At 46.2% G+C, this 72089-nt stretch overlaps 1 protein-coding gene across 1 annotated transcript; it reads right to left on the bottom strand.

Annotated features, from left to right (window-relative positions):
- Positions 1-28901: 28901 nt before the first annotated feature.
- On the bottom strand, positions 28902-63508 carry LOC146839076 (uncharacterized). The gene is made up of 2 exons (XM_085603092.1): positions 63348-63508; positions 28902-32238 (listed from the first exon to the last, which is right to left on the bottom strand). Exon 2 carries the CDS (start codon positions 31516-31518, stop codon positions 30385-30387), a length of 1134 nt encoding a protein of 377 aa, XP_085459218.1. The 5' UTR covers positions 31519-32238; positions 63348-63508; the 3' UTR covers positions 28902-30384.
- Between the last annotated feature and the right edge of the window lie 8581 nt (positions 63509-72089).

Raw genomic sequence — 72089 nt, 5'->3', positions numbered from 1 at the left:
ACTGTGCCAACTGGCACTAGGCAATATTCACAGGGGATTATATACAGGATAGGGCCTATTGGGCCACTGTCAGAACCATCAGAACAGGTAAGTAAATATAAAACACAACCAGTAACTACTGGTACCATAATGACCTAAGCATTATCACATTATCCTAAAATATCATAGCATGACATTAGGCATAACCACATTAGGGCCAAACCCCATGAGCATAAACACATTACGCATTAGGTATCACCAGCATAAACACAGTATGCAATAACCTCATAAGCATAAACACATTAGAGGCATAAATCAGGGTGCATGAATCACATTCATCATAGGCACCACATAAATCACATTAGGGCCTGGCGCCCTAGCAACCTAACACTGTCCCCCTGGCCTTCTCAGAGGGCTCAAATGCCATATGTTCCAAATGTCAGGGCGGGCTGCCACTGCAGCAGAATCAAAGTGCGCAATTGCACTGGCACCACTGTGCCTCCTGGGTCCCCACTGATACTCCTCGCAATGAATGGGCCAAAATGTTGCAGCTGCCACTAATTGCGGTGCAGCTGTGCAGCAAAATGTGTGCACTGGCACTCACTGTGCCCTCTGGGCCCCCACTGGGGCTTCACTAACAAATATGCCCAATAGTTGCAGTTGCCCGCTACGGTGACGCAACTGAAGAAATTAAGAGGGACTGGAACCCGCGGTGCCTTTGGGGCCCCACTCCGGGGCTCCTCTCAAGTAAATGCAGCCCAAAAATGAACTTAGCACTGGCACTAATAGTGCCTGGGGGAGCCCCAATCACCGGGCTCCTCCAGATGCCAGGAAAAAGAAAATGCCCCCTTCGTTGGAGCGGCCCGCTCACTTGCGGGTCCGCTCAGGAAACAGACATTACTACTCTAGTGCCTCGTGAGCACTGCCAAAGCATTAATTTGAGCCCCACTCACCGGGCTGTCCTGGGACTCTGCTCTCCTGTCGCCGCTAGTCCCAGGCACCGACACTGTGTCTGGGCCGGCTGCTCTTCCTGGGCCTCTCGAGACCGAAGACGGGGGAGACCGAAAGGGAGCTTGCACTGCTCCGATCCATCTGGCACCCGCGGGGCTCTCTCTCACTCACGTGAGCCCCGCGCAGGCAAGTGCCGACATCCAGGGCTTTTCCGAACCCGGGAACAAATGTAGCCGCGACTTGTGGACATGGATGCGGGGTAGGCTCCGCCCTCCTTCCGGCTCCACTCCTCTCTGCATCAAAGGCCCCGCCCACAGTCAGGCAAGGCCGCCTGGCTTCCTGGTCGCCGCACGATCGTTGTGGGCGCTTCTCTCTCGGCGGGGCAATGCGGGGTGGGCACCCGCTAGAAACCACCAAAATGCAGGTTGGGCACCCGCTGTCAGAAAGCAGCAAATGCGGGGGAATCCCCACGTCGGGATTCCCTCTAAAAGGGCTGCAGCTCCACGCTGCGAAGCCCACGCTCTTCTTTTGGGGCAAATTAAAATATAGATCTCTCGAGGCGCTAAGAGCCACAGCTCCAGCAGCAAAAGTCCTTAGGGATTAAGGGGCATAGCTGGGCCCTTCCAGCAGGGAGACAAGCCCTCGTGGCGGTTCCTCCTGGGCCCCCAGCAGCAGAAAGCCCCAGCAAGTACAGAAACAGCACATTTCATTGGGTCACAGCGCCTATATTTATATGTCAGCTTGGCTTTGTCTGCCCTGGCACAGGGCTTGGGGGAACCAGCAAAAATGGTTGAGGGGGGAACTGGAGCCCTCTGTTTACCAGGCTCCTCTTCCCCTTTGTCAGGTGGGGGTTCGTCATCAGACACACCACAGGGGGTTGGAGCCAGCATTGTACAGGCTAGGCACAGACCTATTCAGGGACCAGGGACTTCTCCTCCCACCAATCCAAATGTAGCTGTCCCATTGTCAGGAATCACGTAAGGTTTCCTCCTCCTTCTGCTTCCGTGGCTTCCAGTCTTTCATTAAAAACTGAGAAAGCAGTTAATTCCCTGAGTTGGAGTGCTTGTTGGCATCGTAAGAATTCCAACATGGCCGCCAACTTACTGCAGCAGTACACTGCTGTTTAGCAGTCTAGTCTTGCAAAGAATGACAGTTGGTGAAGGGTGCTTCAACATTCCATGGTGCACTTCACCGAAGATTCTTCTGGAGCAGCACCTGTTTCTTGCGTCGTGGAAGTTAGTCAGGGTAGTGGCGACATTCTCGGGGTTAGCTTCGTCGGTTTTCAACCTAAAGGTTAGTGTGAAATATCTGAGAAAATTAGAGCTTAGTATAAAGGAATTGGCTAAGAGAAAAAATCAGAACTTGTGATCTTGTAACAGCAGAATTAAACTAGTGAGGATATTGCCAATAATTCACCATATCTCAACTGAAGATAAGTTTATTATTTCAAAGAAGTGAAAGGTTCACAAAGTCATTTCTTTGAAGAAAAACGCGAGCGAATTCTCTTTTCGCTGTGTTAATAAATCTAATAGATTTTTGAGCAACAGTAATTCAGGGCTAGCAGGCACCGAGTCTTCGTGCCCTTGTTAATGACCTTTTAAAGCAGACACGTGAGTTAATCTTGTTGCGCGTCTAATAATTTCTCGGTGTTTAGTCAGCTGAAACTAGACGTGCGAGCGCTCGTTCTCTCGCGCTTCGTGTCAGCTGACAGAATGCAAGCCGGCAATAAATAAACACGCTCCCTCTCTAAAATTAGATACGTGAGACAGAGAGCGAGGTCTAGCGAATGCGAACTTGCTTTGCTAGACATTCTAAAATTCATTTAAAGGAAGGCGGACTCAGGCATGTCAATAAGATAACCAATTATTAGCCTTCTCAATTGGGTTTAAAGACATAAAGCGTGAGAATAGATCCAGTTATCCATAAATTGAAATACATAAAGAAAAAGGTTCCTGATTTACATAGAAGGAAACATTTAGGAACTACAGACCACACAGACTCCCAATTTACAATACAACTCTAGAACTATTCAGTGAGTATTCAAGAGGAGGGTAGGAGCCAATTTTAGAACTAAGTAGGGAACTAAGTACACTCACCTTGTATTTTCTCATCTTCCGCAGAGCAGAGAATAAATAACGTTCCTGTGAGAATAGAACCAGACTTCTCTACCAGCATTCGACACAATAGAGAAGTAGAAGAGGGGCAAGTCCAAACACCTTTCCTGGTAAGATAAGTTATCTTTAAATTAGAATGCAAGTAAGTTAAGAAGTTAAGTTATCTAATCCAAGTTTGGTTTGCAGCAGACGCCACAACTGAGGAAGGGAGTTCGAGCTGAACTACAGTGTTCTGGACCTGTCTCTTCTCTGTCCCATCCCCTTTCCCCCCTCGGTACTTACCTGCTAGCGTGGAGCTAAGGAAACCTAGTGGGGAAGGTCCCGAGAAGGGCATTGGGAACTTACGTCATTCCACTCCCGTGTGGTTCGTGAATAAGGAAAGCCCTTGACACCCATTCAGCCTAGTGCTGACTCACCCTGCCCCTCCTGGAGCCACACACACCTCACCAGCCCCTGTCACTCAAAAGTCAGACATGCAATTCACATCAGGTAGGCAGACACATAGCACACAGAAATTCCAACTTCTAAAAGTGGCATTTCTAAAACAGTTATAATAAATCTGTGCACACCATTGCGCAGCATTTAATATTACCATTCCAAATATACCAAACTTGACCACGCTGCTCCTCTCATTTCAGAAATTACCACTGAAACACTTATCAGGAACCCCCAATGGATTCCTATGGGAGAGCAGCCCCACAGTAGTGAAAAACCAAAATGGCTGTTTGTCACTACCTAGAAATGTCACACACTTAAGGTACATGTCCTATCTTTTACCTACAATGCACCCTGCCCATAGGGATAGCTAGGGCCTACCTTAGGGGTGACTGACATGTAGTAAAAAGGGGGGTCACAGACATGGCACACACTTTAGGTGCCGCGTCACAGCGGCAGTAAAACTGCGCGCACAGGCCCTGCAATGGCAGAGGCCTGAGATAGGTTTGAAAGGCTACTTTGGTGGGTGGCGCAATCGGCGCTGCAAGCCCGTCAGTAGCATTTCATTTACTAGCCCCGGGTATCTGAGATACCACTTTACAAGGGACTGACAGGTAAATTAAATAGCCCAAACAGGTGTAGACCAATCTTACCATAAGTACCACAGAGAGCACACACACTTTAACTGGACAGCCGTGCTAAAGTGCCCAGAGTCCTAAAACCACAAAAACCATGTCAGAAAAAAGGATAGAAGGGCCAAAGGTTTAGGGATGACCCTGCAAAAGGTGCCAAGTCCAACACACGTTGTTTGATCTGCCTCTTTTAAATGCGGCTCAAAGCAGATAAGTACTACTTTATGTTACTCTTCTTCTAACCATCTCTTGTCAAGAACACCTGTTTTATGTAGTTTTGGCCTGTTCTGACCCTGTTTTAATAAGAATGCCTGTCAGGTAGTTTTACCTACTTTATGTAGTTTTGGCGGTTTTATTTCGCAATACCCTTGTTTCCTATAGCAACCGCCTCTCTCTTTTTTCACTTGTAAAACCACTTACAAACCCTATGTTTTCACCCTCCAATTTAAGGAGACCACCCCCCCACCTCTATTCCTCAATTAATTTTGTGCCTTAGTGTTCCTCTGCGGTGTACAGGCCGCTTACATTGGCACGTACCCTCCTTTCCTGCACCCAGGCAAGCGTGGCTTACCGGCTTAGTCCTGCCGCGCCTTTGTTACCTCTCGGGTGCGCCTATGCCCATACTTCTTCACTCACATGCTCGCCGGGTCAAGCGCTCCTCGCTGGCCCTCATCTTTTCCGGGCCTCACTAGAGGAAAAACCCTTGGGACGGCCCGTGACGCACCCCATGAGGAGCCTTTCCGGATCGTATCTAAATTAAAAAAGTTTCTTTTTAAAAGAGACGAAGAAGGGGGAGATGTGAGCAGCTCTTAGCCACGATATATACATAAAAAAATAAAAAACACGATGTCCTGATCAGCTGTCCCAGTCCGCACACCGCTATCACAGTGGCGCATTGCCAAGGATACCCGATAACAATCAGCTGATCGCTTGCGGACCTCCGACGTCAGAGAAAACCAACGGTTGGGCCGCGACCGATCAGCTGCATCCAGTAGAGGCTCCCAGGCATTGAAAACCTAATTTTTGCACTTCCTTCAGCAGTTTCTTCAAGAAATATCCCTTGTGATTTGGCCAAGTGTCCGAACCCTTTAATCATATACCCATATCTATATATTTTAACCCTTTTCCAAGCTATATACCTTATAGTTCAACCCCTTAACAAATAATAATAATAAGGATGAACACCTTGGGGGATTTCTTAGCATATCATGTCTGACATTGAATCAGATGATTCTGAGGCTCCTGCTTCTATCCCCAACCTTGATAATGACCATATCAAAAAGATAATCCTACAGGAAATGCACTCCTGCATGCACAAGACCCTCAGCCAGGTCATGGCAAGCAAGAGAACTATAATTGAGGTTGAAGATAACACCTCTGACCCCCAAAGAGGGTCAAGTGATGATTACACTAACAGAGGGGAAAAAAGGTTAAAAAAAAAGTAATAACATTGAAAGATTGAGCCCAATGTGCACATGGGAGGTCCAAGCACCTCAAACATACTGGGAGGTCTAGTCACCTCATCTTTTAAAGGAGGTCTAAGCACCTTGAATTATAAAGGAGGCCTGTGAGCCCCAAAAGTATCTGGTTTCCTAAGCGGCACACAATATCAAAGTGCTCATTCTGATCCTCAAGAGGTTGATTTAGAAACAGAAGGAGCCCATGGATGAATACATATTTGACCTTGTCCAAGACAACCCTGATCTAGAATTCCTCCTTTCAGAGGAAGAATTACCTCCTCCTCTAAAGAAATAATAATTAACCCTCTGGGTGAGATGTTTTCCCCCTACAATATCCAACACCCCAGGAGCACAGAATGGTGGCCCCAAGACCACATATCTAAATTCATTTAAAGACGGATCATAAACCCCCTGGATTCTAAGGGTGGAATGTCCCAGAACAGTGGCCCAGGAGAAAGTATATCTCACGCACCTGGACCCCGAATTTATAGAGTAAATCAAACCGGGCAGAGACCCAAGGAATGGCATGGAAAGGTCCTTAAAGGCATGCCAGGACCGCATGCTTGATATCTTAGGACCTCTTTGCAGGATTATCAACTTAGCCAAAGAGAGCCACATTAGTGGCACCCCCCTAAACCTCGAGTTACTAAGAGGATGTACCCGGATCCTTCTGGGGAATTTGAATGCTGCACTTAATGCAGAAAGGAGAAGGGTTGTCCTGACTAAGATCCATCCCAAACTTAGCGACATGGCGGATAAAGCACCCTAGGCTAACCCCAAAGGACTCCTCTCTGGGGAGGACATGATTAAAAGTCTGGGGAAATATGTTGCAACCTTTACTGCGCTAGACAAGGCTCAAAGTAATATGCACAGAGTGTTCAATCCTAGTTTTATTGCCAGGGCCGGCAGAAGGGGTCGCCCTGCCGGCCGTCCTCAGCAAAGACCCTTCTTTAGACAACGAGTATTCGGATGCCCCTACCAGGCGAACATCTCCTCCTCGTTCTACCCCCAGAAAGGAAGACCTTATCATTCTAGAGGATTCAGAGCTAGAGGGCAAGGCTCCACCAACCTCCCAAGTAAGTACCAACTCACCTCCTCCTTCCTTTTCAGCGGGAAAAGTTGGGGGGTCGACTGAAATACTTTTTACACACATGGGAGAAAATCACCCCTGAACCTTGGGTTTTACAAACCATTCAAGGCTTCATAATAGATTTTTCTGAAACACCAACACAACACACCCCCAAGAGTCTTAACTTTGACAATACCAATTCCAAGCTCTCCCTTTCGGTCTATCCTCTGCCTCCGGAGTTTCACCAAGTTAATGAGGACTATTGCATGCTTCTTGAGGGAAAGAGGAATCTGTCTCAACGTCTCCCTCAACGACATTCTTCATATGCTTATGTTGATGGGCTGAGAGGACTCAGGTGCTGTAGGAGAGTAGGGTCTGCTTCACATGGGTACCCCCACTTTTTGCTGGTGTTTCACTGTTTTTCGACCTTAGTCTGGCTGTGGCCCTGCTAATCAGGACCACAGCCTAGCTGCTTCCTCTCTAAAATGGTTTCCATGTACATTAGGTACATATCTAATTGGATTCTGGAGTGCCTTATAAGCCCCTAGTAGATGGTATACTATGTACCTAGGGCATAGCTACCTCAGAGGCCTATCAGGGGCTGCAGCATGTATTATGCCACCCCTGGGAAGCATTCCAAAATGGCACCACAGGTCTGCTACTGCAGCCTGGGTCAGGGTGTCCTTGCACCCCTTACAGTGGTATAGGCTACCTATATCCACACCTATATACAGACACATTTAAACCTATAAGCCACTCCTATGGCAGGCCTTGACAATCCTGAAGGCAAAGTGCTTGGTTTTGTGTGAGAGGGCGCCCAAGCATGAGCTGAGCCCCTCTGCAGCTTTCGGAAATACTTCCTTATGGCTGTTCTGTGATACAGCCATACCATATACTCTTAAGTGCGTTATAACCTCGTGGTAAATGATAACTTTGGAATGGCTGCATCAAAACATGTCGTGTTTGGTGTCAAACGCTTTGGAATACTACCCCCCCCCCCCCGCCATTTCTGGCGGCGGGGGTAGCATTCCACCCTTCTAGAGGGAAAGATATGTTCACACTGGTCAAACCCGGTAGGAATTTCCTCCTCCTGCTGACCGTAACTTCGGCAGTGGAGGCCTGGACAATAGGTTTCCTGTAGAAGGGAGGTGTGACCACCTCCCCAGACAGGCAGATGTGTATTGGGGCTGGGCGGGAGCACTCTCTGGTGCTTTCAAGTCCTGCACTGGGGGCACATTTGCTATCCCTGTGCATAGCCCAGTTCAAACCGGTTGCAGGGGCTACCGGCCCCTGCTCTGGCGCAAAACTGGACAAAGGAAATGGTTGTAACCACCCCTCTTTCCAAGCCCACCCATAGGTAGGGCCTTAGAGTTAGTCCATCCCCTAAACTTGGTATAAGTATAGGAATCCAGTCCCTAAGACTTTAGATTACCCTGGACGAAACTCTGCAACATATATCCTGGACCTTCGTCGTTCTATCCTGACTAGAAGACTGAAGAAATCTCCCTTGGGGTCAAGGAGTGACTCCCCTGCTTGGCAGGCACCAAAGAAGCAACTGACCGGTCTGCAGAGGTGGATTTCCAGACTTCTCCGAGGCTACCCTGAGTCCACAGCAAAGCTGAGGCCCGTGGCTATCGTGGGTGACGTAGAACCGTGACCCCTGGACACCGTGAACTTTTGCAGCAACACTATCTTCCTGGTCCTCCTCGAAATTGTGCTTTGGGCTCCGAGTAGCCCCAGCCTTGAGCACCTCCTGCACCAAAGATGGTTGGCCTCCACTCTACGAGTGACCCGTGGGCCAGCTTCAAGTGCGACCGCTCAAGGCTTTTTCGCGATCACTAGCCCGTTGGCTAGCAGGGCCCCACGAAGGCAACTCCTTTTCTAATTGGGCTTTCCTGGTTGCTCCAGACGTGCCCTGACTTACCCTCACTGGGTGAATCCCTCAGACCTTGCTGGTCTGCCCCACACTCCTTTCTCTGAATTCCAGTGACTTGCGGTTGCCAAGGCTTTTTGGGTCCAATCTGGTCACCGACACTGCAGCACTCGACAGCCTTCATGGGACAGCTCGAATCCAGCTTGTGGACTTCGTCGATGCCTCCTGGACCTCGTGGCTGAAGAGTCAAGACACCCATCAACTCACCCGAAGCACCCGACCTCTGTGGGCATTGGTCCATCCTGCCCTTGGTCACTGGCTAGTGACCCAGACTCTGTCCCCTCTGCTTTCAGGTTCCTTCCATCCTAGATCCAGCCTTGGATCTCTTCGGACACTTCTCCTCTTCACGGCAGCAGCAGTTCTTTGCAGGCTTCCATTGAAATCGACGACGCAACCCAACGCCAAAAGACACCTATGCACCCGGCTTCCCTGGGTGAGGTAACTCGGGTACTCCGGTGCTCCCGTGGGTGCCAGCCCTAGAACTTCCTAAGTCCAAAAGGGTTTGGTCCTGACTCGATTAGAAGTGTCCCTAATCTTTATATTTCCAACCGCGACATTGCCCATAGAAGATAACGGGAAACCGCGGTTGTGTTTACACACTGCATACAGTCCCTGTGGGTCCCCTTTGTCACTACCTTGGGTGGTTCCGTGGGGTCCCAGCGATTCTACAGGCTCCAGGCCTTGTGTCTAGTTCAGTCGTGGTTCTTATACCAGTTTTTTGGTATATGGTTTGGTAGGCCCTAGGGCCCAAACGTGTATATGTGCTATTACTGATAATTGCTGACTTGTAAACAAAGTACTTTGAACTCCAGCCTCAAAAAGAGACTAGAGGGGTGTGTTTTATCTTAAATACATATATTTTGAATATATATCTGGTGTGGTTGTTCTTTCATTTGATCATTCAAGAGATAATAGACTGGTAAAACAAGCTGCTTTACATTCCTTCAAGACTTAGCCTGACGGCTGCTCTCCTTAGCTACCACTAGGATAGCTTTCAATAAAGGTTGTCTTTAACCATAAACCATAAGGGGTTGTTTGGACTGATACAAGGTGCCCACTAGAACTAGTGGACAGCATATATCAGGCCACCTTCTCACAGGTGCCATTAATAGATCCGGCTGGGCAGTGGCATTGTGCCATGTAGCAGGGGGAGGAGCTTCTGGTATCCAGTAAGGGTTTAGGACATCTGGTTGAGGGCGAGGCTGTGAGGTGTGTGGAGGTGGTGACAGTGCATGGGGTACTGGGAGCAAGAGGTTCAGCTATTGGAGGTGTGGGTGTATGTGGGACTCACTGGTGTAAGGTAGTTCTAGTAACGAGACTGGGGCTTTAGGGCATTTGGTTGTGGACAAGGATGTTGGGGGTGTGGATGTGGGGACAATGTGAGGGGTATTGGGGTAGAGGGTTTCATCAGTAAGGGAGGGGGTGCTTGTATGAGTTCTTTGGAATCAGGTGGAGGGGCTGTGGTGGGAGTGAATGGCATGGAAGCGCAGAGCAAAGGGAAGTGGCAATCAAAAATAGCTAGGTTTTGATAGGAGGCTTGCATTAGGATGTTTATATTTTTGTAAATGGTTATGAACAGTTCCCCTCTAAAGTTCTGGGATGGTGATAAAGTTAGTTTCGCTCCATAGGAGATTTTAGTAGCATTAGTTACGTGAAGGTGCTGGAGTAAGTTTTCTCTCCATTTGGCGGGTCTCTTTGTGTAGAAGATGAAATCAGTTTTTAGGCCACCATGAGTTGGCCTGTAGAAGAGGTTTGTAATTAGTGTCTCTGGATGTTCTGTGAGGATGTTGTGTTTGAACTTTTTAGCAGCATGTTTGGAGAGATTGCATGGAATTTTTATGCAGAACGAGTTGGGACCATATCTTTCCATGACAATGTTGCAATGTGACAGTAACCTAGTGGTGGGTGCCTAATTTGGGATTACGTTGTGAGTTTGAGCCTTGAGAGGTTCTCCTCACGTGAAGGGTGGTGGGTGAGAGGAACATGGTTTGGCCACTAGGTGAGTCTTCTAGGAAATTAAGGTGGAGAGTTAGAGGATCGTAGTTTGGCCACTTGGGAGAGCTTCCAGGGCCGTGGTTATTTTATCTAGATAGTTGTTCGTGGTTTGGCCACTAGGTTGGGCTCCGGCGCTGGGGTTAGGCAGTGTTCTCTTTATTTAACCAGGGATTCCGGGGGCATTGAAGTTGATATTCGTGATTTTTGCCTGTTAGATTGCTTCTTTTACTTAGAATGGGGGAAGACAGAAGTGGTTGAAGGGGAAATGGCTGCAGCGGAGTGGGGGGTGTCAGTTGAGGGAGGCTGGTCAGCAGGCACAGAGCATTGCAATGGAGGAGGACGTGACACCTATTCATATATTAGTCCTACTAGGATTCTGCCTGGGGGTTGCCACATTGCAGTGCCCTCTCGCCCCCCAGATTGCACCATAGCTGTTGGCTGGGTCTGCCTTCATACAGCACTATTCCTGTCTGTGAGACTAAGATCAAAGATTGAGGCACGAGCACAGATCCGCTTACGCTCGCTTCAGATTGCACCATGGATGTTGGCTGGGACTGCCTGCATACAGCAGTATTCCTGTCTGTGAGACTAAGATCAAAGATTGAGGCAAGAGCACAGATCCGCTTACGCTCGCTTCAGATTGCGCCATGGATGTTGGCTGGGACTGCCTGCATACAGCAGTATTCCTGTCTGTGAGACTAAGATCAAAGATTGAGGCACGAGCACAGATCCGCTTACGCTCGCTTCAGATTGCACCATCGATGTTGGCTGGGACTCACTGCATACAGCAGGATTCCTGTCTGTGAGACTAAGATCAGAGATTAGAGGCATGAGCACGGATTCGCTTACTCTCGCTTCAGATTGCACCATGGATGTTGGCTGGGACTGCCTGCATACAGCAGTATTCCTGTCTGAGAGACTAAGATCAAAGATTGAGGCACGAGCACAGATCCGCTTACGCTCGCTTCAGATTGCACCATGGATGTTGGCTGGGACTGCCTGCATACAGCAGTATTCCTGTCTGAGAGACTAAGATCAAAGATTGAGGCACGAGCACAGATCCGCTTACGCTCGCTTCAGATTGCACCATGGATGTTGGCTGAGACTGCCTGCATACAGCAGTATTCCTGTCTGTGAGACTAAGACCAAAGATTGAGGCACGAGAACAGATCCGCTTACGCTCGCTTCAGATTGCGCCATGGATGTTGGCTGGGACTGCCTGCATACAGCAGTATTCCTGTCTGTGAGACTAAGATCAAAGATTGAGGCACGAGCACAGATCCCCTTACGCTCGCTTCAGATTACACCATAAATGTTGTCTGGGACTGCCTGCATACAGCAGGATTCCTGTCTGTGAGACTAAGATCAAAGATTAGAGGCACGAGCACAGATCCGCTTACGCTCGCTTCAGATTGCACCATGGATGTTGGCTGGGACTGCCTGCATACAGCAGTATTCCTGTCTGTGAGACTAAGATCAAAGATTGAGGCAAGAGCACAGATCCGCTTACGCTCGCTTCAGATTGCGCCATGGATGTTGGCTGGGACTGCCTGCATACAGCAGTATTCCTGTCTGTGAGACTAAGATCAAAGATTGAGGCACGAGCACAGATCCGCTTACGCTCGCTTCAGATTGCACCATCGATGTTGGCTGGGACTCACTGCATACAGCAGGATTCCTGTCTGTGAGACTAAGATCAGAGATTAGAGGCATGAGCACGGATTCGCTTACTCTCGCTTCAGATTGCACCATGGATGTTGGCTGGGACTGCCTGCATACAGCAGTATTCCTGTCTGAGAGACTAAGATCAAAGATTGAGGCACGAGCACAGATCCGCTTACGCTCGCTTCAGATTGCACCATGGATGTTGGCTGGGACTGCCTGCATACAGCAGTATTCCTGTCTGAGAGACTAAGATCAAAGATTGAGGCACGAGCACAGATCTGCTTACGCTCGCTTCAGATTGCACCATGGATGTTGGCTGAGACTGCCTGCATACAGCAGTATTCCTGTCTGTGAGACTAAGATCAAAGATTGAGGCACGAGAACAGATCCGCTTACGCTCGCTTCAGATTGCGCCATGGATGTTGGCTGGGACTGCCTGCATACAGCAGTATTCCTGTCTGTGAGACTAAGATCAAAGATTGAGGCACGAGCACAGATCCCCTTACGCTCGCTTCAGATTACACCATAAATGTTGTCTGGGACTGCCTGCATACAGCAGGATTCCTGTCTGTGAGACTAAGATCAAAGATTAGAGGCACAAGCACAGATCCGCTTACGCTCGCTTCCGATTGCATCATGGATGTTGGCTGGGACTGCCTGCATACAGCAGTATTCCTGTCTGTGAGACTAAGATCAAAGATTGAGGCACGACCACACATCCGCTTACGCTCGCCTCAGATTGCACCATAGATGTTGGCTGGGACTGACTGCATACACCAAGATTCCTGTCTGTGAGACTAAGATCAAAGATTAGAGGCACGAGCACGGATCGGTTTACGCTCGCTTCAGATTGCATGATGGATGTTGACTGGGACTGCCTGCATACAGCAGGATTCCTGTCTGTGAGACTAAGATCAACGATTGAGGCACAAGCACAGATCTACTTACGCTCGCTTCAGATTGCGCCATGGATGTTGGCTGGGACTGCCTGCATGCAGCAGGATTCCTGTCTGTGAGACTAAGATCAAAGATTAGAGGCACAAGCACAGATCCGCTTACGCTCGCTTCAGATTGCACCATGGATGTTGGCTAGGACTGCCTGCATACAGCAGGATTCCTGTCTATGAGAATAAGATCAAAGATTGAGGCACGAGCACAGATCCGCTTACGCTCGCTTCAGATTGCACCATAGCTGTTGGCTGGAAGTGCCTGCATACAGCAGGATTCCTGTCTGTGAGACTAAGATCAAAGATTAGAGGCACGAGCACAGATCCACTTACGCTCACTTCAGATTGCACCATGGACGTTGGCTAGGACTGCCTGCATACAGCAGGATTCCTGTCTGTGAGACTAAGATCAAGGCACGAGCACAGATCCGCTTACGCTCACTTCAGATTGCATTCAATGAAAGTCACCAGGAAGCAGCAATCGGTGGGCACTCTCAGTTCTTTAATGTCAGCACTTTCAGGAGCCTGAGTTAATTAGGTGCTGCTTACATTATGTTCTTTTTTCTATCTGGGAGTCTATTGCACGAGGCACCACCAGGTTTCGTCAAGCCCAGCGTGTGAGAGACACGCCATGGGCTCCAGCCCAGCAGGCATCATCTTATCTGCAGTGGAGGAGCCACGAGGGGGTAGTACTGGGGGTACGGGAGTTCCTTTTACGATGGCATGCCCTAGCACACATACCAGTGAGTAAGGTCGGTGGGGACAGACTGAGCAGGGCTGTCAGTGGGAGTACCTAGGCCAGGTGGGGACAGCATGCCCACCGTACAAGCAGATCAGTGCCTCCACAATGGGTACAGCCGCCTCCTGGCTGCGGTCATCTGGGCAGGATGAAGTGCAGGCAGTGGACCAAGGACTCCATGACCGACGGGCATAAACCACGCTCCTGCTAGGACAGGTTACTCCGCCAGGATGGTGGTCTCCAGCATCGGACTGCAATCCCAGGGACCCTCGCCTTTTTCTGGGTGGTACACGTTGCTTTTAGTGTGGCGGTTTCCCCGACTATCAGTCAGCAGCAAATGCCAGAAGGCCACTATACAAATCCTTCCTGGTAGCTGCAGAGTGTCATGTCACCATACACTACCTTCTTGATACAAAGCAGAATCATTCAACTGAACAACCAGGTTTGACACTGCTTCCTGGAACACAAGCATATGTGGTTGGAGCAAAGATGAGCCGGCAAGGCATTCCAGTGGTTATCAGTCAGGAATTAAAAATACCAGCACTTTAACCTACTCTGCTGGATATGAGACACTTTGATCAGATAGGTGTTAGAATAAAACAAAACCCTGCTGGGAAGATAAGAAGTAATGCTTCTGAATGAAGAAGACATATTTTTTATTCAGTTTCCAGTGGGAAATACAAAGGGCCTTAAATAGCGAGCGCTCTGCTACTGTGAATCAATAAATGCCTTTCAGGAGACCTGAAATGGAACTGTGGGGAGGAAAACCTACCAAAAGCCTACTAGTCACATTGTATATTTGATAAAATATTTTCTGTATTAGATAAAATTAAGGACACTATTTGCGATAAAACTGCTTTCATTTACTATACTGGAAAAGGGTGATTATATAAATATTATACTGTCAGCACCCACTAATTATAAAGAGTTCACAAGTCCATTAAATACAGTTATTTGACTGACTCCCATTTCAAAAACAAAATGCACAGACTTCATCTTGATTCCATTCTTAAAATGGTTTTCTATATTCATAGTCTTCTCTTTTTTTTAAAAACAATCTTCTTTGACGTGGCCAACACGTTTCATTCCCAACTGGGACATCATCAGGGCTCAGTTGGAGGTTTTTTTCTGTGTACCGTGATGGTCATCTGGATCTTCCTTAAATCAAGAATGGTGAATAGAAACTGGAAAGGAGTAGTCTTACTCCACCAAAAAGCTGAATGTAAGAGTTCACCTTTGCAGGTCAAAGAAATCTCTATAAATTCCTATCTTGGTATCTCATCTTTCTATGGAAGTGGTAGGGCATAAACGTCATCGAAAGAGTATATGTTGCAAAGTTCTAAGCGCTTCATGTCCTTCCTTGTTGATCTTGTACATGTGTGTCATTCGTCCAATATGAGACGGGACCTGGGGGGTCCTGAAACCAGTGAGTATTGTAGCTCACTAATGGCATGATGAGGTGAAAATGGGATGTTGAAAGTTTTGAGCTTTGCAACGTATACTCTTTTGCTGACGTTCATGTTCTACCACTACCATAGAAAGAGGAGATAGCAAGATGAGAATTTAGAGAGATTTCTTTGACCTGTAATGGTGAACTCTTAAATTCAGCTTTTTGGTGGAGTAAAACTACTCACTTCCAGTTTCTATATGCCATTTTTGATTTAAGGAACATCCATATGGACATCACGTTACCAGACAAAACTCCAACTCTAAGCTCTGAAAAAGTCCCAATTGGGAACGAAACGCACTGGCGACGTTTAAGAAGATTGCTTTATAAAAAAGAGAAGATTATGAATAAAGAAAACCTTTTTGAAAAAAGAAAATCAAGATGAAGTCTATGCATTATGTAACTGAAATGTGACTCAATCAAATAACAGCATTTAAAGGACTTGTGAACTATATATGATAATTATTGGGTGCTGAATCATTTGTTCTGTTAGAATTTATGGAGTTTTCTCCTGTGTGGGAGACTAAGGAGACTGGTCTGCCAGGTTCGTGCACCACTGCCTCCTACCCATAAACCCTGCATGGTGACAGTGGCGGTGCGTCCATTGGGGGCGTTGCCCCACTAAGCTTGGACGACCACACATTCAAAATCAAGTAAAATAATAATTCCCAAATTATATTTGCAATAAATGCCAGCGGCCCAGCGCACTGACTGACAGTGACTGAGCGCGCGCCGCGCACTCACTCGCAGTCTGTGGGTGTGTGTGGGGGCGGGGCTGCCGCTGACTTGGAAATAGCGCAGCAGACATCAGTGCCCATGTCAAGTTTTGGGCTATTAATGTGGAATCCTGGCCCGAACATGCGCACACATGTGTGTGCTGTAGTGCTATAGCACCATCGACTCACAGTGGCGACTGGGACCCGAGGGTGCTTCTCATAACGCAGCCCCCCGGGTCTCATTATGGGCAGGGAGTAACCCTGCTCTTAAGCCAATCCTGGCGCTGCTGGCGCTGCTGGCGCAGTGGCGCTGGTAATGCAGCGCCAGGATTGACTGAGTCTATTCACCATGCAGCGCGCAGTGCAGCAGCATGGTCATCATGACTCATGGTGCCGTGCGTATGGCCAATCACACTGCGGCAATGTGAAGCCATGCAGTAGTGATTGGCCATTCCTCAGTCTCTACTATGCTGTCAGCGCACCACGTCACCGCGCCAGTGCGCCTGCTGCCACACGACACGAGGAGTCAGAGAGTCACGAGCACGAGTCGAGAGTCAGAGCAGACAGAGAGAGCTACTACTCAGTCAGGCAGTCTTCGTTCTCCCATTATCCATTCCCATATAATGTAAGTTTTTTATGTGTGTATAAGGCAGTGCAGCACTCGGTCCCTTGAATCACAGAAGTGCAGCGACCTTCGAAATCCGATCAATGACGTCTCTCTGGCTGATCTTTGATACGCAGGTTCCGTTCGTGTTGTGGCAGTAAATGACCTTCGAGTAGAGCTGCAGTGCTTCTTTTAGCAATGCTGCGTCATACCTATGGCTGTCTATCTCTTGCGGGTCAAACAAATGCCTGGCTATTCAATGTCCTTCAAGCTAATGTCCGACCTGGAGGTTCTGGTAGATGGAGAGGGGTGGAATCCACCCTTCTGTGATTCAAGGGACCGAGCGCTCGGTGGAATGATGGCGAGAGCGAGAGGAAGTGAGTGTCAGGGCCCAGGGTGCAATCACCCGCACCTCGTGAATTACTATAGTCGGTCATTCCTTACTCCAGTTTCCCCTCCTTGGTGGGGGAAAGATCCTTCATGGTGCATGCAGGCAGACAAACCCATCAGTGAAAGGGCTGGGCTCACTCTCCCTTCATGATGTGCTTGCTGTAATGTAAGTTTTTATCTGTGTGTAAACAGGCAGTGCAGCGCTCGGTCCCTTGAATCACAGAGGTGCAGCGACCTTCGAAATCCGATCAATGACATCTCTCTGGCTGATCTTTGATACGCAGATTCCGTTTGTGTTGTGGCAGTAAATGACCTTCGAGTAGAGCTGCAGTGCTTCTTTTAGCAATGCTGCGTCATACCTATGGCTGTCTATCTCTTGCGGGTCAAACAAATGCCTGGCTATTCAATGTCCTTCAAGCTAATGTCCGACCTGGAGGTTCTGGTAGATGGAGAGGGGTGGAATCCACCCTTCTGTGATTCAAGGGACCGAGCGCTCGGTGGAATGATGGCGAGAGCGAGAGGAAGTGCGTGTCAGGGCCCAGGGTGCAATCACCTGCACCTTGTGAATTACTATAGTCGGTCATTCCTTACTCCAGTTTCCCCTCCTTGGTGGGGGAAAGATCCTTCATGGTGCAAACCCATCAGTGAAAGGGCTGGGCTCGCTCTCCCTTCATGATGTGCTTGCTGTATTCCACGCCTGACGGATACTCAATCTTGTACACTAATCACCCGCTTCAGTGGAGCAGTCTGCTTTCTGTGGGAGTGCCAGTCTGTTGGTGCAAGGGCTGCACTCGCCCATTCCTGATCATGTATCACTTCTCATCAAAGGCCTCCTGAATATTTAATCCTTCTCTCTACAAGAGCAGAGGGTCGAGAGTCAGTACCCACATGGTCCATGAGAACGCGCCACTGTGCTAGGGCTGCCTTCAAGTTCACACACATCAGTGGAGAAGCCTGCTTGCTGCATGCATGATCTCTGTGAAATACTTAGTGTTGAATGCCTGCTGTGTACTTTGTTATTCCTTCACTCTAGGGCATGAGAGGGCAAGGTGAGTGTATCACTGTACTTAACAAAGTAGGAATGTGCACAAATATGTAACTGGCACATTGTGGCCAGTCGCTGCCTGCAGAAATGTCCAGCCGCAGATCTCGTAAGGTGTTTGCTACCAAACCACAAGCATTCCTGATGCCTGGGGCTTGTATATTCTCTTTTTATTTTGGTGTGTGCTTGCCCAATGCACACAGGAGTCAAAATAAACTATTCCACGTTGCCATCTCATTATTATTTTAATTTTGTGTTAAGTGTTGACCATGCAAAGATGCGCTGTACACTTAAATGTAAACAAATAAATTAATAATGAGAAGAGAAATGTAAAATCTCTTGCATTTCATCAATCCGTTATAGTGTATAGTATAATCCATTTTAATTGCCACAGAAAGGAATGACCCACAGAAGCCTCCAACAATCAAGTTTTTTGAAAATCTGGAAGTTTGATATAGGCTGTATTACTGTGGAAGGGTGCAGTGGGTGGTACTTGATGAGTTTTATTCTGTGACAGCAGTAGCGTCACTAAATGCAACGGTGGAAGTTGTCTAATTCATTTCAGACCCCGCTTACATGGGGGTCTGTAGAGAACTGCATTAGTTGAAGAGTCAGTCCGCGTCGGGATTGAGACGACGGATCACAGTGCATTAGACGGAAATTCTGGGCGTCTGTATATTAGTGTATATTAGTGTCAAGTCAAGTGGCTTGCAAATTAATGTGAGGATATTGTTAATGTTTTTCCTAGAGAGAGATCAGAGTTTTGTGTAATGGAAGTTTTGACTCATGGAAAGGTAGCGCAGAACTTCAGAAGGTTAATGTGCCTGCTGCAAAGAACATGTACCTGATGCAGATCACAAAACGCACATGATGTAAATAGGTCAGTGAGTCACTGCATTTGTCAGAGAGATCATTTTGTTACTTGCAGTTTGTAAGTTGTAATCCTAACATACAACAGTGAGCTATTATTAACTGTCATCTAAGAGCTGCATGCAAACTGCAAGCAGGTAAAAATTGTAGCGTTATGTTTTTCCCCCCTCAGTCTTTGTTTGATTATCCTAATGTTTCAAAAATAAATTGTTATATTTTTATTTTCAGCACCTGGTAAAGCCTGAAACATTAACTGAACCACTACCTAATTTTTGGGCAATTTTTGGACAGAGAACAAGAGGACCCAACCTCCTTTGCTGCTCTTTCATCCCGTCTACGACCCAGCAAACAACAGTGTTAAAGGTAAGGAAACTGATGATATATTTTCTTAGATTGGAATTAGGGCTATGTTTGTGGTCACTGGTCACTCTAGATGGTGGTTGGGGTAGGTGCACATTCTGAAGATTGTTCTCTCAGTGGATAGCATTTACTAATACTGAGCCTTAGCCCTGTGCTTTGGGCAATAACGGTTGTTAAAGGCACTATCTATTCCTTCCTTGCCTTGTTCAAGGCCCTCAAACAGTGTCTTTTGCAGTGTCTTCAGCAACCACTATGGCACACAGAGGCAGCAGGCAGTAAGGCTGTATATTTAGCAGTCCTGTTGTCCAAAGGGGAGCTTTGGAGATATATTGCGATAATGCACATGATAGATGTATTTATACTGAAATTTGATATTATTGCACCAAATCTTATACGTTGTACTTTGACTATTGACAGGCTTCTTTCATATTGGTAAGGACAGCATCGACATGATGAATACGGTAGAACAATTAATTACACGGTCATTCCATGCACGGCCACTAGAAGATAAACTACATATAAAGAGATTAGGACCTGATCGGCCAGACCTACAACTACAACAAGTTACCCAGGACAGAGGAAAATCTTACACACGTACATTCTCAAACACCTGGTACACAAAAGCTGATTGGCTTACAGGGTGTCCGTCAAGAAACAAACTGTTCTGGTTCCCCGGCTTGCTGTTTAATGGTGATTTTCCTTGGACAAGAGAAGGAGTGATAGACTTGAAGCATCTGTCTGAAAAAATCAAGAAGCATGCACACACAAGAAAGCATATGGAAAACGTGACAAGACTGGGAATGTTGGGAGACACACCGATTGAGCAGCACATAAACAGTGCATACCGCCAAACAATACAGAAACACAATGAAGCAGTTGATAGAAATAGGCACATACTATCAAAAATAATTGATTGCATTCGTTTCTGTGGTGCTTTCGAACTGGCATTGCGAGGCCATGATGAATCAGAAGATTCCACAAATCCAGGAATATTCAAAGGCCTTGTGGATTTAATAGCAAGCATAGACAAGGAAATGGAAGCACATTTAGCAACTGCTACAGTCTTTAAGGGCACCTCTAAAACTATACAAAATGAACTCCTTGAGTGTATGCTCGAAATTATGAGAAGCCATATTGTCCAAGAGTTGCAAAACACAGACTTTGTGGCTATTCAGGCTGATGACACCACTGATGTGGCCACACAAACACAGTCCGTATTAGTCTTTCGGTACCTGGACAATGACAATAATGTTGTGGAGAGGTTCTATGGTTTCACTCATTTAAGAGACTCTACTGCAGAAACCATTACTGCAGCTATACTGCGTCAACTGAACTTCATTTTTCCAGAGGTGCACTAAAAAAAAAAACTTATTGCACAAAGCTATGATGGTGCGTCCGTAATGAGTGGAAGCGTTGGTGGAGTACAGAAAAGAATTAGAGATGTGTACCCTTATGCTCATTACGTGCACTGTTACGCCCACCAACTAAATCTTATTATGCAGCAGGCAGTATCAAAGATCTCCGAGACACGAATTTTCTTTCAGGATGTAGGAGGCATGGCAGCATTCTTCTCACGTTCCCCAAAAAGAACGGAAGCACTTCAGGAGATTGTGGACAAAAGGGTTCCAAGGGGATCCTCAACTCGTTGGAACTTTAACATACGTACAGTCCAACTAATATATCACTATAGGGAGGACCTTGTGAAATGTTTTCAAACTATAGAAGTCAATGAAACCTTTGATTTCAAAACTCAAAGTGAAGCCCGTGGCTTTGCTAGAACACTAGAAGATAGAGAGTTTCAGTTCTTTCTGTTTTTATTTCAAGACATAATGTCAGCTGTCGAAAATTTATACAATCAGTTACAAGCACGAGAGATCGATACTGTCTCTGTGAAAAGAAATACCGCTATGTTTGTCGAGCGCATAAGCATAGTGAGAAATGAGGTTGACAATTTAGACAGCAAACTGCCAGAGGCTTCAACTTTTTCAAACCACAGGAAAAACATCACCACTCTGGTCCGAAATGAAAAGGAGATATGTGACATTGTAATTGTGCATGCACAAGAACGTTTTGCTTTCACAAAACATTTGGTGAGTGCCGCATTATTGGAAAGTCAAAACTTTGCAAAATATGGTGAATCCTTCCCTGAGCATGCTCTGCATGAGGCTGTGGAAGCTTATCCTATGCTCAACCAAGAGGACCTCAAAAGTGAGTTGACTGTACTGTACTCAATGCCTGTGTACCGAAAGGCCAGAGATGCCAGGTCTTTGTGGCTTTAATTCATAAACTTAATATGGAAAAGACATTTACAGAGACAGTGGCTTTACTTAAAATTGTCATAACCACTCCTATGACAACAGCAGAGGCAGAACGATCTTAAAGAGGATTAAAACATTCCTAAGGAACACCATGTTTCAGGAAAGACTAAATGCTTTGGCAATGCTCTCTATAGAGAGCAAGTTAGTTCAAAATATCTCAGACTTTAACGTTCAAGTAATTGAAAAGTTTGCTGCTCTTAAAGACAGACGTGCTGATTTTAGATACAAAAAGTAAACATATGTTGAATGCTGCTAGTTTCCGACCACCTGTTTAGTTGTTTGTTAATAAAAAACACCTGTGAGGTACTCAGAAATGCATTATATCTCAAAGTCTGTTATGAAGCTCTGTGGTTATACTGAATAAGCAGCTACCTATGTTATATGACATGATCTCTTTATTACTGTAATAACTGCACTTTCTTAATTGCTTTATTAACCTTTCTGCTTTCTCAAATTTGCTCGAAAATGCACCATTTTTCCACTCTTTTTTCAAAATTTGCACGGGGGGAGAACCCCCCCGAACCCCCCTTAGGTTGTTGGGGCTCGCTCGCTACGCTCGCTCGCTATGCTGAAGTCTGACAATCACTTTACACCCACCACTTTCAAAGGTCACCGTCCGCCACTGGGTGATAGGTGGGTATCATATTGCGTCAGTCTCTTTTTGTAAATCACTAAATATTAGACTGTTTCCAATCATGCTGCAATTAAGCTCAATCTAAACTACTGACAAACCACTGTTAGTAAATTAATTAAATTCAGCTTTTGGCGGAGTAGCTCCAAGCCCAAGTAAAATTCAGAATACTAACAATACAGGAAGATTTATTTTACAAAATGTATAAATTAGTATAAAGCCTTATTACTGCAATAAAGTGAATCATCCATAAAATCAGTCAATCGAAAACTGGCCATCAAGCATGGAGGTCCCTTTGAGATTTTTAAAATGTGCAAGGGTATGAATGTGTAGAAGAATGATCAAAAGTTGACCTACCTATGGTGTACCCTGGGATTTCTTTGCTTTTTGAACTCTAGGGTTTGAACCTCTGGTGTGGTCAGATGTTAACTTTTAATTAGGCTCTGTGTAAATGGAAGTTCTCTAAATTCTCAGTGCAGTCTGTGACAATGGAATGACTTGCTTCTGTGTCAGTGATACAGAGGAGTCAACGATTCAGAAGTACTTTGTTATAAGTTACATATAGAAGTTTTGTTTTTAGTTTTACAAATGGACAACAATATCTGTGGTACATGTAGGCCACATAAACAGAAGACAGGCTTACGTACCTATCATCCCTATCACACAAATCTTCAATTTGACCTTAAATATTAAAATCAAACGGGAGTTATTAAGCAAATTCCTGATGCACTCAAGTAGGTTGTAGACTAATTTTATGCTTTTGCCACTCAGGGTGAAATAATTCAAGAACTTGCCTTTTGGATAAAGAGAAACCTCATTAGCTCCTGCAAAAGACTCTGTGGGGACCACATGTCTCAGTTCAAGCTTTAAATCATTCTTTAAGAACTACAAGAAATTACTGGATGGTACTTTCTAAATGAGACTGCATCGAGCCTAAACTCATGAATGACTCACCTCGTCTAGTCCACTTCTGGGCACCTCCTAAGCCCAACTCTATGTGGGAATGCCTTGTTGTGGAAAGGAGTGTTTCATTTAACAACTGGTAGTTTGGAGTAGCAATGGTGAGTTTTGTATTATCAGGACGAGTTACCACCATCTTGTTTTTGTCAGCGAGAAACTTGATGAGATTCTATCGGGTGTTGTCAGCAGAGGGGTTTGAGCTACTGGCCAGCTGGGAAATTTAATTTAATCGCAAGAATGGAGAAGACCTGGTATGCCAGTGCCATTTGTTTTGGGGGAATTGAGCTGGTGTGGACTACTGCCTCCAGCTGTGGAACTCTGTCCATGAGGTTTGAGATGCCTGGAAGATGAGATTGGTCATGACAGAGAAAAAGGTGGCAGTTGGCCGGAGCACAGGGGAGACCTATTGCTTAATGGTTGAAAGCTATTGTCACCAAGTCCCTATACAAATACATCAGAGCTACACTAAATAACCACCAGGATTGCAACCAATAAGGAATTGAATCTGTTCATATTAAAATGTATTACATTCTGATGTTGGTCCATTAGGAAATATCTTAGTCAGTTATGTACCATTCACTTCATAGATTCTTTTCTTTTTCTTTAAAAAATGTTGGACCCTTAAAGTTCTTTATTTGTAAAATGACATGGCTGGTCTTGCTGAACAGGCCAGCTACCAAGTGTCAGGAACCTAGTGAACGTCATTTCTGTAATGGAGAATCAGAATTGCAATCGTAGGGTTATTGTGAAGCCCTCTAGTTGCAATTGTTGGGTAAACGTCTAGGCGGAATTGACCCCTTTAAGATGGCCGCCCTATTTGCTAATTCTTCTGATGTACTTGTGCTAAGGCATGGATATCGCGTGATCCGAGATTTCATCCTCGGCGCGCGCGCATTCCATTGCGCACTTCAATTTGAGTCTTGACAGGAGTAGAAGTTTATTCTCGTGTCGCGCTACAGTTTTTGTCAAAACTGGTAGCGTCCCTCATAGTTAATGCACATTCTCTTCAGAAGAGTAGAGTAGCATTCAGACTAGTACGTCCTCATCACAGCTCCTCGTTTTGGGCAGTTGGTCAACTGTGCTGCCCCTTCCGCTGAGAAGTTCAAAGCTTCCCTCTGCTCGTCGAATTCCTGAGAAGCTCCCTACTGTTTCACGGCTCCGGTAGGCTACCGTCAAATACGAGGTGAGCCAGTGGAATACCGTTGTGACCAGAGACAAGTAAGAGCTAGACTTTGTAAAGACTGCGTTGTGAACACAGCAAGTTACAACTCTGTGATAATAAATGCTCAGTCTCCTTTTTTTCCCCCGCCTTTCATGCGTGCTTCCCTTTTCTTACCTCCACCCTTTTTTCCTACCCGGCTTCCTTTTTGCGCGTACAGTCCTAGGAGCTGAGCATAAGGAAATCTGCTTTCATTCCAAGGCTTCGCCTTCCCTCCCAGAGATTTGGAATGCAATGAGAAGTACTGACTATCGTTTCATCAAGAAGACTACTCAAACTGCTGTATGTTGTAAATCAGACTCCTCCATTGGGTAGTCGCAGAATTAGCGAGAAGGTAGGAAGAGAGGCCCATAGAAGAATTAGAGAAGTAGGTTAGGAAGGGAGTTTAACTGTTACTTTTCTCTCCCATGTGCACTAGGAAGTAGCTGTCCCTCAATCCCAGCTGCAATCTTCTGAATATACAGAAAAAGAAAGAAGAGAAGCAATACTCACGCGGAACCTGGTAGGATTCAAAAGAGAGAGAGAGAGAGAGCTCGATAAGGAGGAAGAAGTCAGAAGTAGGTATAAGTGTAGTATTGAAGTGTTGTCTCCCTCTGTGCATTAGGTGCTCCCGTATCATCTAAGAAAGGCGACGAAGGAGTTCAGGTCCAGCACGAGTGTCTCTTCTCTGTCCACTTCCCCTTTCCCCCGGCCTGGAGAAGCTGCTTAACGCAGTGAGCTCCGGGAGGCGGGCATTGGGAAAAAGCAACATTCTGCCTCCGTGGAGATTCCAGCGCACCCCTGACAGAATGAAGCCGTTGGCAAGGTATCTATCGAGATATTCCTTAATGTAGCCGTTCTCTGCTTCGGTCAAAGCATAAATCCTACTGCAAGGCGATTTTGCTTCAGACGCCACGAGTGGACCCGTATTACGGTCGGCATGGAGACTTCTCCAGAAACGAAACATTGGATTGAATAGGACCGATATTTGTTCTATCGTCGAGGAGTATATGCATCCCGTTATATTGGGAGATCAATGAAATTTTTAGCCTTAAATATCAGGAAGCTTTAAAGAAACTAACAGATAGGAATTGTTCTCAAACGGATAAAAGCCCTGACGAAGTTCCTCTGGAACGAAACGCGTTGGCTGTGCCGTACTGTAAAACGAAAATAAAGACTGTGTCACAAGACTGAAACTACGCAATTTGTGCTATATTGTGCACCGTCCTCATTTCTTAAAACTTTGTATCTGCGATTGCAGTGGAGCGTAAGTGTAGCACGCTCCGGACGTCGCGTGCACAAACCAGGACTTCACTAAGTTACTTGGAAATGGGATGTGCTTAACCATGGTCAGCTACACTGTTTTTGTCGATTAATCCTACTGCAAGGCAGCGCAACTCCTGGTTCCAAGTCAATGGCACAGTCATAAGAATGATGTGGTGGCAACTTCTCAGCCTCTTGTTCACTGAATACCTCCTTGTATTCTTCATATTCCTTTGGAATTTCCAGGGTATCGATAACTCCAATGGATCCTCCCCCATAGGACAACAGAGTTGCTAGCGAGGGCTCCAAAATCTCTTCAGCTTGAGGGAAACAATGTTCTGAGCAAAAGGATGAATCCATGTTGACTGTCCGATTTTCCCAATCAATATTAGGGTTATGCAAGGAGAGCCACGGAATACCTAGGATAATTTGAAATTGCGGGGCATCAATTAAATTGAATTGGATATTCTCTCGGTGGCCGTTGGACTGAATGAGTTCCACCAATTCTGTATGATGTGTAATAGGGCCCGAAGAGAGGTTGGTTCCGTCAACTGCTCTAACTGATTCCTTACGATCCTTAAGCACCGCTTGGATTCCCATCTTTCTGGCATATTTAATATCGCAAAAGTTGCCAGTGGCCCCAGAATCAATCATGATGACCACTCCTGTGATTTCTTTCTTGCTGAATCGTACAGTCATTTGCAAAGTTAAATGTGGACTTAGAGTTTGAAGGGTATTCATAATTTGATGGCTCACAGGAGTCTGATTCCCTTGTTGCACCACCTGAGCGACTCCGCCTACAGATGGTTTTGGGAGTTTCCCGAAGCTACGGTCTTAGGTCTCTTAGGACACTCCTTCACAAAATGTCCAGCACTCCCACAATACATACAGAGCTTCTTTTGTCTTCTTTGTTCTTTCTCTTCTCGGGTCAAGGGACCGCGAACAGATCCTATCTGCATGGGTTCACCTTCCATGGAAGTTCCTGAACTCTTACTCTGATCAGCTCTTGCTCTATCGAATCGTGGAATATTCCATCGTATATCTCGTGACCTCTTTTCTCCTTTTCTCTCTGAACTTCGGAAATCAATCTCCAACACCAGGTCCACCAGTTCTGAAAACTCTGTAGGCCGATTCGGAATCTGTGCCAATGTATCTTTGATGTCATCACGTAATCCTCGATAGAATAGGGCAGATCTTTTTTCCTCTGGCCAGTTTGTTTCTACTAAAAGTTTATTAAAATGAGTCAAATATGTTATAAGGTCTTTGGATCCCTGACGCAACTCTAACAATTCATTATCTGTAGCTTGGGAGATTCTGCGTCTATCAAAGATCCTCAAAAATTCAGCCTTAAAACGTTCAAAGTCATACAAAAAAGGATCATCCCGTGAAACTAAAGGCATGGCCCAGTTTGCAGCATCCCCACTCAGATAGGATAATATAAAGGCTACTCGTGACTGAGCATCAGGAAAGAGAGTAGAACGATACATAAAATGTAAGGAGCACTGCGTGAGAAAAAGCTGGGCCTTTTGTGGATCTCCACTAAATCTTTCTGGGGGGGCCAAAGGAATGAGTGGAGAAACTGAATGCACTACCTGTGCTACTGTGCGTTGGTCTTGGCCAGCTGGAATGTTACTAGACAAGTACTGGGACATGGGAACTCCTGTCGTGATTTCACTAACCCTCTTAGAGAGTAACATAGTCTCTTGACGGGAAGCTAATATATCCTGCCTTAAATTTTTGTTGTCTTCACTAAGTGTCCCCATTTCTCGCTGAATTCCCTCTAACATTTCTCCTAAAGCCTTTAAGCTAAATCCCTCAGCCATTCTGCCTGGGTGAAGGAAATTCGTGGGCACTTCAATCTGTCAGGGGTGCGCTGGAATCTCCACGGAGGCAAAATGTTGCTTTTTCCCAATGCCCGCCTCCCGGAGCTCACTGCGTTAAGCAGCTTCTCCAGGCCGGGGGAAAGGGGAAGTGGACAGAGAAGAGACACTCGTGCTGGACCTGAACTCCTTCGTCGCCTTTCTTAGATGATACGGGAGCACCTAATGCACAGAGGGAGACAACACTTCAATACTACACTTGTACCTACTTCTGACTTCTTCCTCCTTATCGAGCTCTCTCTCTCTCTCTCTTTTGAATCCTACCAGGTTCTGCGTGAGTATTGCTTCTCTTCTTTCTTTTTCTGTATATTCAGAAGATTGCAGCTGGGATTGAGGGACAGCTACTTCCTAGTGCACATGGGAGAGAAAAGTAACAGTTAAACTCCCTTCCTAACCTACTTCTCTAATTCTTCTATGGGCCTCTCTTCCTACCTTCTCGCTAATTCTGCGACTACCCAATGGAGGAGTCTGATTTACAACATACAGCAGTTTGAGTAGTCTTCTTGATGAAACGATAGTCAGTACTTCTCATTGCATTCCAAATCTCTGGGAGGGAAGGCGAAGCCTTGGAATGAAAGCAGATTTCCTTATGCTCAGCTCCTAGGACTGTACGCGCAAAAAGAAAGCCGGGTAGGAAAAAAGGGTGGAGGTAAGAAAAGGGAAGCACGCATGAAAGGCGGGGGAAAAAAAAGGAGACTGAGCATTTATTATCACAGAGTTGTAACTTGCTGTGTTCACGACGCAGTCTTTACAAAGTCTAGCTCTTACTTGTCTCTGGTCACAACGGTATTCCACTGGCTCACCTCGTATTTGACGGTAGCCTACCGGAGCCGTGAAACAGTAGGGAGCTTCTCAGGCATTCGACGAGCAGAGGGAAGCTTTGAACTTCTCAACGGAAGGGGCAGCACAGTTGACCAACTGCCCAAAACGAGGAGCTGTGATGAGGACGTACTAGTCTGAATGCTACTCTACTCTTCTGAAGAGAATGTGCATTAACTATGAGGGACGCTACCAGTTTTGACAAAAACTGTAGCGCGACACGAGAATAAACTTCTACTCCTGTCAAGACTCAAATTGAAGTGCGCAATGGAATGCGCGCGCGCCGAGGATGAAATCTCGGATCACGCGATATCCATGCCTTAGCACAAGTACATCAGAAGAATTAGCAAATAGGGCGGCCATCTTAAAGGGGTCAATTCCGCCTAGACGTTTACCCAACAATTGCAACTAGAGGGCTTCACAATAACCCTACGATTGCAATTCTGATTCTCCATTACAGAAATGACGTTCACTAGGTTCCTGACACCAAGCATGTGGGCCTTCTGTTTAGACAGTGGAGATACCCAGTTAAACGTTACATCAATGTCGTGAGAGAACGAGGAAGAGACTGAGCAGTGTATACAGCCAATTGCATGACATCCAGGGAAATATAAAACCAATGAAAATCCCATTATATAATAGTTACAGAGAATAGGCAGAGCAATATACACACCCAAGTAAGGGAATATTTATGGAAGCACACAACTAGTGAATAGAAAGAAACAAAAACTGCAGATAAGAGAACGAGTAATGCCCACCGCTACTTAAAGTAATATCTATGGAAGCAGAAAGTGTGTGTATTCCAATATAGCTGAAAAGATAGGGTACACAGGTAACTACATTAATATCTCCAAAATAATGAATCAATGAAAAGATCACGGAGTACCAACTATATGCAAGAGAAAGTAATGGATATAATTAATATAGCAATAAAACTGAAAGGAGCTTTAAACCAGCTACAATCAAGAGGTATGACAACGCAGAGAACTCATTAAAACGGTCTGGGGAAGTTTAAAACAAAATCACTGTAAACATAGACTAATTGCAAGAAATAGAGCAATTCACACAATAAAATAAATATATATGGGGACAAATATACTAGGAGAAGAGCATTTAACGCCAACAAAAGAAAATAGAAAAAGAAATGCATTCTGTGAGATTATGTAAAGAATGATCGACTAAACTGAGGCATCAGACAGAGAAAACAAAACATCAAAAAGGAAATAGGAAACCATCAGATTTAACAACAGAAATGGTTGTTTAGAAAGGACTTGGGGGGGGGGGGGGACTATAGAAGGTGCTGAATCAGAAAACATGTGAATTTAAAGCTTTAGTAAACTCTAAACGTCACATAGTGATTGTATATTCCCGTTATGCAATCTAGAAGAAATTAATACCAAGAATATGGTTCAGACAGATATTAGCATTTCAAAATACAGCCAGGATCTTTACCAGTCTGAAATTCATACCATTCTGGATAAAGCTACAGAACATTTAAGTAAATTTACTCATATTTGCTCAAATGCATATTATGAAAAAACTCAAATATGCGAGTGTGTGTGTTTAACAGGTATGTAATCCTATAAACAATGCATATGTTGTTTGTATACCCCGACAAGGGAAGATTTTTTAAAAAAGTGATAGGTTCTCATTTAGAAGAAATTCCAGCATTAATATTTCCCCTTTGGTAGAGTGAGTGAATGAATGGAAATGCAACGCTCAAGACTGATGTGCAAATTAGTGACTGGTTAAAGTGCTTCCTGCATCTGGTTATTTGTAATTTGACTGTAGTACCTGTTTGATGAGGACATACAATGTTAAATAAGGCCCATGTATCACTGAAGCTCTTTTTACAAGTATTGCACCTTGTTTGCGCCACCTGCCTATTTGTTGATGGAAACTTAGATCTGATGGCCGATTTCCATGCTGGTTTGCCTATGTGAATTTTATTGATTGTGTTTATGGGGCTACGGGTCACTGAAGTTCTTTGTACAATCAATGAATTTATAGGTTGTTTGTCCTTTGTGCACACACTGATGGGTCTTTAGATGTGATGGTCGATAAAAGCTCTTTCCACATTCAGTACATGTGTATGGTTTTCCTTCTGCATGTATGTGCTGATGGCATGTTAAGGATGATGCGTAATTAAAGCTCTTCCCACATACAGAGCATAAGTATGATTTTCCTCCTGTATGTATTTGCTGATGCCGTTTACAGGCTGATGAGTCACTGAAATTCTTCCCGCATCCGGTGCATACATATGGTTTTTCTCCTGTGTGAGTTCGCTGGTGGGTACTTAGATGTGATGATCGATAGAAGCTTTTCTCACATTCAGCACATTTGTATATTTTTTCACCCCTATGTATTTTCTGATGGAACATTAAGGATGACGTGTGAGTAAAGCTCTTCCCACAATCGCTGCACACATACGTTTTTTCTCCTGTGTGTGTTAGTTGATGTCTCCGTAGCTTTGATGATTCAGTGAAGCTCTTCCCACATTCAGTGCAAGAAAATGGATCATCACCTGTGTGCATTTGTTGATGACTTGCTAGATTTGATGTGCGATTGAAAGTCTTCCCACATTCAGTGCATGTATATGGTTTTTCCCCTGTGTGTGTTAGTTCATGTCTCCTTAGTTTTGAAGAATCAGAGAAACTATTCCCACATTCACTGCATAAATATGGTTTTTCTCCTGTGTGTATTCGATGGTGGATCGATAGATGTATTGACTGATGAAAACCCTTGCTACATTTGTTGCACTTGTATGGTTTTTCTTCAGTATGTATTCGCTGATGCAATATTAGGCTTGAGGACTGAATGAAGCTCTTTCCACATTCACTACATGTGTACGGTTTCTCACCTGTGTGTATTCGATTATGGTGTATTAGTGCTGATGGGCCACTGAGGGCTTTTCCACATTCACTGCACTCATATGTTTTTTCTCCTGTGTGAGTTCTTTGGTGGTTCTTTAACTGTGAAGACAAGCTGTATTTCTTCTTACAAATAGTACATGTGTGTGGTACTTCCTTTGAAGTTATTGTTTCTGAGCTTAGTAAGTCTTTGCATACATCTGATGATTCTTTCTGCTGATGGGCCATCATGGCTAATTAAACACACAAGTTAATTATTCCCAACTTCAGTGTATATGTGTCAATTGCAGTTCTATAAATTTAGCATGTAGGTTGATTTGTCAACCGAATTCCTGCTACACTCATAACTGGTATATGACTTCTAGGTATGGCTTTTTATTCACAAGTTAGGTTACAATGTTGGATATGCGAGAGAAAAGAATTAGTCTCAATGCTGGTTAAAAGTATCAGGTTATGCTCCAAATTGGTTCTGCAGGGTAAATTCCAAAATCCTGCTTTCTTTTATCTCTCGGCTGCCCAGGTGGGTACTGTGTGTTCCACACCACTGGACAATGTCTCTGGTTGTGGGGTCACCAACAAAAGGATTATAATGTGCTAACACCACAGCATGGATGTTATCACTTTAGAACAGTGAGAGCTGCTGTGCCCATCTCACACTGATACCAACACCATGACTGTTGGAGGTGAAGTGCCCATGTTCGGCATCTTGCACTGATTTTGTCAAGGTCATGCGTTAGTCACATGGCGTGGACGTACACAGTTGGGTCTGTTAGAGTTACAGGATTGCTCTTTTTTGTAGAGTATCTATTCATGGCAGAGTTCCTTCATTTCAGTTGGAGTCTTTTGTGTCTGAATATTGAAGGTATTTCTCACTGGTTCTTCCGACATACTTCCAATAATGCAGTATTTTCCCTTGTTTATAATCTTCATACATATTCATGGGTTCACTTTCTGTTAATCATAAAGATGGACATCATTAAAAACACAGTCTGTATATAAAACACTACAGGCAAACAATATCAAACGCTATCTTTTAATAAAATCCAGATTATAGCTTTATTTGGAGGGTACTGAAAACCCTTCAACTTCAGAAAGAATTTCTATACAAGAAGTATAATCCACCAGCTGACTTTCCGCCACAATGCTATCTCTATGGAGAAGGAAAGAGATATTGAAGTATTTGCATTTCCCTTTGTAAAGTGGGGGATTATTAGTTACCTTAAAACTCTAAATCAGGCCCTACATTTCTAAATGAAATGAATTACAAATAGATCTCACAAAAGTTATCAGAGAGCTCTCCACTGTACAATGTATTAAAATCAAAAAAATCAAATCAGCCACATCATAAGAAGTAAACCACAGTCATGAAGTAAAAGTGGAGGCGCCTTCTTAGGTTATAGTATTTCTAACATCATTTGCACTTCAAAAGAATCAATAACACAGGCCAGGCTAGCTACCATAATCTACACAACTCTCCCGGTATTGTGCCATATGGGTTCCAACATTTATATAGGTCACACAACCACAGTGAAACCAGGACAGATGATTTAAACTGGGGACATAGCAATTTATTTTGAATTGGTATCAAATAACAGGTTTCTGACCTGTAATTGCGGTTCCCCAGTGTTGTCTTGTTTAATAGAATAATGAGGTAGTGGTAGATGCACACCAAAAGCGTAAACTGCGGTTGAACAGCTACAATTGTTATTCTGCGAGCGACCAGGGTATTGCTGACTGATCCACCAGCGTAATGGCAAATAGAAGTAGAAAGCACTATCCTACCGGGTAACGTCCCCCGATTGCACAGCCAAACTCCCGAAAGGGGGTTTTTATCCAATGTTATTCAGCAGATAGACAATGGTTTAAGTGATGTTTATTCAACACTATTACATGGGAAAACACTTTCCATGCCGCTATGACGATTTAGTTTCCCCTGACTATTGTTTGAGATCAGATTCAAATTCCTTTAGATAGTATCGTCATAGAAATTAATGATTCAGGTTCCTCCAACCCAATGCATTTCGGGCGAACCCTTAGTCAGGAGAAATGAAATCGTCATAGCGGCATGGAAAGTGTTTTCCCATGTAATAGTGTTGAATAAACATCACTTAAACCATTGTCTATCTGCTGAATAACATTAGATGAACCCCCTTCCGGGAGTTTGGCTGTGCAATCGGGGACACTACCCGGTAGGACAACGCTTTCTACTTCTTGTTTCATAGAATCACATGCTGTATGTGACTACAAGCTATTTTTACTACGCATTTTGTATTACCCTTCTGAAAACTTTTTAACACTTTTTTTCTTTAGCCATCTCATGTTTACAAACCTGCAGGAATTTTGGAATCATAGCTGAACAGTCACCCAACATCTAGAAGACTGTTTTCTTGTAAAAGGTAAGGTGCAACATTAGAATAACCCTCAATTTCATTTGACCGGGCAATCAAAAGCACAGAATGCAAATGAAAAACACAAACATCTAGAAATGATCGAGTAAAACAGCATGAAATAACGTAAATTGAAGACTCCATGTAAATGACAAAGTAACGCAACTCTACATTTGTAGATGTCAAAATTAAATCCTCCACAAGAGAAGATAACTCAAGATATATCTTCATCTCGGCTATGAGAAGGGTAAAAGAAAAATCATCAGCCTATCTGTTACAGGAAGGTAAGACACGACCCACATGAGCCTGCTGATATATATAAGGATTTTATTAAGGAGTGCCGTCAAAGGGGGCCGCCAAGCTGTACACGCCCAATGTCTCGTCTGAGGTTCTCTTTTCGATATATTCAGGTCTTCTTTGGATCTTCTCCCTCAATACTGCCCCAGCAGTTGGACTCACCCTCGAAGAAATAAAAGAGGGATGCCTTATATATCAGGTCACAATATATGTAATTCCTGTCATCAATAACACCATAGTGAGTTATCTGCCTGACAGGGTCCCCTGTGTGAGATGTGCCTCGAGAGACCACTGTCAACAGTCTTTAGTGATAATAAAGGGCTCTGTAAAACAGTTCCCTGTGTTTCACAAGTTACAGGCATTCATTAGGCATCCATTACGTATATGCCCCTCCATACTGCTCCCTCTCACCTGTGAGTAATTGAAAAGCTATGGCGAACAGAAAGAAGGAATAAAAGCACTAAAATAAACTACTTAAAGTGTTCAGTTAATGCCGCATTACATGTGCACAAATCGCAGAGGGACATGTCACATCCCCACCAGGTACACCCGTGCCACCATGCACCAAGGCAACATGCGCGCCCCTCCCTGTCCACTTGCCTGAGGCCACAATTCTTTTGAAGAGCCATGGCAGCCTAGTCCTAGGATGCTAGGAGTGCCATCAGCTCCTTCGAAAAGCTCCATCTCCTCTTCTAGAGTTGTAGCCACCTCTGGGGTCGATGCTGCCTGGATAGACAACACCATAGACAACCATAGACAACCTCAGCTCCTCCAAATGGCACCCTCCACTATCTTAGCCAGGACTGCCTCTGTCTTCTCGCCGCGCTGGTGTTGTTGCCAATCCACTTCGGGGTCCGTCGTTGCTGTCCGTCACCACTCGTAGCAGTGGCCTATGAGTCTGCTGAGGCTGATGTTGGGGGCAGAACCTCCTCCACAACTAGAACGCTAGTCGAGGTCCCTGAAATGCCATGGTCTGCCTCAACAGCCCTGCCAAAGTACATCTCATCCAGGAATGGCCAATCAGGCCATGAAGACACAGCAGTCTGGACAAGAAATCGGCACCCTAACTAAGGCGTCTGTCCATAGGACAAACCATATTGCGAAGTCTGGACACAACAACACTGGTTCCCTACACAGTATATCTTTCAACCAATCAGAGCTCTGTTGGTGGGTAGTCAACCACTTCTGATGCAGCTAGGCTGGGTCTTTACTAATAGGTCGGTCAGGGGAGCTGCCATCTCATAGAAGTGTGGTATGAACCAGAGGTAATAACCCACCAGACCCAAGAATGATCTAACACTTTCTCCACTTGTCATGGTAGGTCCCTGATGGCTTTAACCATATCTACTTGGGGTCATATCTTTCCCTCCTGTATGAGATACCCTAGATGCCGGATTGAGTTAGTAGCTAGGGTGCTCTTCACAGGGTTAGCAGTCAAACCAGCATCCCGAAGGGTTGAAAACACCGCCTCCATGTGGTAGATATGTTGCTCCTATGAATGACTGTAGATAGGCTTTCCTGTTTTCAGTTACTATTGTTGGTAAATTCTGGTGAAGTTTTGTCAGTGTTTTCAAGTGATTTCAATAGAAAACAGTGGTCATCAGTGGGTACACATTTTCACGCCATTAAAAACAACAGAAACTGTTTTTTTCCGGTGTTCATGGAACTTTTTGCTCTTATTATTGCTTGCTTTCTGCACTGATAGTGCATAGTATATAGACAGTGTACATACAGTGTACATTGTACATTTTTCTTTGGTGTTGAGTGTCCACAGGATCAGACAGTAGCCCTCTGTCAGGTCGAGGGTGGTGAGATAAGCCACAGTTCCAATATTTTCAATTAACTTGTCTACCCTAGGCATCGGATAGGTGTTGAATTTTGATTTACTATTCAATTGTCTGAAGTCAATACAGAACCTGGTAGACCTATGAGGCTTCGGTATCAGAACCACAGGAGAACACCATGCACTATGAGATGGTTCAATAATCCTCTCCTTCAGCATTTTGATTACCTCTTCCTCCACACCCTCCTCCTTGCTTCAAGGATACTGTAGGGATGTAAATGGACCACTAACTTTACGTCTGTCATAGTGTAAAGCTGTACCAGGGAAGTGCTCCCAGATGTAACGGAGAACACTTCTTGATACTTGTCTACAAGACCTAGAAGACTCCGACATTGGGAAAATGCCAGATTGGGACCCAACTGGACTGACCCTTCCCGTAGGCTTGGTTCCCGGGGTGTAAAGGAGATCTCTAGGGATTGGAAATCTGATACCAGTAAGGCCGGCTAGACACCTCCATCTGGGTCCTGATCTCCTACCCATTTCTTAAGGAGGTTGATGTGATATATTTGCCCTTTGTTGCCACAATGGGGTACTGCCAGTTTGTATGTCACCGGGGGATTTGTGATGTCACGACATATGGACCCTGCCAGCTAGCTAAAGGCTTGTTGTCTGAGGAGGGCAAAATAATCTAGGCTTTGTCTTCTACTTATAACTCCCTAAGTCTCGTGTTGTGGTTGAAATTATTTTTTTGTCTCTCCTGGGCAACTTCCATCTGCTGTCGTACGTCTTTCCAAAGAGTATGTACCTTGTTTTTTTAAGCTGGCTGCATACTCTAGGAGGCCCAACCCCTCGTCTTCCTCTTCCTCTAACCGTTCGGCTGCCATGTCAAATAAAGTCCTGGGATGTGTATCAAAGCTCAAAGGGGCTATACTCTGTGGAGGACTGTGCATGCGTTCTTATTGCAAACAACACTAGCGGCAGCTTCCTGTCCCAGTCCCTTCCCATGTCTGTCAGTAGTGTTTTTTAGGATATCTTTATTGTGTGGTAATAGCACTCAATGAGACCGTGTGTGTGTGAATGGTACACGGACGTACGGATCTGCTTGATACCTAGCACCTTACAGATCTGTGCCATTAGTTTTGACATAAAGTGTGTACCCTGATCGGTAAGGAGCTCCTTTGGAAACCTGACCCAGATAAAACAAGCATTTGCAATGCATCAGGTCTCGCATTTACGTGAATTTGAGCTATTGGCATTGTAAATGACAATGCCCTTTATTTATGTTTTTGTTTTTGAAACAAAGAAAACGCATTGTGATTTACAATGCCAATAGGCTAAACTCGCGTAAATGCGAGACCTATTGCATTGCAAATGCTTTTTTTGTTGTTGAGCGGACAGTCTTGTCACAGCACACCACTCATTCATGAATTAACCATGCTCTCAACCACAAATTCATTCATCCATTAATGCATTCACACATCCATCCACCCGTTCTCACATTCCCCCACTCACCAATCAGACACACAAATTTGCCCGCTTCCAAAAGGTGAAATATATGGGTGAAATACACTGGGCAACATGCAGTGGACATGAGGTGTTCACACTAAATATGTAATTGCAATGGTCCGACTTGCGTAACCTGCACCATGGCATTTATCAGGTCACTTGTAATAGGGTGGAATGTAGGCTGGTGTGGCTGTTTTTTAATCAAAATAAATTGATCAACAGGGGGGCTACCTCTCCTGTGCTGCCCATACACAAAATGCTGGACCTATTGTTCGAAGTGGGGTTTCTTATTCTCACATGAAATGTGTGCATGCTCCTTTACCATTTTCAGCCTGGAACTGAACTTACTCCGGCTACTGACAGTAGCAAATTGATGTGTTTGCAGAATGGGAAACTAGATGGAAGGGTTATGTGAATCAGTGCTTAATTTGAGCCACAAAGTAAAGATAACAGATCGCCTACAGCGCAAGTGCTGTTTACGCTAGACCTAAAAAAGGACATAGGCATCCCAGCCAGGAAACAGCCTTGTGATTGTTGTTCTTTCTTCACATTTTGTTCACTCTAGAATTCCCGGTGTTTCATTTTTTTTCTAGGATGTTGTGTTTCTGTAGTTAACTTCATACAATTTATTTATTTTGTGTGCTGGACTGTGAAAAGAGCTGCATATATATCTGTGTGCGTTCAGGTTGTGCGGAGGTGTTTATAGCAGGGCACCGTTGGGAACTGTGCACTTCATGCCTAAAGCAAAGCAATCCGGTAAACCCCGTGCGTCATCGGTCCTCTGCTAAAAATCTGCATAATAAGGATTACCATGGAATGCCTCTTAAGATTGCTATTGCCTAATAATAAAAATGTATTATCATAACGTCAATATAATGTGTTTTTTTGTATCTACCTCTGAAATCATTTAGTTGTTTGAAAAGCTCCTCCTTGTAGCTTTTGTAGTTACATCTGTTCTTAAAAAACAACAATGTCTAGAAATGTTTTGAAAAGGTGGTGATTTTGTACATATATATATATATTTTTTTTAACTAAAGTAGCTCTACCCCCACCCAATTCCACCCCGCCCGCAGGCCCATTGTTGTGGTCCTCGGCCACAAACCAGACTGTACTTTTGGCCCCCGAGAAATAGTTTGTGAATACCCATGCTCTAGATGGTGATAAGTGTAATTTAAAAATACCCACCTGGTGGGAGAGCAATGCTGTATTCCATCCTCCAGGCGGATTGGTTAAAAAAGAGTGAAGATACGTAGAAAGTCTGAACGTGATTACCCTTCTTTCTAACCTGTAAACAGGCTCTTTTTTCTTGAGATAGCTGCAGGTAGGAGGACGAGCCCCCCTGGGATACTCTCTTGTCTCCCCCTTCTTTTGACATTGCCAACATGGTGCCTAAAAATGTGATTTACTGTTCCGCTGTTAGTGAATTCCAAGAAGTGGCTAATATGCACCAGGTGGTAAGAGTAATTTTAATAATGCAGATTTGATTCTTTTTTGTGGATTAGGGATAATTTGTTTGTCTCGGATGGCGAGTTAGAGAATGCCTCTCAAAACGTTTCGGTGTTTAAGTATGTTCGTGATTTCTCTTTCGAGTTATTCCAGGGTAAACAATGACATTTTAATTTTCCCTTTGAGTACATAAGAGAGCTTAGGCGTTCAGTCTCTCTGGGAGATTTTTTTTTTACTGTTTGAAAAGTATGGAGATATCTCCTTAGGGTGTTAAAAAATCCTTTCTGTTATCACCAGCACAAAGCTTATACTGCATAATTCAATCATGCATTCATCGATAAGTCTGAACATGAAGGCCTCATTCTGAATGCCATGTAAACTTTAAAAGTGAGCACATCCGATATTTATTCATGGGTTCAATGCAAATGGTTTTTGCTTCTGGGTTAATGTCTGAACACGTATTACATTGTATGACCAAAAGAACATGGTAAATGGTACATAGAGCAGTAATAAGGGTCAACAAGGGCATTCATTACTGCAGTTTATTTTCTATTACCCAGCTGAAAACTTTGAATTATGTCACAGTACCGACCCAATATTGTACAGAAACAGCTTTCTCTTGATGTAGTTTTGCACGCGATTTTCCCAGCGCTTCTAACGAGGCCTTGAGCCTTCAAAAATAACTTATAATATGAAATGAATACTTTACTTGATTTAAGCAATTAGAAAATGTTTGCAATTTTGACTACCATATCACAGCCCTGACAAGTGGAAGAGCAGCCGTGCTGTGTTACCTTCTTTTAAACATTGCTTTCTTGTACACATTTGGCCAAACGTCAGCTTATCACGTGCAGAATAGTATGGTTCATCTGTGTAAACCTCACATTTGACCGAAGTTTATGCAAAGTGTATTTAGATTTCATGACAATCAAATTTGAAGCATCTCGTCATAGCTCCGAGGAGTCTAATTAAAAATGCTGATGTTGCCTTCCTGCATTTTCTTTGCTGCTGGGGCCCATGTGAATTGACCATCTCTGCCCTCAGGTTTGCAGAATCCCGCAGGGTGCGCGAAACCTCAAAGGAGCGACAACTCAATGGAAGCAATTGCATTTTTGCTGAGAAAACTCTTTTTTTTATTTGTTCAAAAACATTCATAGAAACAAAAAACATGCGTGAAAAGAGCACAGCAGGAACAGCAAGGGCTTACTTTAAAAAAATGCAGTGTGACGTTTTAGTGAAATTTTTGGGCACTCGAACGAAACACGTATCGTGTTGTGTCAACGCAGGCAGCACTCGCGTGTGCGGTGGACTGCTCGACACAAAAAGAGTTCATCAGCGCATTGACATCCTTAATGTGTCGCCAGGCAACCCTGCTGAGGGTAGAAAGCAAGGATATGATTCAAGGGACTCTGTATCCGCTCAAACAAGTCAACAAGGTAAAGACACGTCCCCAATGCAGGGAACAATTAGGAGCTGGCACCGGCTCAGAATCGATTCCAGAAGGGCACTGCCAGTCAGCTGAAATATAATATGCTTAAAATCAGCTCCAGGAAGCCGAGCAGCAAGGGAACATATCAGACTCCTGTTAAGGAACACAAGTGAAAGCTAAAGGCAGAACCGAAACAAGGACATGAAACCGGGAAAGAACAAGACAAGCATTGGCAATGCAATAGGACTCGCATTTACTCGCAGTTAGCTCATCTCCTTTGCCCCATCGCACTTTGGCGTAGTTATCTTGGTGTAACCTGATAATTTGAGTTAAGATCTCATCAGGTACACCCAGTCAATGTAAGAATTCCCCCAACTGAGCTCTTGGAATAGAGTCAAACGCCGCCTTTAGGTCAATAAAGGCGACGTATAGATGGCTTGATCTTAATCTTGTATATTTCCCGCATATGAACATCAATCTAAATACTTGATCTAATGTGCTAATTTGTTCTCTGAAACCAGCCCGGCATGATGAGAGAACATTTCCTTCTGCCATCCAGTCAGTGAGCCTAGTTAAAATTTGTTTAGCAAAGACCTTCTGTAAAACATCTATCAGGCTTATAGGCCTACCGTTTGCTGGATCTTCCCTTTTTATGGATGGGAACTATCTCCACTCCTTTCCAGGATGGTGGCACCGGCTGCCCCCTACTTACTGCATTTGTAAGTTCGTTTACATACGGAACCCATACTTCCTGACAATGTTTGAATAAGTCCCCCGGGATTCTGTCGGGGCCTGGCGCCTTTGCTGGTTTGATGGCTGCTACGGTAAGGGCAGTTTCCTCCATGCTAAACTGCAATTGTGCCATTTGAACAATAGACAAGGACTCCCAAGAATTAATTGAAGGATGGCTAGCTAAATCACAGTCAGCAGCGATGTTATAAAGGTTTGTAAAGGGCCTCTGCCATGTGGTCAGAAGCCGTCATATTATATCTAGATCCATGGGTCATCAGTTTCCAAAACATGGCTTGGTCCCCATTTTTAGCCGCAATTATAAGCTCCTCCCAGATACTATCTTCCCGCTGTCTTTGGGCTATCTTTTGTGTTTTCTTGTATATAATTCTTTCTACTCTAATCTCAGCTGCGTTGTTATTTTTAAGGGCACTAATAAGCCTAGTTTTGGCTAATCTACATTTCTCGTCATACCAAGGGTTAGATGCCTGGGACCCTCTCTTTACAGTTTTCTATTTTATCGATGGCTTGGTTAGGGTTATTTGAATTTCCTTTACAAGTTTTTGATGAATATCGCTTATTTTGATGATTTCATGATCTTGCTCTAGATAGGGTCTTACCAAGGCACTAAAGGTGTTATAAATACTAGTTAAGGGTTCAACTTGGCCTAACACAGTGGGCCATTTGACTGGTCTTCAATTATTAGTAACCCTGGGTTGTATTATTTCAACTCCTGGGTCAGGTTCTAATGCTTTGTGGAATGAGAAGTATTCCCCTTTTAGATCTAAGCACAGCGGAAGATGATCGCTCTCTGACCTCTTGTCGACCTTAAAGTCTTGCGCATATGCCCAGTGTGATGCATTTAGGAGAATATAGACTATTCTCGACCTTGAGTTTCCTCTTATAAAAGTATTTTCACAAGCAAGGTCTGAAGGAAAGTGACCATTGCATGCTCTGAGGCCTTTTTCGATAGTAAAATGAAATATTTTAATACTAGAGGTGGTGCACCTTACTGTGTTTTTTGCCTGGAGAAGGGGAATGCTTCTAAGTTGGTCTTCCTCTTTAGACACTACTTCGAGGCCTACCATAGGTTCGTAACAGCAATTAAAATCACCACCTATGACAATAACATCTTTAGGATCCGGAGATCCTAAGACCTCCTTGAACAAGTTATAACCACAGTGTGACCTGTACGCTACTGATGGGATTTAACCCTTTCTTGGATGACAACGGAATGACGACACCTGGAGTCAGTCAGGACTTTTGTGGGTTCCCGGTTTACTGCGATAGTCACTCGATACCTGTCTGGGCTACCCTCAGCCCACAGAACCTGACCTCTTCAATACCCCACTTCCACGGGCTTTGACTGTTGGGCTTTCTGTGGATAATTACATGCGATATGGCCCCACAGCGCACACTGGTAGTACTGCGGCCCCTGTCCAACTTCTCTATTTGGGGAAACAGGCAGATATCTGCTCTCAAGTGGTGGCCTTGGAACAGCCTTTGGGTGAGATTTAACAAATTAGATTTGGGGTTGTGCCAAAAAGTGGTGAAATGCCGATGTAAAAACAAGAGTCGGTGTTTAGGGTTGACTGACCCTAAAAATCAGGGGATCTGTGAAAGGCACAAGCCAGATCAATGGCTGTGGATACGGTAATATTAGGGTGCTGTTGTATCCAGGTCTGAGTGGGACCGGCAAGGCCTTCCAGGAATTGCTCTAGAAATACTTTGTCAACAACAACGAAAGAGTGAGAAGACAGAGAGGTGTCAGCATGAGGAATCACTCTTGTTTAAAAGAACCCTCACTCACCAACCTAGTTGGTGACATGCTTCATCATTGGGTTCCCACCAGAGAGGCCGAATGCTTCTCTGGTGTGCTACAACGCCTGAATTACAGCAGAGCAGGTATTCATGGTGTGGTGTAAGTGCAACAGTGAAGTAGTGCAAGTTAAAAGATGCCTTGGTTTATTCCCAGAAGACTTTTAATGGTGGAAAACCAGGTATCATTAAAAGCAAGTGATGCAGATGTTTGTTAGCTGGCTAAATTGACCAGGCACATCCAATTTAGACTAAGTGTCAATGGTGGTCAACATGTTTCTGCTTCAGATGTGCAATTTGGCAAAGCATTCGTCAGGACAGATTCTCCTCGGCGGTATGCGCACGCTAAGGCGCACCCTAACCTGTGGGGGATGTAGTGGATAAACTGACGGTTTTAACGTCGGGGCCTTCTGGATCCAAAAAGCTGATACATTCTGTAAGATAGAACACATATAAACTGGACACAACAACTCGATGAGCTCAAGAATACCATCAATCGAGTATTCAATGGATCTTGTGTGTTCGAAACCTCATGCTGTCAGATACCGTTATATATTTAGAGGTATACTGGCAAAAACCTCAATTTTGGGTACTTGTGTCAATCGTGGTGAAAATCGTACTGCCACTCAGTGTTTCACATTCGCATGCGGAAGGGTCACTTTAAAGGGTGGCACCCAGTTACCAGTGACGCGCTAATTATCGAGAGCGGAATATTAATTATCATTTGGTGCTGGCAATGGTATTGGTCAGTCTCTGTATGGCAGTGTCCTGAATACACTGGTTATCCACAATGAAAGTGGCTTGGGATTTGATGGCTATGTGTAAGTTTTCTCTGTCCTGCTGGGTAGCCTTGGACTGCCCGTCTACCACGAGTTGTAAATGCCACTGGCCCCCGCCAGCTGCTTTATCATGTCCGCCATTGTCACTGGTTGGGCCATGACGACCTCCTGTTTAGGGATATGGAAATACCCCACATCCGACACCACTGTTACAGGAAGGTAAGACACGACCCACACCATCCTGCTGATTTATGTAAGGATTTTATTAACAAGTGTCATAAAAGAGAGCAACCAAGTTGTACATAGCTAATTTTGTTTCACTTTACAAATGCTGATTGATTGAATGTCTCGTCTGGGGTTTTCTGTTTAATATATTCAGGCCTTTGGATCCTCTCCCTAGATGCTCCCTTAGCGGTTGGACTGCACCCTCAGGGAAAAAGAAGTCTTAAATATTAGGTCACAATATATGTCACCAATAACACCGTAATGAGATGTCTGTCTGATAGGGTCCCCAGTCTGAGAAGTGCCCCAAGACACCACCAGAGATGGGTCCTTTGTGACAATAAAGGGCTCTGTAACACAGTCCCCAGTGTTTCACATGTTACTGGCTTCACTCAACCAACCTCTTGGAAACAATTTGCAACATCTGCCTCACCCAGCTGGTTAACTGCCCCCCCACAGCGCTGGACACAGGCTAGACCCCATCTTCACAGCCAGCAACAGGGACAAGTTCTGCCACATCTCCGAACTCACCTGGACCAACCACAGCATCATACACTTAGCCATCGCAAGTCCTCTGAGCACGACTACCAAACCCCAGAGCGCCCCCCACCACAGCTGGAACAAAGTCAGAGAGACCCAGTGGGCGACCGCCCTCAGCACCACCTGGCCAGAAACCACAAGCAACCTGGAACAAGCTGTACACAATTTTTCTACATGGATCTCCGACTGCACCGACAGATTAACCCCTATGAAGATAGCCAACACCAGTAGATCGACCAAAAACATCAGCTGGTGCACACCAGAATAAACAACGCCAGTAGATCAACCGAAAACACCAGCTGGTACACACCAGAACTCCGGACCATCAAACTAGAAAGACAATGGCACTCCAGCAGGGACACCACAGACCTTTCCACCTTCAAAACAGCCCTCAGCAAATACCACAAACGCCTCAAAGAAGCCAAGAAATACGCCTTGACAGACCATATAGAGGCCAGCGCCAACCACACTAAGCAGCTCTTCAGCATCGTCAGAGTTTTTCTGCCTGGAAGCCACGGAGAACGCAGTTCACCCTTCCCAAGAACTCTGCAACAAGCTTGCCAACTATTTCCATGACAAGATATCCGCCATCTAAGGCAACTTCCACTCACAACCCACCAACTCCGGCATCCTCCCGAAGTAATCCGACAACACCCACGACCACTCGCTGATCACCTGGGCACCTCTCACAACACAAAAGACCACCATCATCATGACCACCATCCCCTCTGGAGCACCATCTGACCCCTGCCCCCACCACGCATTCAACCTCGGACACAAAGAAATCAGCAGTGCGCTCACCACCATCCTCAACAAATCCATCATCATGGCTGCATTTCCCAAAGCATGTAAACAGGCAGAAGTCAGACCCCTCTTCATGAAATCCTCCGCCGACCCCAGTGAACTCAAAAATTACCGACCCAGGGGTGTGGAATTTAATAAAATATCTACTTGTCCATGGGGCAGGTTGCTTCATAAATCTACTTGTCCTGTAACAAAATCTACTTGTCCTTTTGGAGCCATGTAGTGCGACGTCAAATTATGACAGCAATATCATTATATAAGAGCTCTGATATAGCCACTCTGATTATACCAGGGCTCATACCATAGTAGTGTTTGAAGACTTGCAAACCCCTTGTGCTGACATGTTTCCGCAGACCTACATACTGGAGCTGAAGGTAGTGGTAAGCAATAGTTCCAGGGTTACAATCCCCTTTCGAGTCTGTGCATCCCTACTAACTTGCATGTTTTAACGGTTTACAACAACTCTTCTCTAATCTTTTCCCATACTGAGAAATGGTAATTTACTCCCGACTATGGCAGACGTAAACCTTCTTCCAGAGTTGGGAAAAAAGTGGTTGGAGGGAAAGTGAACTTGCAACCACTCCGATTTTCGCATGAGCAAATCTACACATGCATATTTGCTCATGCTAACATGCAGTTCACAAATATTTTCTAGGAGTACTATTTCTTGTCCTACTTCTGTAAATTCTTGGGAATTCACAAAAGCTGTATAGCTGCACTTAATGCAAGGACATATACTATGAGTGCACTTTTGAGACTTTCTATAATAATTGGGCCTCTAATTTTGTCTGGCGTTGACCGTAACCTTTTGAATTTATTAAAATTCTGTCTCTCTTGCTGTATCGTCTGCCTTCACTGTGAGTGACAGCATTCTGCTCTTTCGCAAAGAGCATATCGGCACTCAAAGTAGTTTTGTTCAGTGCCAGTAACGACTGTGGCAGTGTGTGCTTTTTAAGACCAAAAACAACTTTTGCTTTTGACAATGTTTTTTATAATGGTAACAGACCGGCAACTCCCACATCAATAAGGTTTTACAAAACACATGCCAAAACAAGTCACACATTGGCAAAACCAAAAAGCTGACCACCAATTCCAGACTTAGCCTTGCCAATGCTGGTTTATTTTTACACTGATTTTCCATTATGAATATTTATATGAAATACTAGCATGCATAAACACGTTACTAAATGATGCTGCACAGAAATGGTACCTAAAATGTTACATTGGTTCAGCGAAATGTTTTTTTCCTGCTTTCATTTTTTATGAACATTTTATTTTGAAAGCAACAAATCATCAATCTTGCTTTCAAGCTTCTGCAGATATTTGCATGTAATCAGAGTGCATTCTGGGAGCAGAATACATAGCTCATATTGCTAAACATTGAAATCGTGGGTACACATTTTTATACTGGAACCACTATCAGTAGTGCAGTCAGAGCTTACAACATTTACGTAGAGAGCTCACCCTAATAATAAAGGCTTTCAATTAATGAACCATAAATACAAGTTTGAACAGAATTAACATATGGACAAAAACATTACCGTAACTGCAGACAGTGCCATTCCTTGATCCATAATGTGGTACTGCAAACTGGCAGCCAAAGGGTTTGTGCGGCAGGGGGTTGGGCCTACATGTCCCAAGGAAAAAATACACATGAAAACGTATTGCCCTTGGCCTCAAACAATATGTCCTGGGAGTCAGGCTATAGGAACATCCCTGCGACCCATCTCACTTCTCTCAATCCCCACCAAGGTCCTCGTGAAAGACATCAACCACCAGCTCACCGAACACTTAGAAAGAAAAAACCTACTCGACGCCGCCAAACCACAGCACTGAAACCGCCCTTATCGCCACAACCAATGACAATAGATCCCTCCTCGACCGACTTAAAACCGCAGCCCTGATCCTTCTCGACCTCTCACCACACTCTCATCAAAAGACTCCACCGCATCGAGATCCAGAGAGACGCCATCAAATGGATCGCATCCTTCCTAACAGGACAAACCCAGAGAATCCGACTGCCGCCCTTTAACTCTGATCCCACAAGCATCATCTGCGGCATTCCCCAAGGATCATCACTCAACCTCACCCTGTTAAACACCTACATGACCCCACTGGCTGACATCGTCCGGGCCCACCGACTCAACATCATTAACACAGTTACTCAAGCCCTCATCACCAGCCGGTTAGACTACAGAAACACACTCTAAAAAGGGATCACCGCACAACTCAAGAAACTCCAGACCATACAGAATGCAGTCGCCAAACTCATCCTCAACCTCCCCAAATAGACCCACATCACAGCTCACCTCAAGAAACTCCACTGGCTCCCTGTACAGAAGAGATGCTGACCTTCGCCTACAAAGCGCATTAAAACCAGGATCCAGCCTGTCGTTCATTCTCCTACATCGCTGTGAAGTCCTGGAATAACCTCCCCATCCAACTACGAACAGCACCAACATAGGTGGACTTCAGATAGGGACTCAAAACCCTGCTCTTCAATTAGAGACCGACGAGACCTCAGAGCCTGGATACCTCCAGAGCTAATTAGTCGCACTATACAAACCCTGATTGATTTACCTACCTACAGGCGTTCACCAGGTGCCCATGACGCTTATGCCCCCCCACACCACTCCCTCTCACCTGTGCGGAATTAAAAAGGTATGGTGCGCAGAAACAAAGAATGAGAGCGCCAAAAGAAACTACTTAAAGTGCTTAGATAATACTGCATTACACATGCACAAACCACCGAAGGACATGTCACATCCCCATCAAGTACGCCCGTGCCACCGTCCACCAAGCCAATATGTGCGTTCCTTCCCAGGTCCCTTGCCTGAGGCTGCGACTCTTTAGAAAGAGCCACGGGAGTCTCATTCTCCAGGATGTTAGGAGTACTGCTGCCTCATTTCTGACAGTTCATCCGCCTCTTCCAGTGTTGCAGCTGTCTCTGGGTCCACTCCACGCTGCCTAGATAGATGACCCCATAGCTGGCTCAGGCTCCTCTGAACGGCACCCTCTGTGGTCTTTGCCCGGACCGCCGTTTCCTACTGGCATGCCGCATGCCGGCACGCTTCTCCTCACCTCCGTCTTCTCGCTGCAACTGTGTCAACGCTGATCTAATTCCGGGTTCGTTGTCTCTCTCTGTCACAACGGCCTATGAATCCGCTGCTGCTGAGGAGGGGGTGGGCCACGATTAAAATGCTAGTCAAGGTCTCTGCAATGACCCCTAGACCCCCCCCCATGACCTACCTCACTTACCCAGCACACTAACATTCAAACATTTGACACACCAACAAAATAATAGCTCAGCTTAACAGACAGTCAAACACTCATTTCTGGCTGTGTCTTTGTATGGTTTTACTGCTATGGGTCAAGCCTCTATCAGTGCTTGTAAAGATCCTTACTTAAGGAAATATCCTAACCTTGAAATTATCTGCTTGGTGAATCTTTATACTATCCATAGTGTTCTGAAACATCCATTAGATAGAGTACAACTTTATAAAGACACACAATAAAGTGCTGCTGAATTATTTTCCTGCAGAGAGGTTATACCAGTTTAATATTCACGTAGTAAAATTTATTTATTCCTGTCATAAAATCCATAAACATTCCTATGAAGCACTTCTCGGTAAAGTAAACATCAGTCATTCACTGCCAGACTACTGTAAGCTTTTATTATTATTATTACAGTTAATATTATCAGGACATTCAGAAAGTTTATAACACCAAATGTTCTATCCCCAGAACCAGAACACTGCCTCCCTCTTGGAGAACCTCGCCAACATCGGACTCAATCAGCTAGTAACCGCACCAACCCACACAGCTGGACACACGCTCAACCGAGTCATCTCCACCAGGGAGAACATCAGCTACAGCCACACCACAGAAATCGCCTGGACCGGCCACCACTGCATGCATTTTGCATTCACCACTCCCACAGTACAACACCGCCCTCACCGCTCCCCGCCGTAGTTAGATTTAGACTACCGAAGAACTGCTTGTCGACTCCCTCAGCACAACCACTCCACCAATGCCAATGGACGCCAACACCAAAGCACGCAACCTCCACTGATGGATCTCCAACTGCCTCGACACTAACACCCCCCCCCAAGGAAGACCAGGAAAGCAACACCCCAAGAAAGCCAGCTGGTTCACTTCCGCCCTCCACGAATCCAGACACACCTGTAGATGACTCAAGAAGAGATGGAGGAACAACAAAACCCCGGAAACCTACGCTACCTTCAGATCTGCCTTCAATGCACACCACCTCCTCCTCAAAACCACAAAGAAAACGGCCCTCCAAGACAGAATCAGTGCCAACACACACAACAGCTAAGAACTCTCTGCCATCATCAAGGAGTTCGCCAGGCCCAACGGCGAGACCACAGATGTCCCTCCCTCCCAAGGGCTCTGCAACAAACTCGGCACCTTCTTTCACCACAAGATGAGACTGATATACAACAGCTGCGACACCCCAGACCCTGCCACTTCGCCAGCCACCACCACACGCAACCACACCAAATTCCAACAGACCGTGCTCTGCTGGACCCCGCTCACTACAAAGGATCCACTCAAGAACATGAAGAGCATCCACTCAGGAGACCTGTCGGATTCTTGCCATTACTACATCTTCCACAAAGCAGCTGCCCACCATCAACTACTCCATTGAAACCGCCACCTTCCCCGACAACTGAAAACACGCCAAGATCAACCCCCTGCTGAAGAAACCGCCTGCAGACCCGACGGACCCAAAAAAATTCAGACCCATCTCCCTCCTCCCCTTCCCAGAGAAGACCATCAACACCCAACTCTCTGAGTTCATAGAAGTGAGCCACATCCTGGATACCTCCCAATCCAGTTTCCGAAGCATCTACACCACCGAGACCGTGCTCATCGCTCCCACTGACGACATCCGCTCCCTCCTAGACCGGGGTGAGGCCGCAGCCCTCATCCTACTTGACCTATTGGCTGCCTTCGAAATCGTCTCCCACCGCACCCTAATCACGAGACTCCACAACACCAACATCTGCAACAAGGCACTCGAATGAATCCACTCCTTCTTCACTGGCCAGACTCAGCAAGTCTGACTAACTCCGTTCCTCTCAGAACCTACAGAGATCAGCTGCAGGGTGCCCCAGGGCTCCTCCCTGAGCCCCACCCTCTTCAACGTCAACATGGCCCCTCTTGCAGCCATTGTCAGAAGCCACGGACTCAACATCGTCTCCTATGCCGACTGCACCCAGCTGATCCTCTCCCTCATCAACGAACCCACAACCGCCAAAACCAACTTCCATAGCGGAATGAAGGCTGCCACCACCTGGATTAAAAAAGACAGCTGCCGGAAACTCAACTCGGACAAGAATGACATACTCATCCTGGGACCCTCCACTTCAGCCTGGGACATCACTTAGTGGCCAGCCGCCTTAGGATCCCCTCCAACCCCAATTGACTATGCTCGCAACCATGGCATCATACTCACAAGGAACCCCCAATCAACGCAGTTTCCTCAGCTGGCTTGCACCCGCTCTGCCTACTTGGAAAGACATTCAAATGGATTCCCACAGAATCCAGAAAGACAGTCAACCATGCACTCATCACCAGCAGACTTGACTACGGCAACACACTCTACGTGGGCATCACCCAGAACAGTTTAAGAAACTACAGAACATCCAAAACGCCACAGCCAGACTGGTCTTCGACAACCCCTGCCGCAGCCACATCACGCAGCACCTCTGACAACTCCACTGGCTCCCAGTCAACAAGAGAATCACCTTCAAGCTCCTCACATATGCCAACAAAGCTCCCCACAACCAAGGGCCAGCATATCTGAACCACTGCCTCGCATTCCACGTACCCGCCAGACAACTCCATTCCACCCAACTCGCCCTTGCCTCCATCCCCAGGATCCACAAGACCAAAAACGGTAGAAGTTCATTCTCCTACTTCGTCGCCAAGACCTCGAACACCCTGCCCCTCCACCTTACGCAATCTGCATCGTTGACCCAATCCAAGACTGACCTCAAGACCTGGCTCTTCGACTGATCCTACACCCAGAGGGATCAACAGCCTCTCCCCCCCAATCCCTTGAGACCCTCATGGGTGAGAAGATGCACTTTCCAAGCCCCTGATTGATTGACTGGTTGATTGATTGAAAGTTTAGAACACAAAAACTGTCTAAGTGCCCGTCAGCGCAATCTTGCCAGAAAGATCAGGATCTAAAACAAACAAGTCTTTATTTTGTTCTTGTAATTTTTGGAAGCTGAATTCTTGCCTTACATGTTCAGAAACGTTATTCCACCACTTGACTTGTAAATGTCCAAACCTTCTTTCATCAGCCATGAAGAGTTTATTAGGAATATGAAGCAAGACATTCTCTCCACTTAAGCAGGAAGTTCTGGTTATGATCTTGTTCCTGAGTTATAGCCTTACGCAACCTGACTTACATTTAAGTATCATACAAAGGCATTTGGAGTTACTCATCGCCCCATTTGAAAGCTAATGCTGGACTTTTATGGCCTCTATGAATTGATTTATTTTGTAAATCAAGCTGCCATATGAACCTCCATGTCTTGTGTTCTTTGCAAGTTGTACTACACAACCATCTACACAGAGCACTCATGTAATCTATCTTGTTTTTAATATGGATCCAATGAGAATGCCTCTGTCACCTGTGCGAATACACGGTAATAATCTTGTCTAACAGTTAGGGGGTAGATGATACTTTTAGCATTTGCTTTACAGGGTCTGTATCGTGATGGGCTGCATTAGTTCACCGCAGAGCTGAGCTCTTTCTTTTTTGTGTGTAACATGTTTAAAGTTCATACATATAATTCCGAATTTCTCATGAGGTTCATGCATGAACTTGGAGAAATTCTGAATTATATATTTGAAAATTAAGAAGCCTTGCAGGAAAAAAAAGGCTCTCTGTACGGACCCAGTGCAGCTCATCATGGTATGGTACCTGGGCACATCATAGTAAGCGGGATGTCAATGCAGGGAGGTTACCTTTATTTTGCGTAGTCTTAGTTCCACCCATGAATACAGTGGGTTTGCTTTATTCAGATGTAGCGTTATTGACCTTTGATGAATGGGTCTCTGTCAGGGAGCCAGAGAGTATCGGTCTTAGAGTATGTGTGTGTGTGTGTATGTGTCTTGTAAAGCGCACTGCTGCCCTGAGGCGTCCTGGCGCTGTAGACCGCTGGGGAACCCGTCCTGGCTATCCCTGTGAGATGGTCCCTCCAGGGTATCTCCAAGGTGAAACCAGGCATCCCCGGCGAATGTGGGGGGCCGTTGTGGAGATGAGGCAAGCTAATGCCCAGAGTCACATGTCTAAACTCAACATTTGGCCGACACCTGAGATTATCATTACTGTTGATACTCAACAGTGGTCTTAAATTAAATCAGAGGCAGGGGGACAAAGGCAACCCCTTGGATACATACCAATCACACCACACTGAACTGTCACTGATAACAAACCTAGCAATTAACACAATGAACCTAAAAGTCGGAGGATAAAAGTGCTGAACACTCCAATGTAGGAGGGTAGAACTCCATCCAGGTCCTCCACTCTCTGAAGGTAGAACACCTGCTAGTTCTTCCAAAGTCTGTGGGCGTGCCTGGCGTTGTCAGAGTAGAACTGATGGATTATTTATAGTTTAAGTATTTAAGTGCAGAACCCACCACACTCTGAGTTTATATCACCTGCTAGGTCCTCATCTGTGGATAGAACTACTGAATCCACTGCATTGTAAGGGCAGAACTGTTGAACCCTCCACAGTCTGAGGGTATAAACTGAGATCCAGAACTAAGGAATCCTCCACAGTATCAGTGTAGAACTACTGCTGGAACCCCCACAGTCTCAGACTAGAACGCTCACTGAATGATGACAGAACTGTTGAATCCTTCACAGAAGGAGGGTAAAACTCAGAATCCTCTGAGGTCCAAGAGTAGAACTAGATACCCTCCAGCGAATCCTTCAGGGTCTGAGGATAGACCTCAGAATTCATTGGGCATGAGGGTAGAACTAAGAATCCTCTGAGGTCCAAGGGTAGAACTAGATTCCCTTGAGTGAATCCTTCAGGGTCTAAGGGTAGACGTCAGAATCCATTGAGTATGAGGGTAGAACTAAGAATCCTCTGGGGTCTGAGGGTAGAACTCAGGATCCTCTGGGGTCTGAGGGAAGAACTCAGAATCCTCTGGGGTCTGAGGGTAGAACTCAGAATCCTCTGGGGTCTGAGGGTAGAACTCAGAATCCTCTGGGGTCGAGCGTAGAACTCGTGATCTACCGGGGTTCGAGGGTAGAACTCGGGATCTTCCGGGGCCTGAGCATAGAACTCGGGATCCTCCGGGGTCTGAGGGTAGGACTCGGGATCCTCTGGGGTCTGAGGGTAGGACTTGGGATCCTCCGGGGTCTGAGGGTAGGACTCGGGATCCTACAGGGGGTCTGAGGGTAGGACTCGGGATCCTACAGGGGGTCTGAGGGTAGGACTCGGGATCCTACAGGGGGTCTGAGGGTAGGACTTGGGATCCTACAGGGGGTCTGAGGGTAGGACTTGGGATCTTCCAGGGTCTGAGGATAGGACTCTGGATCATCCTGGGATTGAGGTTAGAGCGCAGGCACATCACAGGTCTGGGGATAGAACTCGCAACCCTCTGGGGTCTGAGGGTAGAACTTGAAAATCTCCTCAGGCTCAGGGCAAAGCTGCTGCTCGATCCTACACACTGCCCTGCCAAGTGTTGCGCATCCCATGTTAGAATAACACAATTTGGTGATGTCCCTGCATTACCTCAATGCTTGAGATTGTCACGCAAAGAATCACACTTGGCAGAGCTTGCACAGCTGATCAAATTAAGCTGTGTATTGATATGTGTCTTGAAGTGCCCTACTGCAGCCAACGCCCACAACCTATCCGCTATCTTTATCTATTTATACAGTGACACATGGTTGATCTACACAGCCAATTAGACGGCAACCCTTAACAAATGTTGCACCAGAGCTGCCGGTCTCTCCCCCTCCTTGTAGAAAGGGAATCCATGGTTTTAGCACTCAGTCATGTGCTCTTCTCAAGAGTTCCAGCATGGACCGGAGAGACTGGTTCCTGCCCTAATCCTGAGGGTGGCTGAGATGCAGAACTGACCCCTAAAGGGCAAAGGAGTTTTAAATGACCAAATCCTTCTGGCAACTTCAGTCCTGTCAGATGAATCCTCTCTGCAGCAAGTGGCTGAGCCAAGTCTTCACCTGTTGCTTGAATGGCATACAAGAATCGACACACTGAGTGTGTGCTTTTCTAGCACAAGGTATTTACGCTCAGGGTCTCTTGAGAAAATACACACATACCACCATTTCAGAAGAAGAAAGTGGGAGATTTAAAAAATATTATCAGGATAATGTATTTCTCCAATTGACTTCTATTAAAGCTGAGGCAACTATAGGTGGGAGACTGCCAAAATAAAGCCAGTTTTGGCTTAAAAAATCAGGAGTCTCCCACCTAAATCAGGTCTGTTGGCAAGTATGAAAATATGTTTTGCATTTCTGCAACCAGCTGTATGTACCTTTTAAAAAGGAAAAAGTTGAGATTTAGGCTATCTCCATGGATTTATTGCAACTGTCCATGTGTGCTGTGCAGCCCACCTATGCTTCACTGGACATCTGTACTGAAGCAGAGTTCCCTGTAAAAGTGCACAGCTCCCTTTCACATGAAACTGGCAGCGCAGTGTGTGGATGATCACTTTGTCGCAGTAAGAAAAGATAAATCCTCTAAGGTAATAAAAGATCTGCCATATTTTCTGGAAAGACGCAGAAATGTGTAGCCTGACACGCAACTGATGAAATGAGTGTTTGCTTTTACGCCAGAAAGCAATAGGGATTTGGAAAAAAAAGAACACACACCTAAGTGAGCACGGAGTCCCAGCCAAGCGGTGTATCGTTTAAAATTACAGGACTATGAAGATATGCAAGTACAGTTCTGGTGTGTGTATGGTTGTTGACCCATGTGGCAAAATGAAAATATGAATTCTCAACATCCTAATAATGAAAATGGGCTACATTTATTAGTGCTGCTGACCTACTGACAAACAAATTCACCCATGCTCTACTAGGTTTTCCTAAGAACAAATTTCACACACATTGTGATATACCTTTACTTTTAACAGAATTGCCACACAAATAGATTAATTCAGCTTCACTCTACTATCATAAGAGCTCCGCAGTCCGCATAACCCCAGTAGTGAGAAAGCTTAATCCATACACGCCGTGCCCTGGGCAGAACTAAAGTTTTGCTCCATCTGTCAGCAGTAGCAGCATTCAAACAAAGTGTGATCACTAGTGGTAGCAGAAGAACCTTGTTGGAGAAGCAGCGGAGAATCCGATCTACCCTATAAAATGAAACCGTACTCTTTCCAGCATTTAGCCCTCGTGGCAGGCGGCATGAAGAATGTATGCCTGAGCATCCATCTGCACAAGTCATAATTCAAGTAAAAAGAGGCAACCACAGTGTGCCTGAGGACTAAATGTAAATTAACTCTAAGACACACACATATGAAGGTGTGGGGGTCACTATAAGTAAAAAGAACGGGGAGGGGGCGCTCTATCTAAAATTACTCACATTCCAGGAGCTCTGACAAGTCAGTGAAGCTGTACAAGGTCTGGATGCGGACAGGCATGCTCTTGACTGGGTCTTTGCCCGGGCACACGTCCTGGCATGCAAATGCTGAGGACATGAGGCACCCCTTATGTCTCCTCCCCCGCCCCAGAGTGAGCACTTATTGTGGGTCTTGTAGTCCTGGCCCTCGGGAGAGCAGGCAGCAGCAAGGAAGAATATTGAAACACTCACATGAGCAGAGTGGCATGGCATAAAAGGGCAAGTTTCCCAGGTCTGTGTGTGAGTAAATGCAACAGTCCAGTTTTTTTCCTTATATTCTGGAACTTGTTTTACAATCAGATTAATAGTGTATGAAAAATGTATCAGTTTAAAAAGTTAATTATATAATGTCCTAATTCGCAATAGGCTGTCACAGTTATCCATGCAGGCCATAGAAAGGTCATTATGAATTTTTTCTTTAACTATGAGTGAATTTAATATTGCTGAAATGGGCACAGTGTGATTTAGAACCTTGATCTTAAAATGACATGCCTAGAGATGCTGTCATAACTGCAGAAAATTCTGGTTTCACAAATGTATTATTTTCGTAAAGCAACATTTATTCTTGAATCTCCTGAACTTCCGATTTTCTTATGTTTCATATAATGTTGAGCATTTTGAACAATATTTACTTTAGAAAGAATGATAACCTAACAGTGATCTTGCCTTTTTAGTTAGTAGTTCATTATTCTCGCAGTGAAACAAGTAGAGATGTAGAAGGTCAATTTGATGTTTGAGGCCAATGGGAACTGTGCCTGATGTTTCTAGAATCTAACTATGCAAAACTGTTGGTAGCTAACCCTGTGATAAAAAGTATGAGCTGCATGAATTTCTGCGGGAATGGAGGAGCTGAATCTGCTTACCGAAGAATCCTGCCACGTTATTGGGCCATGGAGAAAGAAGCCGGTTACATTGTTTTCGACATGTGTTTTTGACTTTTATATTAACGACTGTGATCAACAACCAAACTAGCCCACTATAAAGAAGGGCTAGATGAAATTCTAAGGTTTGACCAAGGTACGAGCCTTCAGTGGATTAAACATGTCTACTCCTGGTTTTGCAAACTTGGGCTGAAGCACTTTTGGGAAGAAACCACCCTATTGACATTAGCTTCTAAGAAAATACTGAAAACTACCTTTTAGGCGTGTTTTCAAAACAGTGTGTTGTTGTGTCCTCAGTGTCTCCCGCTGTGACTACAGAGTGCTCGGTAATCGGATGAGGAGACGTGGCGCCAGGTTTTAAATGCGCACTTGCTAGGCCGCTGTAAATGAGACATGGAACACGGGTGTGGTTATTGTGGTAGCAGCGTGTGCTCGGCTCTGACGCTGGTTACGCACACGTACTTCTATTTATTAGCGCTCACACGCAGCGCGGGACAAACCATCAAAGTACGCGTCGCCGGGTAAATTTAACTACACCCGGGACGCTTTGCAGACTGTTGGTATCGCCCGCAGCTAAGAGACATGTCGTCTCGTGATACAACATTCCTCCTAAACAACAAAGAAAAAACAAAACCATTGTTACATAAACTTGCTGGAATACACATCAAACCTGATTCCGGCAACCCCAGACCTCAGGGTCAGTCCATCTAGCAGTGGAAGTCTTTCAGCCTGCAGGAAGGCTCAGGGTTTCTCCGCAACCATATCGATCGGCACCTCCCCTAGCACTCGGATCAGGGACAGCGGGGCTGTCCACCACACTTCGACCTCGGGGTGGCCCATCCATAGCTGGGCTCATAGTCACTGAACGATCAGGGACACCTCCCTCTTCGGACCCATTGTCCCAGTCAGTGTCTCCTTTAGTCTCAGCAAGCGAGCTAACACCAAACTCCGAGGTTCCATGAAACTTCCAGAAGGCAGATACATTTCGAGTTATCACTTCCAGACCCTTCGTTGCAGTTAGTTGGGTCCCACGGACCTGAGTGATGCGCCAGGGATCTTTTTCAAACCTGAGACGAAACTTGCTGCCCAGATGCCGGTCCTGGACCAACACCAGATCTCCAATCTGTAAATGTGATTGCTGCGCCCGACAGCGAGCACTCACTTGATCATTTGCTTTTTGTCGCTTCTGTTGTACCCCCGCCTCATCCACTTGTTTTGGGGTCCACTGAGGATGATATGGAATTGAATCTCGGACCACTCTCCCTATTCACAAATGTCTTGGAGCTCTCCCGGTGGTAACATGTGGGGTCTGATGATAGTCTCTAAGAAATGAATATATAGACTGCTCCACAGATTCTCCATTAGCAACAGCAATCCGTATGATCTTATTCAGAGTCTTCATGAAACGTTCAGCTTCCCCATTCGCCTGAGGCCACTTGGGGGTTATCTTCATGTGCCGAATTCCTTGAGATGACAGATTCATCGCAAACTCTTGTCCTTGAAAGGGGGGCCCATTATCAGTCTTTAGTTCCTGGAACAAATCATGGGTCGCCAGCACTTTCTCCAGTTTCGTGACCACTTCACCAGCCCCCAGAGACGAGAGGATTTCAACTTCTGGGTATTTTGAATAGTCGTCAACGACTAACATTGAGTGCCGTCCATCAGGAAGACTTCCAAAATCCATGCTGACACTGATCCAGGGACCCTTAGGACGCCGTTCGGTTACAATGGGGGAAGGAAGATTTGGATCACCAGTGGCCTGGCACCATGGACAAGACGGGGACGTACCTTCCACCTTTTCATCCATGAGGGGAAACCATACCTTACTCGTCATCCGACTCTTGGTTTTCACCATGCCCTGATGGACTGCATGGGCAAGGCCAACCACTCGGTCCACAAGGGTGGACGGGATGACCAATCTATGTCCTCGTAGAAGACACCCATGAGGGTCAACACTCAGTTCATGCCTCACCAGGTAAAGGCTGTCAAGGATCCTTCGGGCTTCAGGAGTGAACGTTACTCCTTGCCCTCGGAGGTGATGTTACTGGCTACTTCGCACCGCTTCCACAGCTTTCTGTAGGCATTCATCTTGAGCTGTAGCTTGGCAGATTTCACCTAGATATATAGGTAACGGGCGCGACCTGTCCGTGACGACCCATACATATTCCTCTGTTTCTTCTGCTTCTTCCATTTCACTGGCGGTCACCTTTCTGGGATGCCTCGAGAGATGGTCCGCTGGATTGCTCGTGGACGGCTGGTACTCAATTCTACAGTTGTACTCCTGCAACTGGAGCATCCACTTTTCAATGAGTGGAGGGGGTTTTGAAGCTGTGCCCATGAATGACAAGGAAAGGTTTGCCATAAACATACAAATGGAAGTGCCTGCACCCCCAGTAAACCGCAATGGCCTCCTTTTCGATCTGAGAGTATCTTCTTTAAGTGTCCGTCAGCGAACGGCTCACAAATGCCACTGGAGCCCACTCATCTTCCTCTTTTCCTTTTTGTACAAGCACCGCTCCCAGTCCTTGCGGGCCCGCATCAACGGCTATTTGTGTCTGTTGGTGAGGATCGAAATACCGCAGTGAGGTGTTGCTGGAGAGGGCATCTTTGGTGGCTGAGTTCCCCAATGAGGTCATCTATGGTGGGCGTCAGATGCCTCTCCCTTTTGATGGCAGTATTCGGGATTCTCATATCAACACATATCCTAACCTCTCCTGTCTGCTTCGGCTTCCTCGCGACCACTATCGGAGACACCCATGTGTCGGACCATGCACTTTCTCAATAATGCCAGCTTTCGCCAGCTTGCATAGCTCTTTCTCGACTAGTAGTCTCAGATGAAAAGCAATTCTCCTATGCCGCAGAGCCACCGGTTGCACCAAGGGGTCAATGCAGGTGTATCTGCTTGTCACGGAGACATCCGATACCAACAAATACTTTCGGAAATTCGTCTAGGATCTGGCTCACTCCCTCTTGATGGATGCCGAAGGCAAATATGACGATTCCTAGTGCTTCAGCTGACTTGCAACCCAACAGCATACCATGCCCCTCTTCCGTCACAAACACCTGAGCGTCCACTTCGTGTTATTTGGGTCTTGAATTTCCCTTTTAGAACCAGAGGCGTGGTTTGTCCGTAGGCAAACACCTTCACTTTGGTCGGTGTCAACGATGGGGGAGACGGCAGTCCCTGGTATTCTTCCCAAGACAACGTTTATGGTGGCACTAGTGTCATTTATTGCTGTTGCTGGGCGCCCATCCACCAGGACTTGGCATCGCGGGAGCCGCGTCTGTGAGTCAGCTGCGGACCCCACCGTGAAGACTGAGCGTACGGTATGTTCTTCGCGGGCATCATCGTCCATGTCACTGCCGGGTTCCTGGGCCTCCGGTATCATGTTGACCTGTGATCTTCCTGGATCGACATACCTTCATGAAATGGTTAAACCTCCCGCAGGCTGTACACCTCTTCCCTCTTGCTGGACACTCCGCCGGTCGGTGCAACGGCCCTCCACAGTATCCACACGACTTGGCCTTACCCGTCCAGGCGCAGGCCGTCGATTCAGTGGTGGCGGGGCTCCGTGTGCGATCTGCCAATCCAGTGGCCGTGTTAGGAATCATGTTGACTGGCTCCGTCTTGACAGACGTTTGCAGAGCTGCCTCCATGTGCGCCGCCAAGGCTTTAGATAATTCCCTGGTTCTCCCCAAGGTGAGTATGTCCGCCAATGATTTCCCCGACTCCTCCAGTATTCTTTCCCTTAGCTTCGCTGACACACATCCCTGAATGATCTGGCTCCTTATTTCTTCTGTTTCATCTCTAAAGTCTCATGTCCCTGCCAGTTCTTTGAGACGTGCATGAAAAGTGTCCAGGGACTCTTCCGGCTTCTGCCTCGCCTGTCGGATAATAAATCTTTCATAATCCCCTTTTGCCATGGGCTCAAAATGGGCATTTAGGGCCGCAATTAGTGTGAGATGGGTCTTTGGCGCTGCTTCCACCACCGTCTTTGCTATCCTCTGCACATCTTTTCCGCCTAGATGCAGCAGCATGGCCCGCTTCTGTGCATTGTCTACCTTGGTCGCCTCAAAAAAGACGATCACGTGCTCCACCCACTCCATCTAAGGGCTTGCACCGATGGGGCTCCTTCCACCACAAAATGTTCCACTGCTGGTATGTGGACCATGATTTCCTCGTGTAGCCTGCACCCGGGGGTTGACTGCCTTCGAGGATTACCCTGGCCTTGTTATTGTGAGCCACTCACTGTGTGTTTGTGGGGCCCACACGGGGTACTGGTCCAACCTCTGTCTTGGTGCCCAGATCGTGGGAATTACTGCTCCCTGCTGTCACTCCATATGCCTGCACAGTACCCCACAAGGGCTGCACTTCAAGCCCACGTGCAGTTGAGGGAGCACGAGCACCTCGCACGAAGGAACACGTGCGCGGCCGCTTTCCTGAGTCACGGGGGTCCAAACACCCTCGTCGCCAATCTGTTGTGTCCTCAGTGTCTTCCGCTGTGATTACCGAGTGCTCGGTAATCGGATGAGGAGACGTGGCGCCAGGTTTTAAATGGGCACTTGCTAGGCCACTGTAAATGAGACACGGGGTGGCTATTGTGGTAGCAGCGTGTGCTCGGCTCTGATGCCGGTTATGCATGCGTACTCCTATTTATTAGCGCTCACACACAGCGCGGGACAAACCATCAAAGTACGCGTCACCGGGTGATTTCAACTACACCCGGGACGCTTTGCAGCCTGTTGGTATCGCCCGCAGCTAAGAGACATGTCGTCTCGCGATACAACATGTGTCTCACAGCCCAGTCACTGGTAGATTAACGGCCCAGTTTCTTCTTATGAAACCGACACCGGCCGTCGAGCTATTTCTGGATGAAGTGCAGCCCCAGTTGGCAAAATCCCTATATATGTAATTTCGTTATGGGGTTCGTTATGAGGCTCTGCAAACTCATCGAAATGGGCCCGAAAAGCAGATGAGAGTAATACGGAGTGTTGTGCATTATGCCAACTCGATACACAAGAAAATGACCTTCACTTACTATTCTTTTGCCCTGCCTATGCTAAACCCAGGAAGAAATTGATTAAACCCATCTGTCGAAACCTGGGCACTAGGTCTTGTTTTGAGGCAGAAAGAATATTGAAAACTGACACTTCCAAGAAAATAGTTTTTAATGTCAGTAGATATTTGTTTGCTTTGGGCATAATAAGAGGGAAAAAGGTTTGAAATTTAAGTAGTCTGAAACACGTGTAATTTTGAAATATTTTGTTTATTAATTTTGCATTTGCACTTTCGAAATTGTTGAGAGACCAGGTAGAATGTATTGTTAAGCATACTATCTATGGAGTATCCAACCAGCACTTTAAAGCACTTGAGCTTTTGTTATTGATTAGACCTATTTGGGAAAGTTGCACTTATCATATGTATATATATTCCCCTCCAGCCTTCGGTTCTTCTCAACCCCATCTGGACTTTATATCCTCCTCAAGAGCTTCAGATATATTAAACTAAACTTAGCATTGTTTATCATTTTCAACTTATCATACAGATTGACAGTTTTTCTCTTTGTTGTATCTAAATTGTGATCCTTTTAGTAATTGCAAATTGTCTAAAGCGGTACCTGTGGAATGCTTCGTTCTTTATAATTGTGTTTTATTAATCAATGTGTATGAACTGTTAATATGTATATTTTATGGTTTAAATTAAACCAAAATAAAGATCATTGAATTGAATAGTGAGTGTTCCTAGGTAGTTAGATCATTATGGGCTTTTCATGCATTCATTTGTCCCTGCCCAGACTCTTGGCGGTTGCGGCTCCTGAAGCTGCTGTTACTTTGTTATCTGATTTGACAGATTGCTGCTTCAACTGTTTGCTGATTGACTTGGATTTTATTGGGACTCAGCTGAGTCTGATGAACTACTCTTTATTGGGAGTTCGGTTACTCTAAATTGGCTTTGAGGCTTTATGCTTCTTTGATTTTTCTTAAATTTGAACTCTTCATAGGTTCTTGAAATCTTAACTCTAATCCTCATCTAAAGAATAGGGAACTATTTTCCTTCATGGAACTTCCTTAATGCCATTTATCAACTGATGCTTTATTGTAACCATTTTCTTTGATGAGATTTCTGTTAACTTATTTTATTGATGGACTAACTGAAATAAAGGCAAAAATAAAGAAAATACCTTTACTAATCTCTTAATGAGATATAAAGTTTTTAAACTACAATACAGCTCTCACCATTGACTGCACTTAAACCATTAATGGAATTTAAGTTGGAGATGTCCGTTTTGCTCCTTGACTCCTAATAGAACATTCCAAGGTCCATCACTGGAGGAAGAAGAAGGATTTAGTGCAGCAAACGGGGCTCAACCCTGAAAGACTGGAAACCTTAAAGAGAAGTTATAGGGCCCAGTCCGCGCTATCGACATCAAGAATGAAAGGCGCTGCAGAAGCTAGTCACACATTGGTCTAGGAAACATGTCAGCGCTGTGGGAGGAGGTGGGTTTTCCCCAATGATGCCTACTGCCATAACGTTTCTCACCTGTTCTACTTCCAAGAGGGCTGCATCAGGGGTTTCACTTTCCACTGTGAAGTTTCCAGAGAAGCGGGCACAAATAGCAAGCTATGGACAGGGATCAGGGTAATACGGTGGACATGGAGAATGCTCTAGAGACACGAGGACACACTTCCGCTACTCTTCTCAAGCTGAGAGCCCGAGGCTCCCTCTTCACACTCTATGGGAATTACTTGTTTATTGTCTACTCTGGTACAACCAAAGTTTCTACTACAAACCACGTACCGGCGCAGGCTCCACTGGGTGCCCCGAAGGCCCGAATCTGAAGGAAGGGCCGGGAGCCCGGCCGAGGGCGCGGAGCCCTCCTGGAAGCGGCCGGTGGGGGCTCTCTTCCCAGGCAACGGCTTCCCTGCAGCAGTCAGGACAGAACATCACAAATTGCGCATGCGCGACAAATTACGATCTCCTAAACACGCATGCGCACACGCATGCGCAATAAAGAATCCACGGTACAGCCTCTGGCAAGTAGTGTCTCTTCAACGCGCAGGGCGTAAGCTACCTTTGGGCGTCTATGTCTAGGGGCAAACAAAAGTGTCGACTTCCTGCGCACCCTCCATAGGCTGTTGGTGGGGTCGCCTGACCTCGCGCAGTGTGACAGCTCCTGACTGCGCATGCACAGTTTGGCTGCGATCACACGTCATGGCTGTGAGTGCAGTTATTGCTGGTGATACTGTGTGCTCTGTGCAGGAGTGACAGCCTGGACTGTCATCGGTGCTTGAGCACTTGCACTAGGCCTGTTATGACCCCTAGACCAGGGTTCTCCACCGAGCAACTCGTGAGCTGCTGGTAGTTTTCCACTTGCATGTGAGTAGCTCTCCTGTGTGCAGCCCAGTCTACTGAATTAGAAGTTTCTGTTTGGTTGAATTAATACATGTTGACTAAAATTTAATAGTGTGAAGTTTAGACAAAAATGTATGTAATTTCAAACCTCATTATTTCAAAATATATTTAAAACTGATATTTGAGTGATAAATCAGGTGATACTGGGAGACTTATTACTAATATTATGAACTTGTTACTAAAGGTATGGCCGCTGTGGCTGTTATGTATTCGCCATGTTGAGACATTCCAAAGTGATAAAGCTTTTTTTTTTACAATACAGCTGTCAACCCTCCCTAATGCACTGTGGAGATCACTGCTACTAATCTTGCCTACTTAGGTTACCTTGTCTGATATTGTTGCTATTACAACACTAATAATATCTGTATCTTTGGTTGGTTTTTATTGAACATAAGTAGCTCTTTTTACTAAAAAGATTGGAGACCCCTCACCTAGACTTTCCTCTGGGGATACAGGAATAGTTTGAGGTGGGTTTAACAGCCGGGACTGTGTCCTAAATGCCAGAGCACTTTTACTGATCCAGGTCTGACAGCCGGGACTCTGCCCCCAGTGCCAGAGCACTTTTACTGATCCAGGTCTGACAGACCGGATTCTGCCCCCAGTGCCGGAGCACTTTTATTCATCCAGGTCTGACAGCCCGGACCCTGCCCACAGTGCAAGAGCACGTTTATTAATCCAGGTCTGACAGCCCGGACTCTGCCTCCAGTGCCGGAGCACTTTTATTAATCCAGGTCTGACAGCCCGGACTCTGCCCCCAGTGCCAGAGTACTTTTATTAATCCAGGTCTAATAGCCCGGACCCTGCCCCCGGTGCCAGAGCACTTTTATTAATCCAGGTCTGACAGCCCGGTCCCTGCCCCCGGTGCAAGAGCACTTTTATACTAAAAAGATTTGAGACGCCTCACCTAGACTTTCCTCTGGGGATACAGGAATAGTTTGAGGTGGGTGTAACAGCCGGGACTGTGTCCTAAATGCCAGAACACTTTTACTGATCCAGGTCTGACAGCCGGGACTCTGTGTAACGCCCTGAACGTCTCAGGATCGTTTAACAGACACGATAATGAGAACGCAACCACTTGTGAAGGTTTAGTTATTTTAATGAAGGCAAAAATAATACAAGGAATAAACAAAGGTTATAGGCACTGGAATCCTCCAGGCTAAGTACGTTACCAGCCCACAGCACGGATGGTCCTAACCGTCCTCTGCATATACGCCGATCCCGGCGTATGCCAACAGAGGGCAGAAATGAAATGGCCGACAATGCCAATCGGTAGGCTGTGAGGGGCACGAAGAGTGTTGGGGAGAATCGAGGAGTCAGGGAATCACCCAGCCGGGGTCTCTACCTGAAGGGAGCAGCCGCTCAACCTCTTCCTCAGACTGCACCGGGACGCGGAGTCACCTCCTGGTGATGCGTCACCGATACCCCAATCACAAGCAAAGAAGACTGAACCGAGAGCAGCCGCTCGATCGATCCTGTGGACTTCCGAGTCTGTAACGCGGCAAACACCTCCTGGTGTGCGTTACAGCTGGCAGTCCCTGTATCTCTGGTCGGGCTGGGAGTTACGACTCCAACCAGCAAAAGTGCCACTGCGCTTTGACTCAGCCGAGTCAAAAAGCGAAGCTCAATGGTTATCCGGTAGAGCTTCCGGGTCCTTCACAGGTGACGATGGGGCAAGACACGGCCCAGGGAGTAACGACTCGACCTACCTCCGTTCTTGCCTTACTGGAGCACCACTCCGGAACACTGCTCTTCACTAAGCAGGTACGTCGGTGTAAACACAATATCCGACAGCGTTGTACCTCCCGGTTCCTCCCTTTATAGGGCGTGTTGTCCTTGAGTTATGTAACAGCTCTCCTGTTTACATAAGGGCGTGTTTTCCTTGAGTTATGTAACAGCTCTCCTGTTTACATAAGGGCGTGTTTTCCTTGAGTTATGTAACAGCTCTCCTGTTTACATAACCTCTCAACCGCTAAGCATCCTGGGAGATGTAGTCCGTTTTCGCTGGTTACCGTTTTCCTCCCCTCGCATGACAGGAATTCTTGACAGTACATCCTCCCTCTCAGCGGCTCCCCACGGGTCCAGCGCTGGCAGGAAAACGCCGATGGAACAAGGTGACCAAGCGCGGAGCATGAACCCCTTCAGCCGGTTCCCATGACTGCTCCTCCGGGCCATAGCCTTTCCACGCAACCAGGTACCACAGCTTCCCCCTGCGCCATTTGGACGCCCGTATGCCCGACACTTCATACTCCACCTCCGACTCCACGCATACCGGCCTAGGTGTCCCAGACGGCTTGGAGGGTGCTGGTTTGAGCAATGATACATGAAAGACAGGGTGTATCCGCAATGACTGGGGCAAGCACACCTTCACGTTCACGGGACCCATACACTTGGTAATTCGATAGGGGCCCATGTACTTGGGATGGAACACACTGTTCTTTCGAAACCTCATGTTTCTTGTGGATATCCAGACGTAGTCTCCAGTGCGGTACAGTGGCCCGGGCCTTCTCTTCCTGTCTGCCGCAGCCTTGTATCTTCTTTTGGCCTCTATTAGGACAGCCCTTGAGCGCATCAACGTGTCTTTGATGTGTGCCACCCTGTCCGCTGTGGCGGGAATCCTGTCCTCTCTGAACGGATGTAGAAATGGCAAGAACCTGGGATGTTGGCCATAGTTGCTATAGAACGGAGATGACTGTGTGGAGCTGTGAGTGGCGTTGTTATAGGCTATCTCTGCAACCCATAGCAAGTCGACCCATTCTTCCCTGCCCTGGTCCACAAAACAGCGCAGATACTGTTTGAGCGTTTGGTTCAGGTGCTCGGTTTGGCCGTCCGTTTGAGGGTGGTAGCTGGTGGACAGGGCGGTCTTAACATGCAGCGCAGTGCACCAAGTCTTCCAGAATTGCGCAGTAAACTGCGACCCCCGGTCCGACACGATCACCCCAGGTAATCCATGCAGTCGTACCACATTCTTTAGGAGTAGTGACGCCAATTCCCCGGCCGTAGGGACTCTCTTGCAGGGGATGAAGTGCCCCATTTTCGTCAAGTAATCCACCACCACCAGTATTGCCGTCATCCCCTGGTCTACCGGTAGGCCCACCACGAAGTCCAGTGATATGCTATCCCATGGTCTATCCGGGGTCGGAAGTGGATGTAAGAGCCCTTGGGTTCGGCCATGGTCGGCCTTCATGGTAGCACACGTAGGACACTCCTGTCCCCACCTCCTGACATCCGCTCTCATGGTTGGCCACCAGAAATGCCGTCCCATGCTAGCCACCGTTTTTTCAAAGCCCAAATGACCTGCGTATGGAGAGTCATGGCACCAGATGAATGCTTGTTTCCTTAGCCTAGGCGTGGGTATCAATAGGCACCTGCCCTTCAGGGGTATCCCGTCCTTCAGCTGCCATTCTCTGTGACTGAGGAGCCACCTCCGCCATGCGAATGACCTGATCCCTCTCTTTATTCCCCTCAGGAAAGTATCCGGTTGGATAACCCCCAATACCATCCTCGGGGAAATGATGGAATGCTCGGTCGCAGGCAATGGTTCCTTAACTGCAGATTGACGGGACAGGGCGTCCGCCTTCCGGTTTTCCGTCCCCGGCCGATATGTGATGCGGAAGTTGAACCCCGCAAAGAAGATCATCCACCGCAGCTGTCTGGGAGAAAGGTGTCTTGTGGCCGTCATGAACTGTAAGTTCCGATGGTCCGTGTACACCGATACCACATGTCTTGCCCCCATCAACCAATGCCTCCATTCGGTGAAGGCGTCCTTGATTGCGAGAAGCTCCTTCTCCGCAATATGGTAGTTGCGTTCGGCGTCGTTGAGTTTGCGGGACATGTACGCAACGGGATGAAGCACCCCTGTGTTGTGGTTGCGTTGGGACAAGATAGCCCCCAGCGCCACATCCGATGCGTCCGCTTCCACCACGTAGGGGAGATCCGGATCGGGGTGAGCCAACACCGGCGCCTTACCAAAGGCGCTTTTCAGGGCCTCAAAGGCTTTGTTCGCTTCAGGGGACCAGACAAACTCCTTGGACTTCCTCAGTAGCTGTGTGATTGGGGCCACCAATCCTGAAAATCCATCTATAAACCGCCTGTAAAAGTTGGCGAAGCCAATGAAACTTTGGACGTCCTTCACGCTTTGGGGCACCGGCCATTCTTTCACCGCCTTGATCTTTCGTTCTGCCATCTCCTGTCCCTCTGGACTCAGCATCACTCCGAGGAATTCCACGGATGTGACGTGGAAGTCACACTTGCTGAGTTTACAAAACAGCATGTTTTCCCTCAGCTTTTGGAGCACAGCTTTGACGTGGTGTACGTGCTCCTCCACACTGGACGAATAGATGAGGATGTCGTCGATATATACGACCACGTAGATATCCAACTCCTCTCTGAATGCCTCATTCAAAAACTACTGAAAGGCTGCCGGGGCGTTGCACAGACCGAACGGCATGACGAGGTACTCAAAAAGGCCGAACCTGGTCTTAAAGGCGGTCTTCCACTCGTCTCCGTCCCTCATGTGCACCAGATGGTATGCCCCTTTCAAATCCAACTTGGTGTAGATACGAGCTTTCTTGACCTGTTCCAGAAGTACACTGATGAGAGGCAAGGGGTACCGATTCTTTACGGTTATCGCATTCAATGCCCTAAAGTCCACACAGGCTCTCAGCTCCCCATTAGCCTTCGGGATGAAGAAGAGTGGCGAGGCGGCCGGAGACTTGGACGGGCGGATGAATCCTAGCTTGAGGAGTTTATCCAGGTACCCCCGGAGATGCACGTTTTCAGGCTTCGTCAGGGCATACAGCCTGCCGCTGGGAACGCTGGCCCCTGGCACCAGGTCCATCTGGCAGTCAAACTGTCTATGTGGTGGTAGCACTTCCGCCTTCACCTCATCAAATACATCCTCAAAACTGTGATAAGCCTGGGGGAGAGCCACATCTTTTTCTGCCGCTGTAGCCCCCGTCTGACTCCCGCTCTCATCTGCGTCAAGGGATTCCGTTCTTATTCCACAATGCAGGATGCAATACGGTGACGTCAGTTCGATGCGATGTGTTGGCCAATCCACAGAGGGGTTGTGTTTCTGTAGCCACGGCAATCCCAATATGACGCCATATTGGGGCGCTCGGATGATGTTAAAATCGATTTGTTCCAAATGGTTCCTCCCACATCTCATCGGAAGGACCCCCGTGTGCTGCCCGATGGGCCCCGTCACCAATCGCCTTCCGTCTACAGCATAGACGTCTTCGGGTACAGCTTTGGGAAGAAGCACTAGCCCTAGCCTGCATGCCTCGTTGTGGTCCATAAACATGCCAGTGGCCCCTGAATCCACCATGGCCACAACGGGTATCCACTGGTCATGCACTCCCACGTGCACCGTGAGAAACAGGTGTCGTTGTCCCTTAGTGACCGAGTTGGAAAGTGAAGGGATGGATGAGTGACTCCGAGATGCCCCTTCTTTGGTCTGGGAGTCCTCTAGTTTTCCGCCGGTACGTCCACCACGGCTGTTACCGACCGGTTGGCCCGATAACGTGACGTCTTCGGTTTGGCAGGGCATTCACGTACGTAGTGGCCTTTTTTGCCACAATATAGGCACAATCCTTGTTTACGGCGTGACTCTTTCTCCGTGGCTGTGAGGCTCGCTCGTATTGTGCCGATGTCCATGGGTTCTCCCTTGGATGCGGTGGAAGTTTCAGGACTTCCCACTGTCACATAGGATGAAAGGGATTTTCCTTTTCTCCCATGATCCCCCTTTCTTTCACTTAGCCTATGTTCCAGCCGTAATACCAGGTTGATAAGGCCCTCACATGTCTTGGGTTGTGGGTCAATATGAGCCACGGCGTCCTTGAGCTCATCGCACAGCCCGTGATGGAAGAGCGCCGTCTGTTTAGCAACAGGCCACTTGGTTTCCGCAACCAGCCTTCGGAACGCGTTGAGATACTGCACCAGGTCGTTGGATCCCTGTCTCAACTCAAGCATTTCACGGTCCGCCGTGTACGAGTCAGCCCTTCTGTCGAAGACCTTCAGGAATTCCTCGCGAAAAGCACCCCAATCACATAAGATGGGGTCGTCCCTGCTCACCAGAGGTACGGCCCATTGTGCCGCGTTTCCAGCCAAATAGGATATAAGGAAAGCCACACGAGCCTGACTCGTGGGGAACGCCCTTGGTTTGCATGATAAATGTAGCGCCACTTGTGTGAGGAATACCTGCACTGTGTTAGGATCCCCACTGTACCTCTCTGGTGTTGCCAAGGGGACGGCTACCGGCATTTCCACTACTACCGCAGGGGTCTGGTTCGTGAGGGAGGTGCTGGGCGTGAGCGGGTCCAATTGGATAGCATCCAGTCTGGCTTTTACATCGGCTGTTTCTTGCCTGGAGGCAGCCAATTCAATTTGCACGGTCGCTAAAGCAGCCAGCACATCATCAAGTGTTGCCATGTCTGTTATCGACCGGGAGACAGTTAGTGTTATTAAGGTCGGATATTTTGTAACGCCCTGAACGTCTCAGGATCGTTTAACAGACACGATAATGAGAACGCAACCACTTGTGAAGGTTTAGTTATTTTAATGAAGGCAAAAATAATACAAGGAATAAACAAAGGTTATAGGCACTGGAATCCTCCAGGCTAAGTACGTTACCAGCCCACAGCACGGATGGTCCTAACCGTCCTCTGCATATACGCCGATCCCGGCGTATGCCAACAGAGGGCAGAAATGAAATGGCCGACAATGCCAATCGGTAGGCTGTGAGGGGCACGAAGAGTGTTGGGGAGAATCGAGGAGTCAGGGAAACACCCAGCCGGGGTCTCTACCTGAAGGGAGCAGCCGCTCAACCTCTTCCTCAGACTGCACCGGGACGCGGAGTCACCTCCTGGTGATGCGTCACCGATACCCCAATCACAAGCAAAGAAGACTGAACCGAGAGCAGCCGCTCGATCGATCCTGTGGACTTCCGAGTCTGTAACGCGGCAAACACCTCCTGGTGTGCGTTACAGCTGGCAGTCCCTGTATCTCTGGTCGGGCTGGGAGTTACGACTCCAACCAGCAAAAGCGCCACTGCGCTTTGACTCAGCCGAGTCAAAAAGCGAAGCTCAATGGTTATCCGGTAGAGCTTCCGGGTCCTTCACAGGTGACGATGGGGCAAGACACGGCCCAGGGAGTAACGACTCGACCTACCTCCGTTCTTGCCTTACTGGAGCACCACTCCGGAACACTGCTCTTCACTAAGCAGGTACGTCGGTGTAAACACAATATCCGACAGCGTTGTACCTCCCGGTTCCTCCCTTTATAGGGCGTGTTGTCCTTGAGTTATGTAACAGCTCTCCTGTTTACATAAGGGCGTGTTTTCCTTGAGTTATGTAACAGCTCTCCTGTTTACATAAGGGCGTGTTTTCCTTGAGTTATGTAACAGCTCTCCTGTTTACATAACCTCTCAACCGCTAAGCATCCTGGGAGATGTAGTCCGTTTTCGCTGGTTACCGTTTTCCTCCCCTCGCATGACAGGAATTCTTGACACTCTGCCCCCAGTGCCTGAGCACTTTTACTGATCCAGGTCTGAGAGACCGGACCCTGCCCCCAGTGCCTGAGCACTTTTACTGATCCAGGTCTGACAGACCGGACCCTGCCCCTGTTGCAGGGATTCTGCTTTTGCACAGAACTATGCGCAGGAGACCAGGACCTCAGAGAATTGTGGTGTACCAGAAAACTCCCCTCAGAACCCAGAACCCCTTATCCGACTAGCTTAGTATCTCATTCGTTAACCTAGATCTAGCTAGGTGGTCCCAATGTATAGACAAACCAGAACAAGAGACTTAGATATTTCTCAGGAGTGGTGGGAATCCGAAATACCTGTTCGTACTTATTTATTAGTCCACAACATAATAATACAGACACGGTAAAGTTTAAAGAGTTTATTTTATAAACCTCGCGTCCTAAGATGCAGTACTTTGGCCAACACTAGCAGACTAACAATACAGATCAGAATCATGAGCATTATTATAATACCATATAGAATGAAAGGAGCAATCATACTATTAATGACAGTGGTATACGGCCACACTCCTTTCACTATAATCTAATACATTATTATTATTAGACTATTAGAAGGTTTCTTAGGCTAACAGGGGGGACCCCATA

This window comes from Triturus cristatus, chromosome 4_2, assembly GCF_964204655.1.
Source record: "Triturus cristatus chromosome 4_2, aTriCri1.1, whole genome shotgun sequence".
In the NCBI taxonomy this organism is placed as follows: Eukaryota; Metazoa; Chordata; class Amphibia; order Caudata; family Salamandridae; genus Triturus; species Triturus cristatus.
This window is presented reverse-complemented; position numbering and strand designations above follow the sequence as displayed.

What these genes read in the sequence shown, in the direction of transcription:
- LOC146839076 (XM_085603092.1), bottom strand. Translation starts at nt 31,518, where the DNA reads ATGATGGCCCATCAGCAGAAAGAATCATCAGATGTATGCAAAGACTTA.